Raw genomic sequence first — 72,089 nt, forward strand, 5'->3', positions numbered from 1 at the left:
CTGCATCCCTGGAAAGGTGATGGAGCAGCTCATCCTGGAGGCCATCTCCAAGCATGTGGAGGACAAGAAAGTGATCACAAGTAGCCAGCATGGCTTCGCCAAGGGGAAATCATGCCTAACCAATCTGATAGCCTTCTGTGATGGAATGACTGGCTGGGTAGATGAGGGGAGAGCAGTGGATGTTGTCTCCCTTGACTTGAGGAAGGCTTTTGACACTGTCTCCCATAGCATCCTCATAGACAAGCTCAGGAAGTGTGGGTTAGATGAGTGGACAGTGAGGTGGATTGAGAACTGGCTGAATGGCAGAGCTCAGAGAGTTGTGATCAGTGGTGTGGAGTCTAGTTGGAGGCCTGTAGCTAGTGGTGTCCCCCAGGGGTCAGGACTGGGTCCAGTCTTGTTCAACTTTTTCATCAATGACCTGGATGAAGGGACAGAGTGCACCCTCAGCAAGTTTGCTGAGGATACAAAACTGGGAGGAGTGGCCGATACACCAGAGGGCTGTGCTGCCATTCAGAGAGACCTGGAGAGGCTGGAGAGGTGGGTGGAGAGGAACCTCAAGAAGTTCAACAAAGGCAAGTGCAGGGTCCTGCACCTGGGGAGGAATAACCCCATGCAGCAGTACAGGTTGGGGGTTGACCTGCTGGAAAGCAGCTCTGCGGAGAAGGACCTGGGAGTGCTGAAGGACACCAAGTTAAGCATGAGGCAGCAATGTGCCCTTGTGGCCAAGAAGGCCAATGGTATCCTGGGCTGCATCAGGAAGAGTGTTGCCAGCAGGTCGAGGGAGGTGATTCTCCCCCTCTACTCAGCCCTGCTGAGGCCACATCTGGAGTACTGCGTCCAGTTCTGGGCTCCCCAGTACAAGAGGGATGTGGCACTACTGGAGCAAGTGCAGCGAAGGGCTACAAAGATGATTAGGGGATTGGAGCATCTCTCTTATGAGGAAAGGCTGAGAGAGCTGGGCCTGTTTAGCTTGGAGAAGAGAAGGCTGAGAGGAGATCTTATCAATGTGTACAAGTATCTGAAGGGAGGGTGTAGAGAAGATGGGACCAAACTCTTTGCAGTGGTGCCGAGTGACAGGACGCGAGGCAACGGGCACAAACTGAAACACAGACGCTTCCATCTGAACATGAGGAAAGACTTCTTCACTGTGAGGGTGACAGAGCACTGGAACAGGTTGCCCAGAGAGGCTGTGGAGTCTCCTTCTCTGGAGATATTCAAAACCCGCCTGGACGCGATCTTGGGCAACTGCTGTAGGTGACCCTGCTTGGGCAGGGGGTTGGACTAGATGATCTCCAGAGGTCCCTTCCAACCTCAACCATTCTGTGATTCTGTGAAACATTTCATGTACCTTCATAATAGCGAGTTGTTTCCTGTTCACTACAAAGACATCTTACTGAAACAAATCAGAAGATTTGTCTAAATAGAAAAACTTTAGGACTTCAAACTTGCAGTAGAGCCCCTCCCTGCTCCAGATAAATGCGCAGATAAATGTTCTTTGCTTCGATGTTTGCAGAACTCTGCAATTCGGTACTGCCTTTAGAGCAACAGCTCATTCTTTTCCCTATATGTTGCAGCTGACCTGCAGCCTGGGCGTTGTGAAACATTAGTGGAGCGACACGCTGAGAAACAACTTCATTATGAAATGTGATATTCTAACACTCAGCTTGCCACTTTGGAATTCTTTCTTCAGAAAAATGGTGTTACTTGGAAGTACTTGGTGTATTTATGACTCTCGATGCAGTTTAATGTCTGTAAATTAGATCTCCTGCAAGACACCAGGCCTTAATCAGGAGTCGCAGCAGGTGCACTCTAATGAAGAATCTTTCTGTGAATTAATCTCCCCTACCCTTGGTTAGGGGTCTAGTCAACATCTATTCTAGGCTCCCCCTATAGACAAAGGAAGCAATATCACCTTCAAAGGACAATTCACCCCATCTTCAGATAAGTGTGATAAGCAGAAGGAATCATCCTCTAAGGGTGTCTTTGTTGTCATTGATCATAGGACATGCCCATCTCATTCCCTGCCCTTACTACTTTTTACTAGTGAAACTGATGACATAAGTGTCCTAGCAAGTTCAGTGAACCCTGGTCTGTCCCTATCAACTCACAAACAAAGCTTAACAAAGCTTTAGACTGCAAACTTTAATACAAATTTTTTTAATAATAACAAGACCATATTCATGTAAATAGCAGTACAGTGTAAGATATCAGAGGAATCAGTTCTGCTTATCTGACTCTGAAGAGCTGCAGTGCAACTCTGTGGAGTTTAAGTATGCCATCTGAATGTGAAACCATCTCTGTTACTAATTATGATCAAACTTGATAATTCTTCTTCTAATTAAAATGCACAGTCCTGATACACAGTTAGCTGGTTTTTCCACAGAAGACTCCTGTTGTCTCTAATAACACATCTACCCTTGGACTCGTGTCCTTTGTTAGATAACCTCTTTGGCTCATGGACCATCTAGTTTCAGGCAGCCTGCTCATCTGTGGAGCAGATATTTTGCTGTGATAACCTGTTCATCTGTGGACCATCCAGGCTCAGATTATGTGTCCATCCATCGGCGTAGATTTTTCTTCAAATGCAGATAGAAAATTCTTCAAGTAGGTAATCGCTGGTGATTTGCTTAGAGTTCTGGTGCCTCTGCCTTAACACTGCCTTTGCATTTCCACCTAATCCCACATATAATTTTCTTGTAAGGTCCTTGAATAATTAACTCTTTTGAAGAAAAGAAAAATAATGGTCTATTGGAAGATGTTGACATAGATATCATGCTTTAGTAAACAGTTTGCCATTAACCTCTCTCTGTTCTTGCAATATCACTGGACACTTATTGAAATTACTTTACGATAAGATGATGAAGACAGCTGTTCTGGGAAGCTGAGGAGCCTTTGAGACATACGAACAAAGACCCTTCCCCTGATTCTGGCAGGACTTTAAGGACATCTCTACCTGCCAGAAAAGCTAGCTTACTTGTGCTACTTTGAGGGCTTAGAGGTTGTTTGACAAACTGTTGGCCTTCAGAGCAGAGAGCTGAATTGGGTTACTCAGCTGAAGAGTGATCTGCTCTGACTGTCCCTAGCAGCGAAAGTCATCAGCGGGGCTTAGGCAGGCAGAAATGTCCCAGGTAACGCAGCCTTAGTTAGACTGTGCTTACAGTGGCTGCTCATGTTGTGGAGTGGGGGCGACTCCTGGGACAATGAATGTGCAGTGCCATGTGTAAGATGATGAGTGAGGGAAGCTCGTCTGTCTGGGCTGCACCATGAGGTCTGCAATGTATTTGCACTGGACCGAGTCCTCTTCCAGACTGCATTAGACTGGCAATGTAATGGCTTCCGGAGTTCTCGTCTAGACTATGTGAAAGCCGTGGTGTTCAGGAGATAGCTGGGTTAAAAGTGGATCAACAGGTATTGCTTGTCTGGGTTATTTATTTTTCTTTGCTGTAGTCCTCTCTCACAGTTTAGTCAGGAATATCTGAAACATCCACAGTATTCTAGGAAGCATGAAAATGTTTGCTTGCAGAAAATTTGTACTTCTAGATCCTGCCAGAGTTGCTCTGGGAACTGACTGGTTATTGCTTAATGACACCTGTCAGTCTTAATGATAAAGCTATGGCTATGGAAGAGTGGAACATATTTCTTCCTCAGACACTATGTTTACACATTAAGGGGTCTAAGTGGTTCAGGATGGGCAGAATGGGTTGCTCTGAGTGATGACCCCCAGTGAGAGGGAGTGTAGCTTTTTATGGGACCTTTACTTGCAGTCCTTCCTAAGGATAGGGAAAAATCGTCTTACACCCATTTGTCTAATAACTCTGTGTGTTGAGGCAGTGTTATAGCAGGTTCCGTTTCCTTCTCTGTGCTGCTTCCATGGCCAAAGCAGCTGAGACTGAAGTCTTTCCCTACTGAAGCCAGTGGCTTTTTGTTCTCTGAGAGCCAGCTCCCTGAGTCAGATGGAATGTGATCCAAAACCAGAACTCAGGGCAGCATTAAGCTGCATTAACGGGGACTTGAAATAATTCCATAAACCTGAGCTGGTCACTCTACACTCTTCCTGTAATTCATAGATATAAATATAGACCTTTCAAGGGAGACAGAGACAGGTGTGATCAATCTCTCTTCCAAAACTATGGAGGCAAACAGACTTTTATTTGCCTTCATGAGCTATAGAAAGAGCCTACAAGTTTGGTTTATGCTTTGGCAGCTCATTAACAGAAGTCTAAACTTAAGTAAGATGAATCCCAGCCTCAGCATTTGTAAAAAATTCTTCTGTGCGCACATTTTTAGCCTGCGATGAATGTGAATTGGTTCAAGGATATTCACCCACAACAAAAGAGGGTAGGCTGTCCCTCAGGACCACCTGCTGTGTGGTGACTTTGTTCTTGCATGGAAGACTCGAGTCGCCCACATCACTAATACTGTAAACAGTCTAAGGTGCCTGATGAATGTGACCCACTTTTGCTGAAAGGTTAATGATCACCTTCAGACTGTGAGTCAGGAAAAAAAAGACTACAAGGATGTATGAGGTAAGGGAATGGAAACAGAACGTGGAGGCGATACTGCTGAACCGGTACTAGTTAGAAACAGTTGAAAACAAAGCTGGGATATCTTCAAGGCATCAAATTTGAAAGTAAAAACTTAGGTGAAAATAATCACCGTCAAAAGTGTCACAATTGTACTTTCTCACAGTAAAGCTGTAGCTCTTGCTATTACAGAAAAGTTTTTAATATTTAATATTTATTTTTAATATGTAATATTACTACTGTTTTCAGGGTCTGAGGGCACTAATAGGCCTTAATGGGCCTGATCATCCTCGCCTGAGGCAGCCACTGGCACCTCCTGCCCATGGGCCCAGGAGCCCCATTTAAGCTCAACCCTGGGCCTTCAGTTTCTGTCTGAGCTACCCTAGAGGAGCACTGATCTCCAGCTCAGCTCAGCTCAGCGTGCAGACTCCATTGCTCTGGACCCTGCCCTGTGGACTGACTTCCCAGCTTGACCCTGCACCTATCTTGTCACTTTGGGCCTGCCAGTAGGCACTGGACTGTCTCTGTCCCTGGTTACCCTCACCAGGCCTGATCCTGGCTCTGACCCGCAGGCTGACTTCTCAGCTTGACCTCATACCTGCTTCATCACCAGGAACTCTCCTGGTCATCTGGACTCTTGGTTGAACTCGGCTACCACCTCTAGGTCTTCTCTGCCCACCTGGCTCAGGGCCAGAGGGACAGGCCCTGGCTGCAGCCTCCTGAACTTATCATTCTACACATCCTGAATAGGGAAAAGGAAGGAAAAAATGGGCACTTCTATGGCATAACTCATCTCATCATGTAGCAGATGTCTAAGATACTCACATGAACCATTCTGTAAAAACACCTGTTACTTTTTTTTTCCTCCCCCTCCCTATTGAGAAGAAACTAAGATGGAAGACAGTAACAAAGGCATGCTTAAAGGTATATCTCTAGGTGAGATGAATTCCATAAGCAGGCATATGCATGTAGAGCTACTCCAGATTTATTACAAATAAACCAACTATTCCTTCACTGCCATATTTATAACTGTGATACTAATATATATTTTTTTTTTATTCAGAAAAAGACATTAAAGTCTGCTGGTTGGATTCCAACTCTTTCCAGCCAACTTTGATGGCATTCTACTAGACAAATGTCTGATAGAAAACACTCTTTGATTAATTCTGCTCATTCCTGCACCAAACCAAGCTCCATTCACACTCATAACAAACTGACTGTCTGACTAGTAGGTACATGGACGTATGAATTCCTGAGCTGACTTTTGAAGGTGTGCAGGATATACAGAGTTACCTGTGAAGACAGAAATGGATGGTCAGCATCTTTGGGGAAATTAAGGTTTCAAATGCATTTGTCTGCCTGGGATTACAATGATATTCCAGAGTAGATGTCAGCTGCACTTAAACTCCACGACTATGAAAAGAGTTAAATTCATATCCATTTTCACTTATCATGTCTTTATTAAACCAAAGGCAAGTAACTGCAATTTGTTTGCACGGAACAATACATCACTACAATCTGCTGCTGCTGTATCAATTCTATCAATAAATTGGACATACAAGCCACAAAGAACACGTGTGAAAATGAGGCTATTCTAGGATTCCTAGACTGTAACCTTCCAGTTCCACATTGTCCTGAAATGATGTTTTGCTAAATTTCAGTCTACTTTTAAATAGAAACAGACTTTATCTCTGTTATTTCAGTTTTGTATAACAGAGATGGTCTCTTTCCAAAATGTTGAGAAGATTTGGATTTATTCCACTCTTGGTAATACCCAGCACTCTGAAAAAGAAGGAGATCTGAACAGGCTTTTATCTATCTGGGCAGGTGGCTCTCCATGACCCGAGGTTACACTAATAGGATAAAAACAGGAGAAACTGCTGGACATTACAGAGAGTGAAAGAGGCTTGTCAGGAACTCCCCATGGGTGAAGGATATTGAAAGACAGTGAAATAGGATTGCTGTCTTAGCAAAGTTGCTCAGGAAGGCTAGAGTTACCAACATAATCATATAAATAGCAAATACAGGTGTGAAACGAGCAAAACAGGAGTCAAAAGGGAAAGCATAGTTGGGAGGGGAAGAGAGGAAAGAGAAATATAAGCTAATGACATTAGGGCTGCTTGTGGGTACCTGTTGATTAGTCCTGAATCTGATCAACACAGCCTGGAACAGGACAATAAACTTGTATTTCTGACCATACCACAGGTGTCCAAGTTGCTTCTGCAGTCAAGGAAACCTGCACTGTTTCTCCTAACATCAATGAAGGGGTCACCCCGGAGGGCGCAGAGGATTTCTGCAACATCTCAGGGAATATACATCCAACGTAGAGGGAAAGGAGAGAGATTCCATGACTAATGCCTAAACCCACAAATTAATATGGTTCATATTCATACTCATAGGGTGAGGTAGGAAAGGGCATGTGGGTGGCAATCACAGCTGTTGCTCCTATATAAATGCCATTGTTAGCCACATCTGTGTTTTTTTCCGTAAAGCAGAAGAGTGGGAATGGTTCTCTAGTTGCTGAAAGCAAAGGTCTGTGGCAGTCCACCTGGGATGTGTATTGCCTAACAAATTCTTTAGCTTGGAAGTTATCCTTGGCAAGGTAGTGTTGTGACCAAAAAGCTTAGATGCCCTGAATGCCTAACTCGTAGTGCTTCTAGCTTTTAAAATTTTATCAAGAGGTCTTACTTGGTTAGACTTGTTCTTTTTCAGTCTGTCTAGGGGTGTCCTGCTCCTGTTGATTTCCTTCAACTGTAGTATGCTTTTTCTTTTTTGAAGTGGAGATCTACAGGGTTGTGAAATTGTGGACTAGTTTATGTTCAATGAGTTCTCTGTAGGTCTCCTAATTTAGTCTTTTGCTCAAAGTAGGCCTAATTAGATTAAGACATTAAGGGTCTTATCCAGCTGGTTTTTCCCTGTCTCCAAGTATGAAGATATCACAGTCTCTCTAGGCTTCTGTCCCAGTGTTTTGTCACCCTCTGGATGAAAAATGTTTTCCTTGTTAACAAACTTGTTTGCATTGGAATTTTTCATCTTGTAAGCACCATGTGTAAACAGTGAGAGGGGGAAGCTAGTCTATTTAGTCTATGCCATGAGGCCTGGGCTATCTTTTAATAAGTCCTCTTCCAGACTGCCTTCAGGGGGCTATGTATGAAAGTGGGACCTCTCATTTCTGTTTCTCTGTGTGTCTAGTCCCCATGTACTGAGTTCAAGGGAAAAAGTCTGTATGTAGGTGACAGAGCAGAAATATTCAGTACTACTACGCTTGCTAACATGCGTGCTATTTCCAGCCTGCCTTCCCCCCCCATGTCTGATATGGGGAAAGAACTCCTCCTGCAAGGTACTGGGGAATTCAATAAATGCTTGTTACTTAAATTACTGCTTGCCTTGGTCAGTGAGGAACAGGACAATGAAGCTGAACCAGGTGTCTGGGTTACATAGCCCATGTCTTTTCTCTAGTCTTCTCTCCTCACTCAAGCTAGGAGAGAATATCTATGAGGCCTGATTCTTAGGCTTCCTTGAGTCCACATGCTGCATAATGCATGTATGTGATCTATTTGCTCTGTGGTGTGGTTTTCTTTTTTTTCTTTTTCTTTTTTTCCCTCCAGGTGACTATTCCTATATGAGGATATAGGAACTGTCTCCCGAAGTCTGTGCCCATCTCATAGCACTACCACCAATGGCTTGCCTCAGTCATTTGGAGGTCCTTAACATGGACACCACTTGCTCCATCAGTCTGACTACCTGCAGGACCCTGTCATGATTCCTGGTGGCCACAGCTTGTGTAGAGCCTGCATCACCCACTACTGGGAGCCAGTGGTCAAGGACTTCAGCTGCCCAATGTGTCAGCATGTTTGTGCTCAGCAAGTCATGTACCCCAACCGGCAGCTGGCCAGCATAGTGGAGACAGCCCGGCAGTTGCCTTTTGTCAAGGAAAAGATGCAGAACGAGAAGCTCTGCTGCCGGCACCATGAGGTCATCAGTCTCTTCTGCAAGGAGGACCAGGAAGCCATGTGTGTGGTGTGTGCAGTCTCCCACGGCCATCTCACTCATACAGGAGGGCCCCTGGATGAAGCCCTCAAAAAACACAAGGTAAGCAAGTGGTATCTCCCGGAGGTACTGCTAGAAAGCATTTCCTTCACAAGGTTTGAGATACCTGGCATTCCACTCCAGTCTTTAAACTTCTAACCATCTCATCCTAAGTAAGGCAGTAGGGCAGTTCAGACCCACCAATACTTGTTAAGTCACAGGAATGCAGCAGAACAGTCTGGGAACAAGTGTTGCATCTCTAGTTTGACTTTGACGCTAAATATTTCAAAAGGGTGCTGGTGACCAGAGAAACTCTAGAGAAATTTGTATTCAAGCACCACAGTTTGGAAGCGGAGCCTAGGGATCAGAACATGAGTAGATTATGAAAGAGGATGTAGGGCCTCCCCAGTTCTGGGAAGGAGTTTAATCTAGGCATAAGAGCTGAGTGTAGGCCCAATGACTACTGGCTCCTACCCGCTCTAAGCAGCGAAGCAGAACTTATTAGTAGATTCCGCTCTTCTCTGCAAAAAGGGAGGAGAAAGACAGTCCCTGCTACAGAAGGAGGAGGGTACGTGCTGGGGGCTCAGGGTTTCGTTTCTATGATCCAGTAAAGAAACTGGAGTCTAATGGATAGAGCAAGGAGGAACGGGAACTAAGGCAGCTCTATGTAGAAATGTGCCTATACCTCATGGCCAGCTTGAGGTGAGACCACCCAAAACTACAGTAATGATTCCGACATCAGAAACTGATGTTACTGCTCATGGGCTCTCCATCTTGAAGCTGAAGAAACATTCCAGCAGCTGAGTGGGATGCGTGCTTCACCCTCTGAGGCAACCTCAACCAATTGAGCTAGCTGTGTTGGTGGCTAGAACCAACAGTCTGACAAATGTGCTTATTCACTTCACCGGACAGTAGATGCATAGTCAGCTAATTAGCTTTCTAGAATACTCCTGTGACTATACTGACATCTAGTGGAATTTAGGCATCTAATTCATCTAATTCATCTAAATGTAGATGTCTTAATCTTGGACAGAATCCCAGCCAAGGTGTCTGCACAAGTTGCATCCAAAATGTTGGAGGCATTTTTCAGGACCCCCCCCCAATTCTTTATTTTTTTTTTAGGAATCTCAACTTAGGATTCGATTAGTCGTTTTCAGAGGCAGGAGGGAGTGTTAGAGCAAAATTTGTGATGTTCCACTGAGTAACTCCTGCTGTCCCGTATCTGAGGGTGGAGTCAGAAGTTCCATTTTGATTCAGAGATACAGTAGGTTTCCTGGAAAGTTGCTCTGGTGATTGACTCCCTAGAAAAAATTAAGCTATACAGTGTAGAACTATCTTGCTTTGACTCCTTGTCTGCACTTCTAGCTGCTGTTCAGAAGCTAAATTTTGAAGGCAGAGGAATATTGTAACCTGTATTGCTGCTGTACACACAGGTGTTCAGAACTTTAACCCAGAAACACTCAGTGTAGTACCTGATGCAGATGTTCAGTGTGAATAGCCAGAGGATTGCTGGAATTTATAATTGACATCCCATGAAAGCAAAGTGCATGAAGTGACATGTCAGATCAATTGGTATATGATTCTCAGCTGGTATGATCCAAGCCTTCTCAGTGCTGCTTCAGCATCTGATGCCTTGGACCATTTTGCCTGAGCAGAATCTCTTGCCCTTCCCTCTCCAGGATAAGCTACAAGCTTGCGTGGAGCATCTGGGCAGAAAAGCAAAGGATTTGAAGGAACATTTATCCATGGAGGAGAAAAAGCCCAAGGAGCTGAGAGTAAGTGGAAGAAGGGGCAGAGCTGAGAGGAGTGGGGTAGCGGCCTTCTCTTTAGGCCCACCCAGCTGGAGTGAACTGGAGTGGTGTGGTGAGCTCAGAAGAGTTGACAAGAGGGGCTCTTTCTTCCCTAGGGGTGTTGCCTCAGGTCAGTCCCCAGCTGGGAGATGCTCTCTAATCTCCTGGTGACTTCTCTGTCACAGCCTTTCAAAGAAGCTCTTGTGGCAGTCCCTTTCTCTGGGGCAGGGCTGAAGCTCTGCCTTGCATTTTGAGAGGTCACTATTAATCTGTATAGCCCTCTGCAACCAGGAGCCCTGGATCTCCCCGTTTAATCTCTTCCATGTGGTCTAGCTGAGAGCAACATGACTTTCATCTTTCTTGGTGAGGTGAGGAAAAGGCTGAGCTTTAAACTTAGTCATGGTAGGTCTGCACCTTGGAAAGCAAGACTTTATACTCAAAGGGTAAAAATGGGGTGTGACTCATCCAGATGTCATGAGCCAGACCTTACAAGTGCTGCCTTTCTTTCCATTTCCCCCAAATAATTAGCAGAATTAATGACACCTGGGTTAGATAAAGCCCAGCACTAACAGGCAAAAGGATTGCTGGGCATGCAGACACACCCTACAATATTTATGCTGATGGGGGGGGGGGGGTTGGTGGGATCTGACTTGTTGTCTTCCCTCTCCTTTTCTAGGACATGCAGAGTGTTCTGCAGAGGTGATGTACCCTATTCCTCTTCCTATCTGGGGGGAGGGGAGGGGATAGGGAAGGAGCCGTTAGTAGTTGAAGATGCAATTGCTTGGTAGGAGTGCTCCTTTCCTCTGGGATTAATGCCATGCCAGTGTTTCAGTGCAGTGTTAGGAGACTGGCTGCATTGCACTGTAATAGAATGATCCCCCTGGAAGATAAAACCTGATATATTGGTGGTCAGTTCCATCCTTTGCCTTTTCTCAGACCAGGATAGTTATACTGACTCTGGGCCAAATCCCAATATATATGAACTGTCAGCTTCTTCCCCTTAATTTTTTCCTCTCATGGTTTCTCAGTGGGAATATAGACTTTTGGTAAGCTTCCAGCATTTCAACCTTAGCATAGCAATAATTCCTAGAAACAGCTGCTGTGTTTTGTACTAGGGAATGGCATCTTCTAGACACTGTGATTGATTCGATTACTAGATGAGGTCACTTCTTTCCTTAGGCATGAAACACTTAAGAACCTGGAGCTACCTTCTGTCCCTCTTGAGCTGAAGAGGGCAACGGCCTGTTTCCCTAGGCCATTATTTCGGCTTAAGCAGATGCTGAAGAAGTACACTGGTAGTCAAGCTATATAGAGACCTAGGTCTGGGACTTGAGTCCAGTCCTTGGCTCTGAAAAGTGTCTTCTGTTTGGCATTCTGAATTCACCTGTATGTCTAGGCCTGGTTTAAAATGTTTAAGTGACTAGACTTGACTCTTCTCATTTAAATGGTTATCTTGTTGGTGAACCCAATGAATGGACCTGAGAGCTCATTTGTGGGCCCCTTTGTGGAGAAAGCCCATTATATCAGTGCATGTGCTCAACAGCACCCCTGTAACTCTGCCAAAGTGCAGAAGTGACCCCTGGTGCCAGTATTGTTGGTGCCTGCCTGAATAAGGGGTCAGGAGTGGGGCACTTGAGAGATGAAACAGATGACAGTGCAGACTATCAGAGGAAGGTAAGCAGCTTCAGGAAAAAGGTGGCATAGCATAGAGCTAAGACAATTTGGGGTAGGGACTCAGAGAAGGCAATTCAAGCGTGCGGTATGGTGAGGAGATGGGGCATGGAGGGTTGACAGATGCCCAGCCGCCTTGTGGTCAATGGGCAAATGGCTGTGTAATTGCTCTTCTCCAGCTGATTCTTCTGGGGTGAGGTGTGTGAATCCATTGCTCCCTCCCCCTTGGTTTTCCCTGCTTTCTCATAGTCTCTGCTCTGCTAAAGGAGATGTGTCTCTGGACCCTCAGACAGCTCATGCCAGTGTGGTACAGACATGGTCCCTTCAACAGCGGGGATGTCATATCTCTGAATACTGATTTCAATCTTCTTTCTCTATATTGTCAGGAGGCAGACACCTGTGGTGCAGGATGAGCACAGAAATAGTGTGCCCCTCTCTACAATCAACTTAGATGTTGCAGGTGAAGTTGAATGGGTATGATGTACAAGGCAGCAGCTGAAGTACTTCCTTGAAGCCATCAAGTTAAATTTGACAAAATTTAGGTTCTTGCTTAAAATGCAATCTGTTTCAAGTGTGAAGAGAAGAGAAATAGTTGAATGAGCAGCTGGAATGCATGGAGCTCTCTGTGGTGACAGGTGAGAGGCCAGCTGAGAGCTCATGGGTCAGGACTGGGGGCAGACCAGCACTGGTGACCATGTAATGGGTGTCTGCTGTAGATAATCTCTTCGGGAAGAAGAAATAGGTGAGGCATTCTTCAGAGAACTGGAATAAAGTTTATGTCCACAGGCCCTGGTCCTATGAGCTTCAACCACCCTGATATTGGCTGGCTGGACAATGGAGTAGGGCACAAGAAATCCAGGGAGTTTATGGAGTGCATTGATGACAACTTTCTAACACAGGTGATCAAGGAGCTGAGGAGGAGAGGCACTCTGGATCTCATACATACAAACAAGGAAGGACTGACTGGAGATGTGGAAGTCGGGGGCAGTCTTAGCTGCAGTGACCACAAAATGGTGGAGCTGAGGATCCTGTGAGGAGGGAGCAGAGGACAAAAGGCAGGATCAATACCCTGGGCTTGAGGAGAAGAGAATTTGGCCTGCTCGGGAAGGATTCCATAAGTTATGGTCCTGGAGGGAAGAGGGGTCCAAGACAGCTGGCTGATATTCAAGGATCACCTCCTCCAAGCTCAAGAGTGGTCCATTCCAACAAGCAGGAAATCAAGCAAAGGTAGCAAGAGGCCTATGTGGATGAGCAAGGAGCTCCTGGCTGACCTCAAACATAAAAAGGAAGTGTACAGGAGAGATTCCCAAGGACTGCAAGAGAGCAAATGCCCCTGCTACCTTCAAGAAGGGCAAGGAGGAGGATTCAGGGAACTACAAGCCAGTCAGCCTCACCTCAGTCCCTAGGATGGTGATGGAGCAACTAATCCTGGACGTCATTTCCAGACATGGGAAGGAAAGGTGATAGGCTGGAGGTAGACAGGATGGCTTTATGAGGGGAAAACTCTGCTTAACAAAGCTGCCAGCCTGCTCTGAGGAGATGATTGGCTTGGCGGGTGAGGGGAGAGGAGAGGTACTTGTTTACCTCAGTTGCAACAAGGCTTTTGACACAGTCTCTCATGACATCCTGCTAGAGAAACTGATGAAGTTCAGGCTAGATAGGTGGACAGTGACAGCTGACATCAGGGCATCCTTTCCACCTGTGTTTCTCAGGCTGTGGATCAAGAGATTTAGCCTGGGGATGACATCATATAAAATAGTGCTCCAATTTTGCCTTGCCATTGTGAGCTGTTGCACTGAGGTTGAACATAAACGCACCTAGCTGTTGCATATAGCACGCTGACTGCTATCAGATGGAGAAATTCTTTTCTGTGAGCTGATAGCATCCTCAGGATGTTTTGAAAGCCCCCTGCAGTGTGCTTAGATGCCACTGAAGATTTTCAGTATTTTACGTTATGCATTTTGTTTGCACTGTCAGCCTGAGGAGCGGAATATATTGACTCTGATTTGGATGTTTCCCTCTAAACTAGAGAGACAGAAGAACCTTTAGATGGTGATTCATTTCATTCTTGGAGAATTATCTTAATATACAGACAGTATTTATTAAATATGGTGGATATAAATAAACAACAAGAGTAAAACTACAGGAAAGCAGGCATGTAATGGAAGAAGTTTCTAAGTCCTTTGCGTCACTGGCCTTTCATTCCATAGATAGGAAATCCATAGGGATTTACAAGTGATTGGTCTAATATCTGACAGCAGAGCAGGGAAGAAAACAGAGGTGTACTACATGACATTCTACAACATGCCCCTTTTGTCTCTTCCACCTATGATTTAGTTGCAAAAGGTTTGAGAAAAGACTTCTGTCGCGAAAGGAGTGATGCACTTCCCTTGTAAGAAGGAAGCAGCACTACGTTTACTGCAGTAAAACAGCGACTTAACAAAGTTCAGTCGTAAATAAGAACGATTTAACGAGGTTCGATTGGCAAGGTTCTCTCAGTTATTTACTGCATGAAGGACAGGGTCAGATGCGTGTGCAATGGAGACCCTCCCGTTGAGTCACGAGGTCCAGACTGGACCCCCTTGCTTTCTAAACTCCTTTGGAGAGGAGCCCAGGTGCAGCTGGCTCCAGTCCTGGTCCCAGACTTGGTCAACAGTTGATGTCTAAAGGGGTGAGTGCAAAGGGAACCCTCCCGTTGAGTCACAAGATTCAGACTGGACCCCCTTGCTTTCTAAACTCCTCCGAAGAGAAGCCTAGGTGCGGCAGAATCCAGTCCTAGTCTCAGACTTGGTCAACGGTTTATGTGTAAGGAATTAGGTGTGCTATCAGTCAGGGATATAACTCAGGAAAGTTTTGCGAAGTTCACAAAAGTTCAGCATGCTGTTGATCACTTACCAAGGATCTGTGGCGGGTAATGAATCTCTCAGCCTCGAGGAGTGACCTTGAGAGGCGCTCCTACTCAAAAGGAGGTTCTGCAGTGCAGCCCGCTGCTGTTCAGGAGAGCTCAATGGTCTCTGGGCTGCCCCCTATTTATGGGGGGGAGATGATTGACTCATGGTTGTATTTGCATGCTAGACAGGTCTTAGCTGGTGCATGCTCAACTAGCCCCTACATACGTGCTGTTTACAGGGAGGTCAGGTTGAGGGGGAGAGAGCACATCAGTGGGGGGAGAAAGGAGCACACTGTCACAACTTCTTTCCTTGGTCCACTCACTCTTAAACTGTATATGAGGCAGAGAAGAAGAGTCAGAAGTTTCTTGCATCTCTGAATTTTGCATTTTCCTGTATAATCCCACAAGGCTTTCAGGGTGCTGCAGTCTGGTTGCATCTCTGCATGCTGCTCTTAGTAGGGCTATATTTTCTACAGCAGACAATCTCCTTCCAAAAAAACCCAATCTTCTAGATCAGGTATTCAAACAGACAGATATCCATGCTAAACCCAACAGAAGCAGCAATGACCAAACCTACCTCAAGCACAAAGAAGCTAATCCCTACAGCTTCTAAAGGTCTTGGCCTCTGCTCCCAGCAGAGATTTTTTTTTTTTTTTTTAAACCCATTACATCAGGATTTCCTTGACAGTGCTGTCCATTCCCACTCTCAGACAACCATTTGATATGCAGTTCAAAGTCACCTGCGTATCATTTTGATTAGAAAGAGGCTGTTGGAAACAGCTAACGTTTGCTCAAGCTTTTATCTGCTGTGAAATAGTTTGTGGCCAAAACAATGGCACGCACATATCATTTTAAAATATTATTAAACCTAGTTCCAGACCTTTCACAACAGCTCAATCTTAGATGCTTTAAAGAAACTCCTTCTCAGAATGTTCTTTACACTTCCTAAAACTCTTTCTTCTGAAGTGCCTTATGCTGGTCATCCATCTGGGTTAATATTCATTTTGAAAATCTTGATTAATGAGAAAAGATATGTTTGTCCAGTCCCCAGCTGTCTGCTTCATTTCCCAACTCGGAAGCAAATGTTTGGAAATTCATGGTCATTAACTTGCCTGTAGCTTTCAGAAACATCTGAAATGTTTTTTGACGGTGTAGCTACAGAAAACTTTTCCGTAGTATTCAGACAGTGCTAGTTTAGTCCACAATTCGTAAGAGATTCCTTCCATTTATAGAGGTAGTAAACGTTGTTGGTGACTGCACAGCCTGTTGGTACCAGAAGCAATGATCTGGTTGCCTCAGTTTGTTGGTGAATATTACATTGGTATGACCTTACTGAAAAGGGTAAGAAAGGGTCTTCCAGCTGTCAATGCAGACTACTGTTCCCCAAAACTATGAGAGTATAGCATGGCTCACATCCAAATGGGTCAGTTCTCTTCTCCCATTTACCACTTCAGAAGCGGTTAGCCATGGGCAAACTATTAATGAGCAGTCACCTGGCACTGTATCCTGTCATTGTCTTGGGGGTAGAGGGGGGAGGGAAAGAGATAGACGGACATGGATTTGGTGCATGCCAACGCTGTGATAGGCTCTGTATTATTTAAGTAGTGACAGTCATACCAAACCAGTTCTGGAGACAATGCCCTGCTGGTTTTTATTTAACTGCAGATGTAGGAATTGCCTAGTTTGGACCCTGAAATTACACATCCGTGCGTGGCTCCGAGGCTCTTTTTCAGCTGAGAGAAAAGGTGCTATGATGGTGCAGTTCATCTGGCGTAGGAGAAATATTTACTTTGGGATGGGATGAATGCCAATTCTTGATTTCTCTTCACCTGCTGCACAGGGAACTACACAGAAAGCCCTGGTACAGATGCCTCACCTGCACTGTTTCACATCAATCCCATCCATAACAACTCTGCTGTGATGTCAACATGAGAACAGAGGCAGCCCCCTTCCCTCCCCCCCCCCCCAAAAAAAAAAGCTTCATGAAAAATTCATGGAGGCATTTACCAACTTCTTAAAGCCTGGCTTTGGAATTTAAATGGTTTGGGATAGGAATGGACAATCATGCTATTTTTAAAGTTGTTGAAATATACTTTAAAAAAAATCAGAAAATGCATTATGAACCCCTTGTCAACATGATGACCCACAGCTGAAGGTGAACAAAACTTAAACTACTTTCATACTTTCACTGGTTTACTGTTAAGAATGCACATTCATTAGCACTGAGAGCTGAGTTCCAGCAGGAAACAGTCATGAGCTTAGCCTTTACAGAAAGGCAGCAACCACAATAAAAGGCCCCTAAGAAACACATCCTTGACACTTGGTTTCAGTACAGAGCAGTGTGCAAACAACAAAGTCCTCTCAATTATTCTGCACCAGGCACCACAGCTGGAATGCCATGCCATAGTGCTTTAACAAACCTGAGGTCTATCTCCAGCCATGAGTGTTCATCATCGCAGCACAGAAGCATAGTTAAGATGCACCCAGATTTATCACCACAACATGCACGCCCAGGAGTCTGCACAGCACTCTGCCTCTTACCAGAGCAAGTCCAGTGAAGGGCCATGAACTGATTAAGGCACTGGAGCATCTCTCTTACAAAGGGAGGCAGAGGACTGTTTAGCCCAGAGAAGAGAGGGCTCATGGTGGGGGATCTTATCGATGTTTATAAATATCTGATGGGAAGGTGTGAAGAAGATGGAGCCAGACTCTTCTCAGTGGTGCCCAATGACAGGAAAATAGGCAATGGGCACAAACTGAAGCTCAGGGAAGGGATGGTGTACCCAGAATGCATTTTGTTCTTTTGGCTTTATCTGGTGGGATACAAAATGGAATATAATCCAGTATCTGATAAAAGACTACACTTCTTCCTATAAATTTTGCCCTGTAGACTTTCATAACAACGGTATTATCACTTTTAGGATCTACTCAGACATTTAATTTTTTCCCCTCTCCCAGTGCATAGAAGTCTAGGCAGACTTGGCATTGAAGGATCTTTCCGTATACCTTGCATTACTATATTAAACAGTACCTCAGTACTTGCAGGAATGACTTACACACTGGTTCTATAGCGAGAGCTCACAAGAATATTCTAGCTGAATCTTATGCAGGAAATTCTTTACTGATAACCATTCTAGCAATTCATTACTATGATCAGCTATGATTTTGTATAGGCCCTCCAGAAATGACAAAAGGTAAACCACTTGTGAAATCCATGCACTACTTGAAGTGCATGTGTAGCCAGGCATAAGAATGAGCACAAATTACCAGCACTACTTCAGAGAACAATCAAAAAAATCCCACTCTTGTTCCAGGAAGCATCCATGCATTTATTTATTGCAATGCCACTTTCCCTCTGGATGCACAGCTTGGTGTATATGTTACTGTTCCAACACTACCAACCAATAACTTTTGCAGTGTTAACGTGGATAATATTGTTTATCAATCACTCCTAAAGCCTCTTCTCTATGTTTGCAGTGTGTGCCTCTTACAAAATTAAGACTCCCAAGTATATGTTAGAAGATATGCTGGTATTCTCCAAGGATTACCAAACACAGGTCTACCCTATGCAATGCTTGCATAGACCTTTGGCTGGAAAAAATGCATGAGGTCCAGTTCTCTTTGTGTGTACTGCAGTAAGCCCTAGGACCATCAGAAATCACGTATCCCATGAAATTTTGAAACAGAGAATGGAGCTAATCATTAGGTAATAAACCCAACAGATGCCAGAAATGGACACAGTGAACAGATACATTTCATGTATGCCTAGGAGTAGAACTAGGGCTGTGCCCTTCCGTCTTCCCAAACTGGCTTAATGTGCTCTCCACTAGCTGAAAACTTTCCGAGTTACCCATCTTTTGTTGGACAGCCACAAGAGGACAATACTTCATACAAAATCTCTCTGTGATACACGGCTCCAAAATACAGTGCTGTACAGATAGCCAAGTGATGATGTGCTAATACTAGCCAAACGAATGCACCTCCTGCCTGTGAGATGCTCCCTTTCTGGAACTTCTAACCTGAGACCTTACATCTAGATCCCAGTGCTGATAATCCAATCCTGTCACAATGCAACGTCTGACATTCTGCTAAACCATACATTGCTAGCCATCAGCATGAAGTATGTGGTAAAGCTAACTATCTCATCAAAATGCACACGTCTAAAAGGTAGTGGTGTAGTTGTATGTGAAAGTATAAACAAGTTCAAGGAGAGCTTCACATCATGTATCTTAGAAACCTCTTTCAGGTTGGGATGCATTGCGCCTTCAAGGTGAGAGTCTCCCATGACTATGGAGAGAGCTTTGGGCTGCTGGCTCTCAGTGACACCTCTAGTTTTCAGATGTGTCATTGTAGGCATGTTCTTAGTTGTACCGGATAATTAAAAGTAGAAACATAGGGCAGTGTCTGAGATATGTTCTTAGCCAAATCTAATGAGGCCTTCCAATTAACCAGGTTGGTTGTGATGTTGTTAGCCCAAGACTACAAAGGTCTAGGCTTGTGCATATGATGTTACTGATCCTCACGATGCTTGTGAACTGTATGTGCCACTATTATGTACCAAATGCAAATGCCGACTTTAAGGCCTCAGGAAAATATCAGCAATTACCAAAAGCGTCCTCAGCTGTGTCTGTATTATGCTGTTCTTTTTATCAGCTTTGTCATACGGTTACCAAGGCCTAGTGAATTTTACCTAAGTAGAGAAATATTTCACAACAATAGCATTACTAGCCTCTCTCTATTCTAGATACTGAAATATTCAGTCCATATGCAATAATTGCAGTACTTGTGAAGCATTACTCAGGAAAAAAAAATGAGGCCTTTAGGCCAGTTGCAAGTAGATGTTACATATTGCTTGTAAAAAGGATATTCGTTCGCCCAGCAAAAAAAATAAAAAATCTCAGGAGTCTATTTGGAGAATACATGCATGCACTAGTTGATGATATGCTGGGCCCAGATAATTGCAGGCCTGTTGGGGGAGCAATTTAAATCAAAAGTTTTGAACACACGCCTCTGAATTCAGTGAGTCCTTGGAAAAATAGTTCTTCCTTTGAGGCCTGCTTTCCAGGTCAACACCTCTCAGTGGCTTTTTTGGTTGCAGAAAACTCAGCCCTGGCCCGCTAGGAGAGTCTCTCTCCCTCTGTCACTTCAGAGGCTTCGCTCTGGCCAAGTCCTGCAGCACACTGCCCCCCCTGCAACTCTCAGCTGTCTCTAATCTGCATTCAAACTGCAGATTCCCTACCAAACTCCTGCCCTGCCAAAGGCACTTGCTCTCCAGAAGGCTCTCAAAGGTCAGGATGTTTGGGGCAACTGAAATCTCCTGGAGTTTCATCTCGATCCACAGTGCAGCAACCAGGACAAGACAAATAAGCAGCCATTCCCCCTGGTGCCCAGCCACATGCTTTTACATCTATACACTCATTATTATCGCAATTTCCTGGCTGTTTTTTTTTTTTTTCCTAGATTTTGAATCCTAGCTTTGGATCTCAAAGCAAATAGAAAGCTCGGAAGGAGAGGAAAAGTCTTTTTATGCATGCCATACTACTGTTGAGATTTGTTTAGGCCTCTTCTTTGCACTGTGCATGCTACTGCATTGTGTAACCCTGCAGACTGGTGCTTCCACCGAGGGTCCTTAGCCTTATACCTGAGGAGCTGTTACTATGGGGTTTATGTAGGCATCAGAAGGGCAAATGTGTGTCTGGAGAAGGGCTTTGTTCAGCCCTCTCATGCCACACCAGGACTATGTTCCTGGAGTAATGCGATCAAAGCAATCTGATTTTGACTAATAGTGGGATTAATGAGCTTTGTCAGGTCTTGAGCTGTCCAACTAAGGATGCTCGTTATGAGCCCAGGCCAATTACAGACTTAGCTGCTGCCTTCAGACATGGGGCTGAGAACGATCCTTTTTTCTTTCATGGCCATTTGTGTTTCAGACATAGAGACAAGATGCTCTGAGGTAGTTCTGTTGCAAGGGAATAATCCCTCCCTGCAGCTCACATTGCAGGTGGGCTCCATCCTCCCTGCTAGGCTCCCTCAGAATGTTCTTTATTCTAAAATTAAATTAAAAACTGGGTTTCTAATGAAAACTTTGTCCCCTGTTTTCCAGGTTCTGCAAAGGAGATGGAGTAGCAAGAAGAAATCTGCAGAGTAGGAGGCCTGGGACAGCAGAAGAAGACAGGGAAACTTGTGAATTGGCCTTATCTTTGCCAGAAACCATTTCTGAGTTTACTGCCTTTGCTATGTAGACCAAATTGGTCAGTCAGCTGTGTATCATCCCAGCATAAAACAGAGTAGTTCAAAACCAGCTCAGTCCAGGCAGTTTTAAGCTGCAGCCCCACTAGTGCAATGCAGCCAGCTCTGTTTGACCCATCATCTTTAAATGAAATAGATTAGACCGGGGTCTCTGTGGGGTTTTTGAGATACAGCAAAAGCATTGTAGAGATCCTGCCAGTTTTCACAGGCTGCTTTTCCTTCAAGGCGGTCTCTCACTGTCCCTAGATTAGAGCAATAATCACGTCTGACTGTAAGATGAGAGAGCTGCTAATTTCAAGGAGTGAAAGAACTTGAGCTTTTAATGATGCACACTGGAGCCAATTTAAACACACTCGCAAACTCACTTGCCAAGTTGCATCATTGCAATTTGTCAGGCACGAGTTTCTTAACTGTACCTACGGAGACCTTACTAAAATCATCCTAAGTCATTTCCTGGAGAGACAACCAATTATATTAAATTGCTTGCCTTGAGTCTTTAGACACAGGCTCCTTAAAGCTGTAACCTACCTGGAATTTGCATTTGGCTTCCTTGTCAAAGTCAGAGTGATTAGTTCAAATCAATACACGTAATAATCTGCGTAGGGTTTCCTCAGAGAAAAGCAAAGGAAATCACAGACATTTCCCCTGGAGGAAAGGTAAAGCTTAAAAAAAGAAACTAGGAAATTACAGTTTCACAATTACAGATGAAGCAATTAAAAAAAAAATCTGAAATGCCACAGTTTTGTTCTTATGGCTATGTTAGCATCCGTCAAATATTACTAGTCATCAGTTAATAAGTATCAGCCTGACGTGCCTGTTTTCCACAGTCTCTCCATTTTGCCCACCAGCACAAAATGTCTTCTTAAAGGCATACATCTTAATGCTGAGAGAAATCAAGCTGGCAACAGAGGAATCCAGTGCTGAAGTCCATCACTTCCACAATTTATGAAACAGGTTGCCCCTTCCGGAAAAAAAAAAAAAAAAAAAAAAAAGAACTTTAATAATAAAATAATTGAAATTTGACAGTATACATAATCCAGCCCAATTTGTTCTCTCTCCTGCCACCTCTCTCAGGTTATTAGGCAGAGCAGAGGGGTTGCCTTGGGCAGCAGATTAGTAATGGCAGCAAGATTGCCAAGACCCCAGCAGAGCAGAATCCTGGAAAATTTCAGTGGGGCATAAATGGAGGTGGTCACTGAAGGAGTGGGGCAGGGAAGGAAGAACAGCCCCCTCCCCAAACTGGCAATTGTGTCCTTGTTTTCTTCTGTATCCTTAGCAGCGGGTAGTGAATTCCAGCTCTTCAAGGCTGTCCCTGCACAACTCTGTGGCCTCCTTTCGGGTTTGGCAACAAAATTCAACTGCCAAGAAGCCTGTCAGCCAACCCTTCAAGTCTGCCAGTGCAACTCTTATCCTAAACCCTACCCGACAAGCACGCCATAGTTCCATTAAGGATCCCAAATCCTATTTTCCACTGCCATGTTCCCTACGAGATCAAAGATCAAGAATACCTCGAGCCCACCTCCGCCATATGTGTCAACTCACAGACCCAAGTGAGAGCTGCTACCTACAGACTTGGAAATAGAGAGTTCAGTCCCCTGTCCTGCAAAGACCTTTGGCATCCCAGATGGTTTTCACACAATGTCATACCATGCAGACATACCACTTCCCCCACCCGTGATCATGAGCTCTAACCTTATTATAGTGCAATGCCTTTCAAACTGAAGAACTCAGCACTGAGGATAAGCTGGCTGCTGTTGCAAGGCCATGGCTGAAGAAGGTAGAGTCTGGGGGGTGGGGGAACCTGGATGTGTTGGTGGCCGCACAGGCTACAGCCAACACGGAGGGGGTCTGCGAAGTAAGTGCCAAGGCCTGGCTGAACTCCTGGAGCAAGGGACTCAGCTGAGGAAGACTCCAGGGGCTGTTTGGGGAAAGAATGGTCCCGCTGTGGTGGCCTGGTTAGGTTGTGCGTGAGGACGCTGACTCTGGATGGAGGGAAGGCAAAGGAAGGGAGGAGAGGACTAAAAGGAGACATGGCTCAGCCTAGCAGGAGGAGAAGAAATGAGTAATTGGAGCAAGTGACAGAAGCGAGCGTGAGAAGCGCAGTTCAGGGCACTACCTAGATAAGCTCAAGCAGCTGGAAATCCAGACTGGCACTCAACCTAGCCTCCACAGGTAACGACACATACTGTGAATGCTGGTAATGGCAGAACTGAGCTGAGGCCAGGGTTTACCTTGTTTCAAGCAATGACAGGCTGTGAGGCAATCAGAAATTGCAAAAAAGTCATTTGCGCATCCTCTGCAGATATGTCCCTCGTTTGTAGCTGGCTAACTCTGCTCCTAAATTCACTGTTTCCACCATTCTTTTATTTCTCCCTGAAGTCCAGCTGAGCCCCCTCACTTCTGGGCCATAGCCACCTGCTGCTATTTCAGTCTGCCCTCAAACCCATGCATATCTGAAGACCTCTTTCCCAAAAGCTGTTCCTGTGAGGTAATTACATACTCAGTTATTTCCAGTTGATAAACCTCGTGTGCTTAGAGAGGCATGCGATGGACACACATGCAGAATTCCCACTACCTTAATAGCCCCGGTATTCCTCCACGCATCCCACAGTGCCTCCATCTTCCCACAGGTCCCCTTCCCGCTTCCAGCACAACATCTCCCAAGGAAAAATCAATCAATCAATCAATCAATCAATCAATCAATAAATCATCTCTGTAAGTGCTCCTAGTCCCATGTTTTTAGCACTTCCTTTTAAACCAACTGCCCAGCTAGTCAGCTGGTATAGTTTGACTTTGATCCATTGTTACATTTGAGATGGAGAAGCACTTCCAGTTTCCAAAGCATTTTTCATACCTACTTTCTTGTCTGGTTTCATTTAATTTAAAACACACTCTGTTATTACATATTATATGACTGTATCACAATGTTTTATGATATACATTCCGAAATATCTAATAATTTCTTTATTGAAATTAAATGATTCAAAATGATCAAAGTGAAGCATTTTGATTTTTCTCAATTGAAATTTAGCATAATTGACCCAGAAGACATTTCAGTGTTTCAACATTGCTCTCTCATGCAAAAGGAAGATTAGAGAAGTAGGAATTCACCATTGAAGAGAAACACTATTTGCCCAAAGATGGGAGATCTCTGGAGAGCAGCCTCCACCAGGAATGTCAATGACTCCCCCACTGCTTCTGACCTTCCTTCTCTTTCTGCAGGTGTGGGAGTGAGGGCAAATTTAAAATAGCATTTAAAATACCAGCAGGAAATGAGTGGAAATGGAAAATGTCCCACGTCCCTGTAAGATGAGTTTGCAAGAGAGAGATGATGAATTATCTTCTTGAATGGCCTGTCTCCTTCCTTTACTACAAAGGCACCTTAGACAACTAGATTAGATTCAGTCACCTAACTTTTAAATAGCTTAACTGCAGGGAGATGAATCCCATCTGCTGTAGAGACATGTGGCATGTGCTCAAGATCCATGATGGGTCTGGATCTACTGCACAGCTCTGTCCAGGAGATGCATTTCACATTCTCTGAAATATCACACTGAGCTGCACCCTGTGCTGTTCTGACTCACTTTATGTGCACAGTAAACTATGCACATCCCAAAATCTGGGATGCATGGAGCCTAATCAACATGACATGGAGAAAGCATGTGTGAAATTGCACGTGCATGTGCAAAAACAAAAACAAAACCAAAAACCCTTCCCTGGAAATCCCCCAGCCTTACCCTCCCAAGCCTGCAGTTCTGCGCCATGCCATCACACCATATTTCCATATCACAGCAATGCAGGAGGCCAGGCTCCATGATTACTCTTTCAAATGCTCATAGGTGTGAAACACTTGGGGAAAACATACAGGAAGACTTCCTTACTGAGCTTTAGCTGTATGCAAGTGACCTATTTAAAGCTAATCAGGCTTCCTCTGTGTTCATCAGAGAGAAAGAAGTTAGCATCTTCACAGAGCGCTTCTTCCTTAGGGTTGGTTGAATCATCCCCAGGAACTGCCTGTCTCTCTCCGTTGAGTCCAGAGGGGGTTTAGATGACTAGATTAGATTCAGACAAAGCTTTTAGGTGCTTCCTGGTAGATGACATGAGTGTTTTCACCCACAGTCCTCCCTAATTTCTCCCTTTTATCTCTACCGAGAGATCTCCAACCTCCTAGGCACCAGCATGAGGTCCTTCAGTAGGATGCCTGAATTTAGGCGAGATGAACTGAATCCTAAGAGTCAGTTACTCTAACACAAACAGATAATGTAACTCCCTGTATTTCTCTTGTTGCCAGATGTTGAACTTTTGATGTATTTGGTGACATAATTAATACGTTCATAATGGACAATTTGCTGAAGGAGCACAGTAACTTAGTTCCTGCAAGGTGGAAGTTTCACAGTTATTCAATTCACCTCACAGAAGAAAATCCTGTTGTCTTCCCTTTACTCTGCTTCCCCAAATACTTGTACTGCCTCCCCAGCTATAATACTGGATTGTGTCACTTCCTCCTTTACCTATGGATGTCCCCTGGTATGACTTTTCATAATTAACTTGTGCAGGAGAATTATGACAATTTTCAGAAAAGTTTTTTAAAATATAGCGCCCTACTATGGCTAAAGAAAATCCAACAAATAAAATAGCCATCTTCAACTTACCGGAAAACATCAGCACCAGCGTATACGCGTTTACATACACTCAGGTTTGTGCCTTCGCCATCTGGTGGCAAAGCACGATCATAGCATGTCCACAGAACAGAAAGTTTTTGGACCCTATCTATTTGTTTGAAAATGGGGATTCTAAATTAATAAGTAAGATTGTTGAGAAAGTTTCCATTTTCCAACGTTTGTTGATAATATCATCAGCTATATACATACATCATTTGGAGAGCTTCTATTTTGTAAATAGGTGATACTTATTGTTTACTGCTGCTACTTGTTTTACTGTATCATCTTGTATTATATTGTACTGAACAACATTGCACTGCATCATATCTGAGTGTTGTGGCACAAAAATATCCGACATGCTCTTTTCAGATAGTTGACTATGCATCTAGTCACAGGCTTGAGCAAAAGGCTGTCCCAGCTTATTCCAGTTATAGCTGAGCGCATGGATTTGTCTTACCCAAATTTAAACCTCTGCAGCAGATTTGAGTCCATCTGACCTTGTCAATCTAATCTTGCTTTAAGGTTAAAAAAAAAAGGGGGGGGCACTTCTTGAGCACTGTTCATCTTTTCTTAGAAGAGACGTCTTCATACCCCGGGATCCATGAATCTTCTTCGTAAACTATGAAGAACATGAGATGAACAGCTTAGGTGAAGGCGATTACTTCTGAGATCATATCTCTTACATCATAGACAGCCAAAGCACAGACAGCAAAAAACCTCACATCTTGTCCTTCCAACTGGGGAATCCAAGTCAGTGAGTGTAATTATAACCCGGTTACTTTCTCATGTATCCTGAAATGTTGGAGCTGAGAAAGATATCTAAGCCATATTACACGCTAAGATCAAATTAAAAAAAAAAGTACTTCTTGTTTTCTTTTTTCTAACTCTTACATTGCATAGGAGGGAGTTTACTAGTTGCACTGGATAGTATGAAATTTGCATTTGCCTGGCCTTAGAAATTAGTAGCTGAAAGATCTATTTCCCATCTCTAGTTTCTTTGCTATGAAGGATGGCCATTCATTTTCTTACACCCACTGCTTAATCCTGCCTGCTACAACAGTGGATTTCAACACAGGTGGAGTTGCTTGCTTTCTCAACTGGGAAGTAACATCTGTGTTCACTTTGGAAGTTCTTGTATGATCCAAGCATAAGTTGCTATGTAATTGCTTGCAAGCTTTTTTTTTTGTTTTCCAGTAAGGACTGGACTATTTACCAGATTTGCTTATAGACCCTTGATCTCCAGATGTCTATACACACATATAGAAGCTCCATCGTTAACCAGATAGATAAAAGCCTGTTCAGATCTCCTTCTTTTTCAGAGTGCTGGGTATTACCAAGAGTGGAATAAATCCAAATCTTCTCAACATTTTGGAAAGAGACCATCTCTGTTATACAAAACTGAAATAACAGAGATAAAGTCTGTTTCTATTTAGAAGTAGACTGAAATTTAGCAAAACATCGTTTCAGGACAATGTGGAACTAGAATGTTACAGTCTAGGAATCCTAGAATAGCCTCATTTTCACACGTGTTCTTTGTGGCTTGTATGTCCAATTTATTGATAGAATTGATACAGCAGCAGCAGACTGTAGTGATGTATTCTTCCGTGCAAATAAATTGCAGTTACTTACCTTTGGTTTAACAAAGACATGATAAGTGAAAATGGATATGAATTTAACTCTTTTCATAGTCGTGGAGTTTAAGTGCAGTTGACATCTGCTATGGAATATCATTGTAATTCCATGCAGACAAATGCATTTGAAACCTTATTTTCCCCAAAGATGCTGACCATCCATTTCTGTCTTCACAGGTAACTCTGTATATCCTGCACACCTTCAAAAGTCAGCTCATGAATTCATACATCCATTTACCTACTAGTAGACAGTCAGTTTGTTATGAGTGTGAATGGAGCTTGGTTTGGTGCAGGAACGAGCAGAATTAATCAAAGAGTGTTTTCTATCAGACATTTGTCTAGTAGAATGCTATCAAGTTGACTGGAAACAGTTGGAATCCAACCAGTGGACTTTTATACCCTTTTCTGAATTTAAAAAATATTAGTATCACAGTTATAAGTAAGGCACTGAAGGAATAGTTGGTTTATTTGTAATAAATCTGGAGTAGCTCTACATGCATATGCCTGCTTATGGAATTCATCTCACCTAGAGATATACCTTTAAGCATGCCTTCGTTTCTGTCTTCCATCTTAGTTTCTTCTCAATAGGGAGGGGGAGGAAAAAAAAGTAACAGGTGTTTTTACAGAATGGTTCATCTAAGTATCTTAGACATCTGCTACATGATGAGATGAGTTACGCCATAGAAGTGCCCATTTTTTCCTTCCTTTTCCCTATTCAGGATGTGTAGAATGATAAGTTCAGGAGGCTGCAGCCAGGGCCTGTCCCTCTGGCCCTGAGCCAGGTGGGCAGAGAAGACCTAGAGATGGTAGCCGAGTTCAACCAAGAGTCCAGATGACCAGGAGAGTTCCTGGTGATGAAGCAGGTATGAGGTCAAGCTGAGAAGTCAGCCTGCGGGTCAGAGCCAGGATCAGGTAACCAGGGACAGAGAGAGTCCAGTGCCTACTGGGCAGGCCCAAAGTGACAAGATAGATCCAGGGTCAAGCTGGGAAGTCAGTCCACAGGGCAGGGTCCACAGCAATGGAGTCTGCACGCTGAGCTGAGCTGGAGATCAGTGCTCCTCTAGGGAAGCTCAGACAGAAACTGAAGGCCCAGGGTTGAGCTTAAATGGGGCTCCTGGGCCCATGGGCAGGAGGTGCAAGTGGCTGCCTCAGGCGAGGATGATCAGGCCCATTAAGGCCTGTTAGCGCCCTCAGACCCTGGAAACAGTAGTCATTGAAATGCTCACTAGCATATGTAATGTTGATTTAAGAATTCAAAGAACTGGGAAATGTTCCTACCTCTTTAAGATCTGTCAGAGACTATTTCTTCTGCTTCCAGTCTCATTTAGCCTACTTGCCACTAACAGCTCTTGAACATTGATACCTATGTATTTACCATTATTAGACTGTGACTTAGTGGCATTCATAGTGCTCCAGCTTCACACTGGAACAATCTAGGTAGATAATGTGTGTTGCAGCTGGTTTGGGATAACACAGACAAGTGATTCCATTTCAGAATGGCATTTTGGATGAAATCAGTATTGTCCTCGTTGACCAAAGGAAGTAAGCTGGTCACTGCTAGCGGGAGCATATGATCATGATCGTTTTTTGCCAGTTGTTCTCCAGAGTGTATCAAGACAAGCTTGCTTACCTAATGTGAACAAATATCTGAGCAAAACGGCAGCAGAAAATTACACCACAGTAGCTGAGTTCCTCCTCCTAGATCTAATAAACAAGGCAGAAGCACAGCCCACTCTCATTGTAATGCTTTTAATTATTTGCCTGATGACTGTAGTTGGAAATCTGGCCTTGACTGCATTAATAAGGATTGTCTCCCCAAACCACCCTCCCAAATAGCTTTTCCTTAGCCATTTGGCAGTCTTAGACCTCTGCTGCTCAGGCATCACCCCCAGGACGGTGGCCAGTCTCTTAGCAGAGAGCAAAGCTGTCTTGTTTGGTGGCTGTGCTGCCCAGATGTACTGTTTCTCTACATTTTGCACCAACAAATGTTTCATTCTGGCTGTGATGGCGTATGACCAGCTGTAAACCACTGCTATTCAAAGTCGTCATGTCATGAAGTCTCAGCATCCAGCTGTGACTTGGTTCTTATTCTTGTGGGTCTCTAATCTCAATGATACACAGCAGCTGTGCCTTTGGGGTGTCCTTCTGCCATTCCAGCATCACCAGTCACTTCTGTGGTGTGGTACCCCTGATGAGCCTCTCCTGCTCTGACATCGGGGTTAACAAGATCATCATCATAGCATTTTGCATCTTAGGTGACATCTTTGTCATACTGGAGGTACGCATTTCCTACATCTACATCATCTCTGCCATCCTGAGGTGCCACTCCAGCGAGGGAAGACCCAAAGCCTTCTCCACCTGTGCATCCTGTGCACTTGATAGTTTTTGCCATATTCTTTGGCACTCCAGCTACACACCCCACAGCTCTGGCTCCTTGCCTGACCAAGATCAGGTGATATATGTGTTTTATACAATGGTAAGCCCCACAGTCTACAGCTTGAGGACCAAGGAGGTCCTCAAAATGAGGCACTGAACAGACTGTTACATGGAGAAAATTGTTTGTCAGTCAATAAAACCTCCAAAGGAGTTGGAACAGGTGCTTAAAAAATTAAAATGATGAGTACAGCTGTTCATGGATGAATTTATTCTGAAATAATTGCTCGTTATGCAACAGAAGTAGGAGAAAAGTGAATGCAGAAGCGAAGAAAGAAATAACTGTAATATTAAAGACTTTTCTGTAATAGCAAGAGCTACAGCTTTACCTTGAGAAAGAACGATTGTGACACTTTTGAAGGCGTTTAGTTTCACCTAAGGTTTACTTTCAAGTTTGATGCCTTGAAGACATCCCAGCTTTGTTTTCGACTGTTGCTAACTAGTACCAGTTCAGCAGTATCGCTTCCATGTTCTGTTTCCATTCCCTTACCTCATACATCCTTGTAGTCTTTTTTTTCCTGACTCACAGTCTGAAGGTGATCATTAACCTTTCAGCAAAAGTGGGTCACATTCATCAGGCACCTTAGACTGTTTACAGTATTAGTGATGTGGGCGACTCGAGTCTTCCATGCAAGAACAAAGTCACCACACAGCAGGTGGTCCTGAGGCACAGCCTACCCTCTTTTGTTGTGGGTGAATATCCTTGAACCAATTCACATTCATCGCAGGCTAAAAATGTGCGCACAGAAGAATTTTTTACAAATGCTGAGGCTGGGATTCATCTTACTTAAGTTTAGACTTCTGTTAATGAGCTGCCAAAGCATAAACCAAACTTGTAGGCTCTTTCTATAGCTCATGAAGGCAAATAAAAGTCTGTTTGCCTCCATAGTTTTGGGAGAGAGATTGATCACACCTGTCTCTGTCTCCCCTGAAAGGTCTATATTTATATCTGGGAATTACAGGAAGAGTGTAGAGTGACCAGCTCAGGTTTATGGAATTATTTCAAGTCCACGTTAATGCAGCTTAATGCTGCCCTGAGTTCTGGTTTTGGATCACATTCCATCTGACTCAGGGAGCTGGCTCTCAGAGAACAAAAAGCCACTGGCTTCAGTAGAGAAAGACTTCAGTCTCAGCTGCTTTGGCCATGGAAGTAGCACAGAGAAGGAAACGGAACCTGCTATAACACTGCTTCAATACACAGAGTTATTGGACAAATGGGTGCAAGACCATTTTTCCCTATCCTTAGGAAGGACTGCAAGTAAAGGTCCCATAAAAAGCTACACTCCCTCTCACTGGGGGTCATCACTCAGAGCAACCCATTCTGCCCATCCTGAACCACTTAGACCCTTTAATGTGTAAACGTAGTGTCTGAGGAAGAAATATGTTCCACTCTTCCATAGCCATAGCTTTATCATTAAGACTGACAGGTGTCATTAAGCAATAACCAGTCAGTTCCCAGAGCAACTCTGGCAGCATCTAGAAGTACAAATTTTCTGCAAGCAAACATTTTCATGCTTCCTAGAATACCATGTGGGTTTCAGATATTCCTGACTAAACTGTGAGAGAGGACTACAGCAAAGAAAGATAAATAACGCAGACAAGCAATACCTGTTGATCCACTTTTAACCCAGCTATCTTCTGAACACCATGGCTTTCTCATAGTCTAGACGAGAACTCTGGAAGCCATTACATTGCCAGTCTAATGCAGTCTGGAAGAGGACTCAGTCCAATGCAAATACATTGCAGACCTCATGGTGCAGCCCAGACAGACGAGCTTCCCTCACTCATCATCTTACACATGGCACTGCACATTCCTTGTCCCGGGAGTCGCCCCCACTCCACAACACGAGCAGCCACTGTAAGCACAGTCTAACTAAGGCTGCGTTACCTGGGACATTTCTGCCTGCCTAAGCCCCGCTGATGACTTTCGCTGCTAGGGACAGTCAGAGCAGATCACTCTTCAGCTGAGTAACCCAATTCAGCTCTCTGCTCTGAAGGCCAACAGTTTGTCGAACAACCTCTAAGCCCTCGAAGTAGCACAAATAAGCTAGATTTCCTGGCAGGTAGAGATGTCCTTAAACTCCTGCCAGAATCAGGGGAAGGGTCTTTGTTCGTATGTCTCAAAGGCTCCTCAGCTTCCCAGAACAGCTGTCTTCATCATCTTATCGTAAAGTAATTTCAATAAGTGTCCAGTGATATTGCAAGAACAGAGAGAGGTTAATGGCAAACTGTTTACTAAAACATGATACCTATGTCAACATCTTCCAATAGACCATTATTTTTCTTTTCTTCAAAAGAGTTAATTGTTCAAGGACCTTAGAAGAAAATTATATGTGGGATTAGGTGAAAGTGCAAAGGCAGTGTTAAGGCAGAGGCACCAGAACTCTAAGCAAATCACCAGCGATTACCTACTTGAAGAATTTTCTATCTGCATTTGAAGAAAAATCTACCCCGATGGATGGACACATAATCTGAGCCTGGATGGTCCACAGATGAACAGGTTATCACAGCAAAATATCTGCTCCACAGATGAGCAGGCTGCCTGAAACTAGATGGTCCATGAGCCAAAGAGGTTATCTAACAAAGGACACGAGTCCAAGGGTAGATGTGTTATTAGAGACAACAGGAGTCTTCTGTGGAAAAACCAGCTAATTGTGTATCAGGACTGTGGATTTTAATGAGAGGAAGAATTATCAAGTTTGATCATAATTAATAACAGAGGTGGATTCACATTCAGATGGCATACTTAATGCTTAAACTCCACAGAGTTGCACTGCAGCTCTTCAGAGTCAGATAAGCAGAACTGATTCCTCTGATATCTTACACTGTACTGCTATTTACGTGAATATGGTCTTATTATTATTAAAAGAATTTATATGAAAGTTTGCAGTCTAAAGCTTTGTTAAGCCTTGTTTGTCAGTTGATAGGGACAGACTAGGGTTCACTGAATTTGCTAGGACACTTATGTCATCAGTATCACTAGTAAAAAGTAGTAAGGGCAGGGAAGGAGACAGGCATGTCCTATAATCAATGACAACAAAGACACCCTTAGAGGATGATTCCTTCTGCTTATCACACTTATCTTAAGATGGGATGAATTGTCCTTTGAAGGTGATATTGCTTCCTTTGTCTATAGGAGGAGCCCAGAATAGATGTTGACTAGACCCCTAACCAAGGGTAGGGGAAATTAATTCACAGAAAGATTCTTCATTACAGTGCATCTGCTGAGACTCCTAATTAAGGCCTGGTGTCTTGCAGGAGATCTAATTTACAGACATTAAACTGCATCGAGAGGCATAAATACACCAAGTACTTCCAAGTAACACCATTTTTCTGAAGAAAGAATTCCGAAGCTGCAAGCTGAGTGTTAGAATATCACATTTCATATTGAAGTTGTTTCTCAGCGTGTCACTCCATTAATGTTTCACAACGCCCAGGCTGCAGGTCAGCTGCAACATACAGTGAAAAGAATGAGCTGTTGCTCTAAAGGCAGTACTGAATTGCATAGTTCTGCAAACATCGAAGCAAATAAACTTTATCTGGGCAGGTGGAGCAGGGAGGGGCTCTATTGCAAGTGTGAAGTCCTAAAGTTTTTCTATTTAGATAAATCTTCTGATTTGTTTCAGTAAGATGTCTTTGAAGTGAAGAAGGAAGCTACTCACTCTTACGAAGGTACATGAAATGTCTGTAGCTTTTGAAATAAGAGTTTATTTCTGGGGTCAATACGGCATAAAATATCTCACACCTTCAGGCAAGGAAGGTAGCCCTATTTCTTCATTTTAGAGATCAAAAAGATCATTTTCAATCTGCAGATAGAATCATAGAATCATTTAGGTTGGGAAGGATTTCTGGAGGTCATCAAGTCCAACCTCCTCCTCAGAGCAGGTTCAGTCAGATCAGATTGCTCCGGCTCGATCCAGCTGAACTTTAAATGTCAGCACAGATGGAGATTCTACAAATTTGCACCTAATCCAGTGTTTGATTCCTCACGTTGGGGCAGGAGAGGGAAATTTCCTCCTTCAGTTTCCCAAGTAGTCCATGGAAGAGAGCAACCTGTTGATAGCAAGCTCATTGAAGCCCTTTTCTGAGAATTAACTGGGCTAGTTGCTGTGCTTTAGGGCAGAAAAGGTTGGGTAGGTTGGAGATAAACAACAGCCAACTATGCAAAGATAACTCAGTGTGTAAAGGCAGTCTGGTCTTTTGTGCATCTAAGCAGGGTAAGCATTTTGCTCACTTAAACTGTGTACCTAACCATTATAGGCTGGTTTTAATCCTGCTGTCTGCTTCTTGAAATGGGCAAGTACTTCTGAAGATATGGCTCAAGGGGGGAATAAACTGGCTTGGTATCTACAGTATCTACTCTTGTCTTACTGGATAAAACAGATCAGTATTTCATTTGGTGACTCATTTCTCATCATTACGTATCATCAGATATGTGAAGTTCACCGTTTTTGCACATACCAATGTTGCGTTGTCCTTATCTTGAACAGAGAAGTGAGCTTTTTAAACCAGATTTCTGAGGTGTCCAAAATTGTCTCTTTCACTGGACTCCCAGCTCAAAGGAAGGAAATAGCTTGAAAAGAAATCACAGGCATCATTTTATTTTCCTGTGTATGTTTACAGGTCTCTGGGAAGAGCAATGTACACTACTACTCTTCCAGAAAAAGACAGGTAGGTTGTCATCAGAGAGCTTCCCTGCACAGCAATGAGTCATGTCTGCACACCTCTCTCTGCGCTGATGTTTAAGATGATAGTCAAAGCCATCTCGAGCTAAGCATCAGCAGAACCGGCAGCATGTTTCAATCAAGAATCACAATCTCAAACCTAAATATGCTTTCTGACAAATATCATCAAAAAGAACAGATTTTCATAAGCCCCACATTCATCTCAGTCCTGCATTCACCTATGCCTTAGTCTCCACCTCGAGAAACCCAGACAAAATTAGGGAACTTAAAATGTTAAAGAGCTGCTGTCTCTTCAAATCTACAGTTTGCTTTTCTAAGAAAGCCTTCTGATCCACCATCCAGAATCCTGTTCCTCTTCTTCCCTTCCCCAAATCTCAGTTCCAGGAGGAGATTTGGGAAAATCCCTGCCTTGAATCACTTGTCATGACAGCAATGCTAAAGTAAGTCCATTTGCAGTAGAACAGCATTGCCCAGAGTCAGGAGGTCGTAAGGGCATTTGGGGGTTTCCCTGCTGCAAACAGTTGAGGAAAACTTGATGGATCAAGAACAGTACTGTTAAGAATTTTAGGGAAATTTTCAGTGTTCAGCTAGGAATTAGGTTATATCTTATGGAGTATGGAGAGATATTGGATCCCCATATTTCCACTGAGATACCTGTTCCTTAGATCTTTATAGTGTAAAGCACCAGACGACAGGGCCAAAGTATGAAACTTCATCCAGTCTCTAAATAAAGCGGTGAAAAATGACCTGACGATTAAACTGGATTGTGGCTCCAACATTGACTATGGTATTTAACCATGCTTGGATTGCTGCTCTGATAGATTATAAAGCTCAGCTGTGACATAAGGCCAAGGCCTTGGAAAGGTGTTAGCAGAGCTCCTTTAAATGAAGCGTTCCCAGAGACACCAGGTTGGCACAGACTGATGAAAATCGGAGTGAATGCCTGGCATTGGGGAACGGCCTCTGTGTCCATCAGTGTTCCTGGGAGCCTTGGAAAGTCTAGTACGGTGTATGTCACCCTTCACTGTAAGGCAGACACCTAGTGCAGCATCCTGCTCCTCTCATGCTCCTATTTTACCATGCAATGAATCGCAGTCCCCTCAAAGGTCTCTTGCTGTCTTCAGCAGCTCTCTCAAGTTGAGGCACCTCATGTCAGCACACCAGTATATGTGAGATGAAACCTGCTTGTGCTGTGCCATCCTGAAGGATTTGCTTTCTCTTGGAAGCTTAGCACCACCATCACTTTTTTTGTGTAGAAACGTGAGCAGACACCACTCTCCGAAGCTCGTAGGAGCTAGTGGGAAAGCATACCCTCTCAAAATACCTAGTTATTCCTCTTAATGCCAGGAGAAGCCTAGACCTGAGACTTACACAGCTCTAAGGTGTCTAAAGGTAAAAGCCCCACTACCACCCCAAAGGCTCGGGTTTGACTGGTGATAATATGCTCACATCCTTTTGACTGACAATTTCCAAAGAAAGATGAGAGCTACATGAAACCTTGAATTTAGTTTCAGTTCTACTCTTGTCTGCTGAGAAGATGGTGGAAGGGCGCATATAGATGAAAATGCATGACCCAAGGAACAGAAGTGCAACAGTGATATGGGAGGTGCAGGTAGAGAGTGCTTTGAGACGCCCTTTGGAAGAGTGTGTCCTCAAGGAGACCAAAATAATGACATAGGACACAACAAGAACCACAAAAGAGCCCGAGGAAATCAGACCACTATTGGCAACCACTATGCAACCAACCACGTAGGTGTCAGTGCAGGCCAGCTTCAGCAAAGGTGTACATCACAGAAGTAGTGGTCGATCTCATTGGGCCCACAAAACAATAGCTGAGTGGTGAGCAGGGTCTGCACCAGGGAGTGCACACAGCCTCCCACCCACGAAGCTGCCACCAGCCGGCCACACCATGCTTGTTCATAATTCTTGTATAATGAAGCGGCTTGCATATAGCAGTGTAACAATCATACGCCATTGCTATGAGGATGAACATCTCGGTGCAGGCAAAGAGAAGGACCCCAAAGAGCTGTGCTATGCAGCCCACAAAAGAGATGGTCTTCTTTTCAGCAAGAAGGTCATAAATGAGTTTGGGAACAGTGACAGTAGAGTAACTGATATCTACAAAGGACAAGCAACTCAGGAAGAAGTATGGGGTGGGAGAGTCCAGCTGTTGACTGTTCTGTATAGTGAGGATGATAAGCAGGTTTCCAAGAATAACAGTGGCATAGAAGACTAAGAAGAATGTGAAGCATACTTTTGCTAATGTATCATCTTGTGTGAGTCCCTGGAGGACAAACTCTGTCACATTGTTTTTGTTCTTCATATATGTCACGTAGACAGGACCTGAAGCACAGAATAAAGCCACCTGTGATGGCATTAGAAACACAGTGTTATCAGTACACATCCATGTCGATCACTGGTATGTTCAATATCAATGTATTCCCTTTTATGTCTTTTGGGGAAAGTTTCCTTTCAAAATCAATGCTTCTCTCAAGGAGTGACAGTTGATACCTAACTCAGAATGTATTACTGAAGTGTGTAATAGGGAGGTCCGTTTATTTGCTTGAGGGAGTTGGTGGAAATATCCTCCAGATTCATATTTCTGATCTTTGCCCCTTTTAAAAAGGAAGACTAGCTGCTAGGCTCCCTAAACATCCACTTTTGAAGTGTTGATTTGGAAATGAAAAACTGACTGAGACGGATAGTACATGTTACCATTTGAGTCTCAACACATTAGTCATGCCCTAAGGAATTCTGCTCAAGCAGTGAACGTACCTTCTTTTTCAACCCTCTGAGGGAATTCAACAGAACTAGTCCTTACTAGTGCTCTCTGACTCTGGTAGAATGTCCATGCATTTTTGTGCAACCGTCAGTATTCACATCATGACACAAGGCAGCTGGCTAATTAACATCACTTCAACTATCAGTGTAGATCCTTCTGGAGGAGGTAAAGTGGACACCTACCTCATGTCTGTCTAGCAGAGATGTGCCTTTAGGCACCAACTGTCTTTAAGGCGCCCTAAGTGAAATCAGACCATGTTCAAGGGATGCCAGGAAACCTGAAGCAGGAGAGTCATTGTGCTATATGTGCTGTACTGGGCTACATCTTGTGTGGATTGGTTCCAGTTATTGCTCATGAGTTTCTGGGTTGCGACCTCAGTCTCCAAAAGAGCGGGCTTGTGTTTCCTCAGACCACCTTTCCTACAGTACATGGGTGAATACTGGAGATAATCTGCATTAATGATGTGTCAGTAAGGTTTTTGTACACCTCAGCCAAGTTCTGGACTGGGCATGGAAACCCCCATAAACACACCTGTGATGCCCCTGGGGTAATAAATACACCGCTGCTGAATCTCCTTTACTCACCAACACCCTTGTATTCACCTTTGCTGCACTCTAGTGCAGTACGCAAGTATCACTAGTGTTCAGTTTCTACACTGAAAAGATAGACGGCAAGAGCTGCATAACAGTGTCTACAATACTGGCAAGTCCTTTGGGACCTTAATCCTGTTCCACAATCACAGGTCAATCAGTTCTTTCTCACGAGATCTCTGCCTCTTCCACCCTCCAACTTCAGCAGCAGAGGAAATATTCTTTCATGTCTCCGTCCCTATCTCCATGCCACTCCGTGGGCAGAGGGAAAGCAGTGTGGGGAGGCCCAAAGCGTGTGTGTTAAGAGCATTGTTGCCACGATGTGTGCATCTAGAGGGGACAAGTTAAGACTGAGTACATAGGCAGTGCTGCAGCTACCTATTGACTCCTTGACTCTGTAACACCAGAAACTTCCTTTTGACAGATATTTCTGGAAATGGCATATAACTGAAAAATAAGCAAAGACGACACCAATTAAAAGAAAGGGTAAAAAAAAATTGAGTTCTTTCTACTTCATAAAATGCACCTCACAAAAGTCACTCAACAATAACGCCTCTTTTCAAAGGCAGGATTTCATAGTCATGCTTGAACAAAGCAAAGAAGCAAGATCAGAAAACTTGCACAGTTTATATTTGCTAGTCTCCAACAGTTTGCCTGCTATTCTCCTCTGATGACCTTCTCGGACCACTTCAGGCAGTTTCATCAAAACCTCTCAGCTCCAAGCTGCTTCTTATGTGTCACGAGAGCAGTCCACATCTCTGCCAGGGCTGAAAACTGCAGAGGATGAAACGGACAGCCTGAATGTCTAGCTCCATTTCTCATTCTGCTAAAACAACTTCCAAGAGCATCTGCAAGAACAACTCTCTCTCTCCAGATGGGGAAGTTGTGGCAGAAATATTTCAAGTAAATTGCACAGCAGAAGCACAAGCTTACCAGAAGCAACGAGATCCCAGAGGCATGTGAAGTTTTCTTTGTCAGAAAGAATCAGTGGACGGGGAGCTAAAATATATATTTTGGACAGCTATTAGAGTAATCTCTACAGGGTGACTCTGGAGCGTGATCACCTAGACCATGTCACATTGTGTGGGGGTTTGCTTGCTTTCTTGCTTGCTTTCCAATGCTGTCCAGATAAATGGACTTCATTTATTATTAGCTATGTGCTTCTTTTGGAAACATTTCTATTTAAAATCAATGTCATGGCTGACCATTTGCAAGAGTTTGTGTTCACATTACCCTTGCAATCAAACATTTTTTGAGTAAAGATGTCTCTTACACGTGTCAGATATTTTTCCCTTCTAAGCCAATATTTCACATATGCTTTCTTATTTCTTATTAACTTGCTCTTACCATTGCATGTTTGCAGCATAAATAAATATCATAACTGTGCTATATGACTGTTGGCACTTAGACATCTGGTCTGTACACGTTTGAAACAAGAAGTAAACGAGGAAATTATTTCAAGACTTTAAAAATGTTTGTGGTCAGGCCTCACTACTTGCCAGGTATTTTTACTCAGGCAATGCAAAATATAGAAGCAGCTGTTTAGTCCTCATATTAAGTCATTATAAGAATCTGGGCCAATGTGTAGAGGAATCAAATGTTGTTGTTGCTGTTGTTGATGCCTTCCATAAGCTATGGTCCCACTGTTGCCTGCTAGCATCCAGCAGCCGGAAGAGAAATCAGAAAAATCATGGCGTTCTTCCCCAAAACATTAAACAAACAAACAAACAAACAGTTTTTAAATTATAAGCCTTAGCTTGAACTGGCCGAGTGCCCTAACCCCTCAGCAGTTTCAGTATGAAGGGGGTCAGTGGGCCCCATCTGTCTTTCTACGTGCCCCACACAGGATGAGACAGAGCAACCTCTGAAGGCGCCTGTCCCTCTCTGTTGACAGTGGTGCTGAGCTAGACAACTGTCCTTCATTGCATGAAGAATTTAGACTGCTACAAATAGGTGGGGCTGGTCCCACCTTTAGCTGTGTCCACAGAGTGTGAATGCTGGGTGAGGGACATGCTGGCCCAGGCCTGAGGGACACTATCCCTCTAAGCCTTGAGAATCAGGATTTATCCCAGTTCCGTCCTGCTGGCTGCCATCCACATAACCCACCACGGTGAGGAGAAGACACTGAGACGTCCGCGGTGTACTGGTGCATGCCTGTGAAATGGGAACCCACTCTGCCACCCCCTGCATAGAGCAGAGGACATTCGGGGAACCAGAGCATTTGCGACATTGTCCCAGGGTTTGGTCCGTAGATGTGCCGCTCTCCTGTGCAGGGAACACCTTCTTATCTTGAACCACACTTAAGCCATGTTAAGGTGCAACACAAGTGCAAGCAAGGGTTTATAGGGAACATGAAGTGAAGGAAGAAAAAAGAAAGTGCTTTAGTTACTTTCAGAGTGCATTACACAGATGTCTTTCTCCCTCACGCAGCTCATTTGCTCTTTTCCTCCTGGCAAGGTAGAAGTCAGGGTCCTGTGGCTCCTCGTGGCTCCTTCGTCCTTGTGGAGAACCTTAGCTGCTAGAACTAACCTCCCTGTGGCAGCTGTGACTGGCTCTGAGATGATTTAATCTTCCATCTTCACATCTCTTCCTTCCTGCAGGAGTAGCTGCTCCAGCTATTCCCTTGGAATACATGTTTCTTCCTTTGCCTGGGCCTGTAGATGTGCCCTGTTGGGCTAGGAGTTATCCTGCGTACAGGAATTATTACTGAATAACTCTTTTTTTTCATTGACATGTAAAATTGTGCCCCCCAATGCTTTCTTTGCCCCCAAATGCTTTCTTTGGTGGCGACAATTTCCTACAGTGAGCAATTTATCTTTCACTTGGATCTTTGATTCTCTATTAGTAATAAACATTAAAATGCAAAATCTGAGGCAGAGATGAAGGGCAGAGGGGATGGTCAGGAAGGAGGGCATTAGTGATATGTGAACTACTGCAGAAAGGCAGAGAGCTGCACTGGAATGGGAAGGGGAGAAGCTTCTCCTCATATCATCTGCATCAGCAAATGACCCAACCAGCATCTAATATCAGCAGTTTAACTGCTAACCCATGGATTCAGCATATGACAATGCAGTACTCCTAAGAAGGCATTTACTCCAAAGTAAAGGGGAAGGAAGCCTTTGGTACAATTGCTTCCAGCAGCAGGGGACCAACAGCCTTGCAGACACCTTGGGCCATCGTTTCCTAGCTGAGTAGATTACAGAGCAGATGGAGTTTGTCTGACGGAAAGTTTACACCTGGGAGAGCTCGGACTAATGGGATGCTCTGCCTGGAACACATTTTAATATTTTTCATAGCATTCATTTCTTTATTTGCTGGTGTCTCAGCAGTGCTTGGAAGCCCCAGTCCTGGGCCTGTGCTATTCAAAAAGAGAACATAAAGGGAATCCCTGCTAGTCACAGAGTTTACAATGCCATTCCAATCAAAACATGAACTTTCAGCGTCTTCCCAATTACTGCAACAGCTAAAACCAAGCTTTTCTTCAAAAGGGAGCTTTCAGTAAATTTTTCGAAATGGAATTATAGTGAGAGACACTTGATTCTCTCAGCTCCTGAGAAAATGTTACCACAGTTCTACACCTCACCCTTTTCATGCCAAACTTTTCTATTCCACAGTTTTCTCATGGCACTTTTCACCTCCTCATTTCTCAGCGTGTAGATGAGTGGGTTCAGCATGGGTGTGATGACTGTGTAAAAGACAGCTACGCTCTTGTCCTCCGAGAGACTACTGGATGGGCGTATGTAGGTGAATGTGCATGGCCCAAAGAAGAGAATCACCACAGTAATGTGGGACCCACAGGTGGAGAGGGCTTTGTACCGCCCTTCGGACGTTCGCCTTTTCAAGGATAACAAAATGACAATGTAGGACGTGACCAGGATGACGAAAGAGACCAAAGTAATCATTCCACTGTTGGCAACGACAATGATGCCCACAACATAGGTGTCGGTACAGGCCAGTTGTAGTAGGGGATGGACATCACAGAAGTAGTGGTCAATTTTGTTGGGGCCACAAAAAGGGAGGCTAACGGTTATGAGGGTCTGCACCAGGGAGTGCACAAAGCCCCCCACCCATGAACCCATCACCATCCAGCCACACACACGCCTGGTCATGAGGGTGGTGTAGTGCAGGGGTCTGCATATGGCAAAGTAGCGATCATAGGCCATCATTGTGAGGATGAAGATCTCAGCGCAGGCAAAGATATGAAACCCAAATAGCTGTGCCATGCAACCCCCAAAGGAAATGGTTTTCTTCTCAACAAGGAAGTCAGCAATCATTTTGGGAGCTGTGACAGAAGAGAAGCAAATATCTGCAATGGACAGGTGGCAGAGAAAGAAATACATGGGGGAGTTCAGACGTTGACTGCTAATTACAGTGACAACGATGAGCAGATTTCCTGCCACAGTAACAATATAGAAGAACAAAAACACCACAAAACATATTTTCTGCATCCCTTGGTTCTTTGAAAGGCCCAGAAGAATGAATTCCTTCACGCTGCTTACGTTCTCCATGTTGATCAGCCGGGTGGCAATATGCAATATACAGCTTACACACCTGGGAAAACAAAGAGAGACACATGATTCATCAGCATTTTTTCATTATTAATAATGAGTTCTATATCGGAAGTGGATACAAACCAAGAAAAATATAGCATTAGTATTAAGTTTATGAAGTGTTTAGTTTCTGTCATGTATTTTTTCACAGCTACTTAATTCTCCACAGTACAAAGCTTCTGCCATGGCTTTGGTGGCATAGAGATAGGTGCACTCTGTGGTATACTCCTTAATCCTGGTGCTCCAGGATTTTGAAGGACTGGCTCCATGGCTGGTAGCCTTCCATGCACTAAGGACAAGGCCAGAGTGTTCACCTTGGGCACTACAAGGCAGATAATGCAGTATGTTTGCCCTCAGGGGAGACAAAGTCCCTGACAGCAATCTTTGTAAAATGGGTGTCTTTAAGAATACCTGGAAATATTGCTCAGAATGATGATTTGCTTTATAAGTACACGTGATCTTTGAATTCTTGTTTAGAAGGGAAATGTAACCACATGCAGAGAAAAGAACTCTCTTGTGTATATACATTTTGAAACGTAAATATGAAATGTCACAGGCTGAAAAAGGAGTTCTGGGAAGGTTATCTATCATGGAGGGGAAAAAAATTGCACATATGACTTAATGTAGTATTTCACATTGTTCTAAATCTCAGCATTGTTTCTATCAGAGGAAGGAAGAATGAAAGAATCGTGTGAGATCTTCTGTCCCATCACTGTACTGCTTTTACCTAGTATGATTTTTGATACTCTCTGCATGATGCTTTCAAGGGTTAACTTAGCTTAATGAAGCTAATCTAACTAAACTCCTTCAACAGCCAGTATAAGTCTCTCTATAGGCTGATTCAGAATGACTGAATTAGGGTCCTTTGCAGAACCCTTTTTTTCTCCATTCACGATGAGGAGCTTAAGCAAATTAGCACCACCAGGTTAGAATGACCTTTAGAGAATAATCCCTTTTGGTTCCAGAAAGTAGCTCAGAGCTTTTTGTATGCCATCCACCTGTTTTAGGTTATGCCTGAGCTCCTTGTCCCTAGGCATTTGTACATCCATACAGTTTCTCATTCGAGACAAGGTCACATTCCAGCATAAACATGGGACTTCTTTGGTTCACCCTGTGTTCCAGCTATAACCCATCGAGCATTACATGTCACTAATAAATGAGTAGCCTACATCTTTAGAAAGAGTGTAACGTCTCTAGCTTGCCATTATGCACCCAGACCACCAGAATTCCCTTGGTCAAAGAAGTCTGGGAACCACCAGATGAAACTCTTCACAGAGAGTTTAAGGTCAGCCAAAAGCAGGCACTCTTTTAATAAAAATATCCACTGTATGGGCTTCCTTCTAGCATCAAAACATTCCCCGTCAGCTGGTGTTAAAATGCACCATTTTAAGTCCTGCAGAATTACATCACAACGAGGTCTTCTCATTTGTCTTGGTGATCTGTGAGCAAATCGGCAGAATGATTCAGTTAATCCAAGTTATCTACCAACTACTTCCATCTGCAGCATAATCAGAAATTCTCGTGCAGGCACAAAGTGATGAAGCATCCACAGGAAACACTGAAACTGAGAAAACCCAAGATTACTTTCAAACCCACAAAGTGAAGCCGAGAGAGGAAGTGGAGAAAAGTAGGGACTTTTCCTATGCTTACAGTTGTACTTACACTAGATGAAAGTTTTTCAAGCAGAAGGGTAAACTTTACATGGATGGTTCCCTTTCAGATATTTCAACAAGGAAAAGGATCAGTAAGAACAACGGGAGGTCAGTTTCTCCCTCGTCGTATCAAGTCGTGATCCTTTCTACCCCTCTTCCTTCTACTGAGCAACGACGTAGACTTCTCAACAGAATAAATGACAGGGATGAAATGAGCACACCTTTATGGCTGTGCAGTACCCAGTCGAAAAGAAATAGCTGGGCTCCATCCAAGCCAGAGCATGACTGGAAGCATACCACAGCAATCGCAGGGCCATATTTAGGCAGTCAGAAAGGAGCGACCAAGAGAGAAATGGTCAGGGGAAACTATGTGCCTGAATACCAGCAGATGGCAAATTCCTGAGCTAGAAACATGGTGTGCATCTACAAAAGGACCGATTCACAATTCAGACAGCTCGACTATGTATCTTGCTTGATAAAGTCCTTTCCATCACCACCAAACTGCATTTAACAAACTACCCATCTGTCTGATCTCATCTCATCGCCTTAAGTCATGTAGGCACCTGTACCTAAGCTAGGCATATTACACCTGACCAGTCTACTTGTAGATGTGATGAATCATGTGCTGCAGGTACCCGTTTCTTACTGCTGACTCCAAGAGGATTACTAGAATGACTAATTCAGTAGAGGATTGCCACCAGTTATGGCTTATCTCTTCAAGTGCCTTTGCAGGGGTAGACCTGAGCTATATGACATAATGCAATCAGCTGCAAAATAAAATGAATCTCATGTGTACTCTTAACATCTCAAAAAGGGTGAGAAATTGCACCATCTCCTTACTGCATGCATTCTTCCCTAAAATCTCAGGTGGTTATGGGAAACAAAAGAATAATATCGAAGCAATAGAATCTGCGGCTGTAGAACTAGCTCTGTATATGATTCTAGCCAAAGATAACTAGAGACAGTTGATAACTTCAGTGGAAGTTCCTTTCTGTATTTTCACATTTGTGCAAGAAGAAAGGAAAAGGAAGAGGAAAGCAAAGCAAAGCAAACAAAGCGAAGCAAAGCGAGAAGCCAGAGAAGCTGCAAAACTTACCTCGCCTGTCTTTAGAGATCTAATATTTTGTGTAAGGGCTGTACAGCTTTATCTCCTCAACTTCTGTCTCTCCTAGTATGAATGTGTTAGAGCACAGCACCTTTAAAGAACATAGAATGGCTTCTGGAAAGCTTCCAAAACTTGCTTAGGAGGTGGCTGTTAGTGTATAATCCAACCCCATCTAATTCATTACTTGCTTTCGTGTGTCACAAGTGTATCTTGATGTTTCCTGCCTGTGTGAGAAGTGGTTTAATAGGCTGTGTGGATGATGTGACCTGGGTGTGCTGAATGATGCTTTCATATCCCAGCAGCTGAAAAAAGGGCTGAGAAGAAAACCGTTTAAGTACCAACCTTTAACCCTCTCCCAGGAAATCTTCCACCTGAAGGGCTCTTGTGGCTGGAGGAGGGAGGGGTGGAGGCTTAGTGAAGGGAAGGCGTGAAAGAAAGAGGCAAAGGAGGAGAATGAGTTCTGTCTTGACTGAAAAGTTTAAGTAAATATATTTTAAAGAAACAGTTGTCAGTCAGTGCTTTTATAATGATATCACAAAGGCATTTCAGGGTTTCTCCATAAGAAATAACAGTCAAAGGAGTAGCTAAGTATTCAACTGGACAAGCATATGCATGGGCCTATCCAGTTAACGCTTCTCGGAGTTCTTCCTTACTCCAAGCTGATAGTTGTATGGATTTCCCATGTGTAAAGGGCCATTAGGTCCACTGCTCTGGCTTCCTAGCATTGTGAAGGCTAAAACAGTCCATTGGTAATCTAGATATTTTTTCTCCTTTTGTAACTTCTGTGTATTCCAAAAAACATGTAAAAGAGAAATCCTCATTAAAGGAAACAAAGAAAGAAACCTCAAGCTGTAGGAAGAGTCACCATCCTCCAGGGATGGTCAAGAATTCCTATCACAGGAGTCTTTTAAGGACAGGTTGGGCTCATTTCTCTCAGGAGTGGTTACGATTAAGTTTTTATAGGGACAGAAGATGTCCTGGGTGACCTCTTGATGACCCTCCAAGTCCTATCTCACCAGAAATTTCATCACTGGAAATCCAGTGAATAAAGCCTCTTTGCAAGAATTTGCATGTTTTAACAGAGGTCAGTGAATTACCAAGTCAGTCAAAAAAATCCTTCATATACGAACTGGGAAACTGAGGGAGGACGTCACCTATTTAATGCCAATGGAAGTCAGCAAATTTAACCCTGACTTAGTCACTCTAGGCTCTTCTGCAGAAAAAAATGAATGTCTCTGGAGGCAGATGCATCTGATCTACCTCAGAACTGATTTTAGGATGCGATTAGGTCTGAAATGGACATCTAGCTTTTAAACAAAATAACTGAGGGCGGACAAATCTCACTGTCATGACAGGCCCCATCTTTCTTAACCTGAGCAGCTGCAGTCAAAGGTGAACCTAAGAAATGAAACAAACGAAGCAAATAGACATGCTGATTTATATCAGCATATCATCTCAACCAAGGCCCAAGTCAAATTCATCATTTCTCTCAACTCTACTGTGTATTTGCAGCTTATGCCTCATGGATGTCAGGAAAGACATTGTCTCAGCTACTGTCCTTTGCTTTGTTTTGCTGAAATTTCTGGAAATGTGGAATGGCCTGAGAGCAACATAGTTAATGTCTCCATCTCCTCTGCACAGAATGCCAGCGATCTCCACAGTGAAAACAGAAATCCTACAGTTAATGAGAATAAATACTGGTAAAGAAATGTCTTGGTGAAAATAGTCCCCTAACTTAAATATCCTTTTACTGTCACCTGGAGTCTTGGGCAGCTTAATGAGGGTTAACAGTAGTCACTACAGGAAACAAGAGTATTGGGTAGGAAGGTAAACAAAGTCTTACAGTCTTTGGGAAAGGAAGAGGAGCAACAGATGACAGAAGCCAGAGATCAGGCCAATAGCATCTGGCCTGCTAACCTAGTATGAGTCAGCCTGCCACTTTCTGTACCCAGTGGCACACATGGCAGCAACTTGGCTAGCATCACATTCATGTCCTTTTGTTTCCCTAGCCAAATGGACTACCAGAGGTGACTTAATGCACAAGTCCAAATGAAGAATTGCTGCTGCCTCCTGCTGCAAAATTATTCCCCGTTGGGGTGTGCTTAGTGCCAGCAAAGGAGAAAGGTCTTTTCTCCATTTTCATTCCACTTCCCTTGGCACCTGGCTCTGGACACCACTATGGCAGCAGGTCATGCTCAGGGGAGCTGTGATTTGGACAAGGAGGGACTGTGCATGGTGAGATGAACGAGGTTTTGCAGCTGGATAGTGAATACTGGCAAGGGGGTTGTTGATAGAGCCATGGTGAATGTGTGTTGTGAATTTGATGATGGGCAGGATGGGGACAAGGCAGGGTGTGGAGGGAAGTTGTGACACTTGAAATGGATGCTACATGGCCAGGGACTGTCTTCATGGAGTTTGTGAAATCAGAAGTGCCTGAGGTGTGGTGAGGGACTGTGCTGAAAGATAGCATGAAGTGGCAGGTAATACTGTGGGTGCTAAGCTGTGTTGAAAGACCTTGTGACATCAGAAGCGGGCATCATGTTTTGAAGGGTAACACTAGGAGAGGTTGCAAAATTGTGGCTGCTGAGGTGTCATAAGGCTGGCTACAGAGTTCAAGGAGACCCTACAGTAGAACAGGTTGTGCGAAGTAGTAGGGGACAAGGTATGGTGACAACTTGTGTTGGGAGAGGTTTTGAGGTCAGAAGAGGACACTCGGTAGTGGTGAGTGTGCTAAGGGAGGTTCTGCAGTGACAGTGGACCCTTGGGGAATGAGAAGTTGTGTTGAGGGAGGTTGTGAAATCAGCAGCAGGCATTAGGGGAGAGGACTGACAATTTCTCAATCTGTGTGACCCTGAGCAGCAGTAGAGCATCTTCTGCAAGGTCTGTGAAACTAGAGCTATGCTGCTGCTATTTGATGCAGGCTTTCATTAATTAGTTTCATTAAGGAAGTAGACTCAGGTTTTGAATATGCTTTGGAGACAAGAGACCAATCTTACCAAAGCCTTATAATAGATATACGAGAAATGTGAGTGACTTTTTCGGCATGCTTTTGCACGGTCTATGGAAGTCATAGGATGGTTACTTCACTTGCATTATATGGAATGCAAAGTTTTTGATGATTCGGCATATCTCCACAGGGCGTCCATTACAACCAGTATGACAGTACATGACAGTACATATCAATGGCCCAGGCTGATGCTATTTAACATTATGAAATCTGTTTGAAATGCCTTAGATAGAAAGCTAATCACCTGACATTCCCTGAATGCCCAATGGAGTGAGAGGCACCTCCAGAGGATGTAAACCACCATCGTAGACCCTCTCAATCACTGACAGTAAGAGACAAGCTTTCTCAGAGGTGCCATCTGCCACATGTTTGCAATATATTTCTTGTGGTCCAAAAGAAGTCGGTGATAGGATGACTGCAAGGAATAGGGATCATGTGCAGAATCTTCTGCCCTGAACTAACATTAAGATAGCCAGCCCAGCCTACCATGGAGCATGCCCTCAGCATGTGAGCTATGTTTGTCCTCTGACTTGCTCAGTATCTCTCTGGGAAGATGCCAGGACACAGAGCACTCTAGAAGGTCAGTGGTCATGGCTAAGAAGAATGCATTCCTCGGGGGCCACCAGCACCCTGTAAAAAAACCACATTTCTGCTTCCCTGGGGACGGTTGAAAGGAGACAGGCAGCCAAGGATGTTAGTGCTGAGTGTGTTCCTCAACATAGTCCATGTACCAGTGGCATGAGGTGCCTGCAAGGGACACCTGCCGCCCTGAGGTCAGCAAACCTGACTCCACTCATCACAAGAGCTCCTAGACACCAGCGTTTGAAATAGTCTTTATTTTCTCATTGATTGCAACATAAGGCACTCACGGTACTGTTGGTATTTCTGTAATGTGGTTGAGGCCTGGAGGAAGGAATCTGTAGGTGCATATGTGTGTTTCAGAGCAGTCCAATTTTCACCACATGCAGAAGGGTCAAACTCTAAAAAGACTTGATTTGCTTCACTTTCCCAAGCCTCTGCCCTCAGTAGTTATCCCCACCCTTCCTTTCCCACAGCTACCCCCCTCTCAACTCCAAGAGCTCCTACTGCAGTCAACCCTCTTCTCTCCCTCACCTCAGCCTACCTCAAACATCAAACAAAAGTAGCAAACAAAAGTCACAGTATCACAAAATAGGTCTAATTTGTCTAATCAAAGACAATTCCTGACTGTAGAGGCAGAGAGAGAGAGACCTTTGCTGCTTCACCACGTGATACCCGAAGTCTGAGTGAGATTTGTCCCTCTGGAGCCAACACCTGCCCATTTTGAAGCTTGCACAATCACACTGTTAAAACTCTTTTCTTCCTCTTCATTTTGTAAATAAGTGGCACACAACAAGCATACTTCTTGTCTGCAGGGTTTCTGTTGTATTACTGCGAATAAATCGCTGTGTTTACTATTTTTATAAAGTCCCTTTCATGTCAAGCTGCTAAAATACTTTAATTCTCCGGGGCCGGAGGTGAACAACGAGTCATCAGATGCTGTTAGAGCCCTGTGCAGTTTGGGGAGACTCCTCCTATCTGCAGGAGAAAGAAATAGGCACCTTTTTACACATGTTGTCAAAGGGAGGCCCAGAAGCATTCAGGGGAGGCAGGCAAAGGCTGATAATGCCCAAAGAGGATTATTGATGCCTAGCACCCAGGCTGTGAAGGCCTCAATGTCTGATCTCCCTTTCCCACTCCACGCACAGCAGACAAGCCCTTTCTCTTTTGGGGGTCTTGGCAGGATTTGGGGCGAGACATTGCACAGGAAGTGATTTTTGAAGGAAACATTGGAAGAAGGAACATCCTCCTCTGGAATAATCCCATTCCAGCTGATTCTCATATTCCAAGAAAGAAAAAACAAAACAGAATACAGTTACTCTGACAACTTCCCGCAATCTCTACTGACTGCTCATTTGTACATCTCCTTTATAACAGCATTTGGCCAGAGTACGAACGCACCAAGAGCCTTTCACAGATGCATGCAAAATCCCACAGCATCCCTGGGAATGGAATCCCTGGCAGGTAATTTTCTCCCCACCTACTGTAAAAGCAACCAGAGAAGTAGAGCAGAAATAGGAAACTGCCTCACAACATGAGAGAGCCCCATTCTCATCTGCCGCTGACTTCATCCCAGCCTCCTCAGTACAGTGAAAACACTCCTTCCTGACAACACCTGCTTCATTACGCCACAGGAGACAGAAACTGAATCTGCAGGCTGAAACAACTTCCTTGTCTTTTTCACAGAAACTGTTTCCCGGAAGATCCATGGGATGAATCAGAAACCAAGAGAAAGACACTAGAGCTGATGCCAGGTCCCAGCTTCTCTGAGCAGTCAATTCCGATGCACTGGGGCAGGAAGGTAAGCATTTCTGGGAAAGGTTCAGCATTTCCTTGCCATCATTAATGCTTTGGGATGTTCTCTGTCTCTGCTGTTCCATCTTCATGTCCTCTCTCACAGACATCCACACACACACTCGATCACTGCGTAGAGTTACCCCCTCCTCATCTCCTGCTCCTCCCTCTCTATAAGTAGCAATATTTCCTTCTGCTTCTCTTTTTTACTCTGTTGAACTGCCTCACCCTGTCTTCCTGCTTCAACCTCTCCAAATTTCTGCATGATTTTGCCTTCTCCTCAATATGTAGCACCTTGCTGTTACCTTCCCACACATCAGCCATGCATACTCCATGAGCGATAGCTGTCCCAGGCCACAAGGCTGTAAGTATAAAAGCAGTGTATCAGTCACTAAATTCCCCTCTGTCTCTTGCAGAAACAGAGAGAAGAAGAAACTTTCTCCATTTTGGTTATTTCATAGTGACTGATCAGTTCATAATGCTCTCCTTTCAAAGCAGTTCAAGCCTGGCTGAAGGGACTAATTACAGTGGGACTGTGCAAAAGGCAGGGCCGTCATATGCTCTCCTCAAGTTCATGGAGAGCTTCTGCCTCATCAGCTCTGCCTGTGGCATGTTGGGAAATGGCATGGTCCTGTGGTACCTCGGCTTCCGCATCCGGAGGAACCGCTTCACTGTCTACATCCTGAACGTGGCTGCCGCTGACTTTGGCTACCTGCTCTGCATTGCCATCGAAACAGTTCAGTGCCTGATGCACTTCAATGTGGGAGTGCAGTTTGGGATATTCCTCTTCCTGGATCTTTTCACGTACGGGACTGGCTTGTATCTCCTGACAGCCATCAGCATTGAGAGGTGCCTGTCTGTCCTCTGTCCCATCTGGTGCTGAAGCCATCGCCCAAAGCACTTGTCCGGCATCATCTCCGGCCTGCTCTGGAGCCTCTCGCTGCTGCTGAACATGCTGGGGTACGTTTCTTGCACTGTTCGCCCCTCCAGCAACTGCCACATACTCCTCATCACCATTGGAGTCCTGGACTTCCTCTTCTGCACGCCCCTCATGCTGGTATTCAGCCTCACCCTCTTCCTCAAAGTCAAGTGCAGCTCCCAGCACCTCCAAACAGGCAGGCTCTTCACCGTGACTATGCTCACCATCCTCTTCTTCTGCTCGTTCCGAAGGGGAAGGAAACACACAGCCACACCACCAAGTCCATCCTTGTCAGTTCCCAGCACACTCTCCTCCCTAAGATGCAGGTGCAAATCCCAGGCTAAGAGGTTTCTGAACCTCTTGAAGCCAAAGAGGGCTGCACTGATGCTCCCGTCGTCCGGGGCAAGTGCACTGCATTGGGTAGCGCTGCCCTGCCAGGGAGTGCTGGGCAAGCACCTAGGCAAGCAGCAGCCCCACTCGGAGCACTACCATTCAATACCAGTGCTAGCAGCAAGGAGAGAGAGCAGGAGGGAGGGCTTTTCAAGTGAAAGGGTAGAAGATGCAGAGGAGCAGGAGCACCTGGGCAGCAGCCCTCTCTGAGGGGACACAGTGAGTCAAATGTAAAACCAGATCAGCAAAGGCTGTGTCCCTTGAGGGATGCTCACAGTTTTACAGCTCGGGTGGTTGTTTCCTTCGTAAGCGCTTAGCTGCCTTGGAGTTTCTCCAAAGTCTGGGGTAAAGTGTGTGTGGCGCCTTCAGCTGTTCACTCTCGGATCTTGCTGCTGCATCGCACAGCACTGCACTGCACAAAGGGGAAGGGCAGAAGCGCTCTCTCCTCCTGATTTTCTTGCCTGCTGTTTGCTTGATTTCTGTTTGCAGCAGGCAGAAGCAGGAAAAGAAAGACGACGCTCCCATGGCCGCTTGCTCTGCGACGGACGTCTGCCAACGGCCATCTGCCAGGGCAGCTTTTGGATCTGCGCTCAGAAGGGCAGGCTGTGACCAGCCTCTGGCAGCTCTCCGTTGGGAAGAAGGCCCATTACCGCTGCCGATCCAGGCAAGCAAGCCTGGCAAGGGAGTTTCCATTGCCCCAAGCCGATTTCTTGTGTTACAATGCCAGACGCGAGCCTTTAAAGCAGTGCAATGAACACGCTGCTAGCATCTGGGGCGAAGGCGCTGAGCCTCGGCGGGGCGAGCAGGAGAGCGCGGGGGAAGAGCAGCGCCCTGGGCTGGAGTGCCGCGGCTGCGGGGCGCGCTAGCCCAGGCTGCGGCCGGGTGAGGCGGGCCGGGGCAGCGGCGGGGCAGAGCGCGGGCGCCGGGCGGCGAGGCGTCGGGGCGCGGGGCCGCTGCGCGGAGCCGAGAGCGCGACAGGCGCGGTGGGGGCAAGGGTGCGGGGGCAGCCGGCGCCGTGGGCGCTGCAGCCCCGGGCAGGCTCGCAGCCTCGGGGGGGCTCGGGGGCGCTTCCCGCCGCGAGGGCGGCTCCCGGCGCGGAGCACGGCTGCCGGCGGCGCTGGGGGTCGCGGCGGGTGGCGGCGGGTGGGTGCCGGGCGGGCGCTGCGGGTGGGAGTGGGCGCCGGGGGAGCCGGGGGCTGGCGCGGCTCGGCTCGGCTCGGCTCGGCTCAGCCGCCCGGGCGGAGAGCTGTGCCGGGATAGCCGTGCCCGGCGGCGGAGCGGCTGCCAGGGGCGCTGGCAGGCCGAGAAGGGGGGCCAGGGCCGAGGCGAGGGGCCGAGAGAGCGCGAGCGCCGCTTGCCGCCGAGCAGGCGGAGGAGAGCTGCTGGGGGGGGGCGGCGGGCAGCAGGCAGTGCTGCGGGCTGAGACGTGCCCGGGTGCGGGGCGCCCCGAGCACAGCAAAGTGCCGCTGCCTGGGGAAGAGTTTTCCTCCCCGACGCTTGCTGCAGCTTTGTTTTCCTTCTCTGAGAATCCCTGGGGGCGCGAGCAGGTCCAAAGAAGAATGACCTCTGCGCTGCCTTGCAACGTTGCCTAATAGACAACGGCATAGGCAGTAGCGCAGGCGACGCCAGAAAAACCGCCTGTCACCGTTTGGGCAAAGATGGTCGAGTTTTCCGTTGCTTTCTTTTGAGAGAGGCACTGAGATTACTTGGAGATGTCCAGATGTGTGTAGGTCAAAGGCACTGACGACCATTGGTCTCCTAAAAATGCCAGGCACGAGACTTTCAGGCAATGCACATGCGAAAGGAAGGCCAAATGCCTCTATGTCAACAGATCGTGTATGTATACGCAATAGGTATGGAACAACAACAGCAACAAACAGCCAGTAAGAAAGCTTGAAAGGATTTATACGAGCTTTATTGGTATAGCCTCGCTATATTTGGATATATATACAAACAGATGTCTTTATATGATAACTACAGGCTCTCTTCACTGAATTGTGCACTGAGGACTAAACAGCAAATAATGAAAAAGAATGGCAGAGTAGAAGCACGTTTCCTGTTACTGAGCACGGGAGAAGTTTTCAATTTCTTCCTTCATTTCCTAAAAAAAGATAAAAAAAGATAAAAAAGGAATAATAATTGCCAGCTAAACACAGGCAAACTTGCTATAAGCTGGAATAGAAATGTAAAATCCTGTAGCTAGCTGCTTTGTATAAAATGAAAGTCTGTGTAGATGCCTTCCAGGTGGAAGTCAGCAACTCATATGTAACACGGACTGCTAAGCAGGAAAGAGAGGAATAGCGAATAAGCAGGATATCCACTGTGCGCAAGAAAGAGGTGCAGAACAGTGACAGGAAGTGCTGTGTAACCAAAATACCTCTATCAACTGCGTTTTGTCATCGTCTTGCCGATGGCGGTAAACACACTGGCTGAGCACCAGGTGTAGTTTTTCGAGGTGGCGGATGTTGCAGTGCTTTGTTGCATCGCCAACGACCTTCAAAAGTTGCTGAAGAAAAAAGGGAGACAGTACAAGTTTACGTTAGCATGAGATCATTTGAATAGGCTCTCGATGTGTTCAGACACAAAAGAAAATGGTCCCCCACAACTCGCATCCTCCTTCCTTGTATGGCTAAATAAAAAAGGAGTGAAACGTCCAAGAACAGACTAACTATCGCAGCAGATTTCCATGGAGGAAATGAGCTGCTGTGTCCGACTTGCGAGAAAAAGCAAGGCTCCAGTTTCAGCTAGCATCGTGCTGCTCCTCAGGCTATCACCTCCATGATCCTAACTGCAAGTGAACTTCTCTGAGAACAGCGGGAACTGCCATGGCCCGTTTTGTAGTAAAGAACAGCGGCTGCCACAGCAAAGGCCCTCTTGCCTTGGATGAGCTTCTGTGGCTGCAATGCAGGGCCCTGCGAAATGCATCTTTTGAAGAGAGGCCACAGAGCCTCTAGAAAGAGGGCTGCCAGCTGGCAGTGGGAGCCTCCTGAGGTGCTTCTGTCTCCCCGTTAGCTGAATGTTGCCCATGCCTGCAGCTCTGCTGGCAGAATGGATAGCTCAAGGGTCGTCAGCAGAGCGGGAAGCAAAGGTGGATCAGTGAGCTCCAACCTACCCTGAGAGAGATGCTGGTTTCCTTCTCAGCAGGGGGTGAGCATTTCCTCCTCTTCTCTGCTAGGCTCTCTGAGGGCGATGCGTTCCTCCTTCGCTTTTGTCTGCAGGCAGCTGCACAGAGATAGGAGAAAAAGCAAGCCAAAGCATTAGCTAAGCAGTTCTGTCTGCAAAATCTAGCACCGTCGTCTTACTTGGTGCACAAGGGAAATGGTGAGAGGGACTGAAGTACCGTTGTGCTGGCTCACTACATGCATGTGTTGAGGGAGAGAGGGCAGCAAGCGAAGGGGGTCCAATTGTTATTAGAATTAAAAAGCGCAAGAACTAATAGACTATATCATGCATAAAAGAACGCCCTTGAAGATTTTGTGCACAGAGCAGACTGTAGACCGAAGGCATGAGCACAAAGCAAGGTCATAAGCTCAGGTGGCTTTGCCTCTCATCACAGGAAGTAAAAGAGGTGAGAAGCAGAAAAGTCTTTGGAGACAAGCTCTCCTTCCCCTGTCTTCCAAAAGCAGAGGTTGCCTAAGCCTCACAGACAGATGGCAATGACTTGGTATGGGGGTGGTGGCCAGGAAGGCAAGAGGGAGAGGAAGAGAAAAAGGAAACAAAAGCAAAGGAAAAATCCTCACTGTTTCCTATTACCATAAGAACTTGTGGAGTGTTCAGCAACTGCTCTAAACAACATGTTACATTTGAGAAGTTAGCCGTTGCGGGGCCATCGAGGCCAGTGTTTTACAGTGTGAGCCAAGCTCTGTGGCTGGGCTTTATTTCATAAGCATGTTGAGTGACTGTCCTGGGGACTGACCTCACATGCTGCACCTAATTTGGAAATGGAATGCCTTTGGCATAAAGCCACCGGCATCAGCAAAAGCAGGTATGCCATGACAAGAGGGAAGATATCAATGTCATTGGCACCTTCTCCAAAAAAGGAAAAAAGAAAAAAGGAAGAAAGGACTTGCCAGTAGAGAGGGGTGTACTGGACTCTGCAGGCACCGCTGGCCATGTCTCGTCCCCTTGCTCCTCGAGCTGCCTCTCCTCCTCCTCTCTCAGCAGTCGAGGCTCAGGTGGTGATGCCACAGGCAGGAGGACTTCCCGTGCCTGACAAGCTTCAGTCAACCAGAAAAGGTTAGCCAAGTGATGATACTCGGACACAAGCAGAGTAAACCTTCGTGCCAGGAAATCTATTACCAAAGCAAATGCCGAATGGCTGCTAAGCTAGAGGTAGCAACGCTGTGTTTGTAGAATAGGCTCACCTGCTTTCTTTTGTGGTGCAGCAGGCTTAGCAGCTTGCTGGACAAGCAAGTCCTCGAAAAACTTTCTCCCTTCCTCCTCGCTAGGTGACTGGACATTGAAAACTTCTCCGTAAAGCTCAGAAAATAAAGCTCGTACCTGAGGTGGGAGGAGAAAAGACAGCGCAGCCGTAAGCCCCCCCCCCCCCAAATTTGTGTTCTGCTCCACAAAGATGAATTCCTTTTCCAGTGAAGCTGAGGAATGCTTTGAATAAGGGAGAGACTAGAACAAGTTTGCTTCTTGGCCTTAAAGGCGAGATTGTAGTGGGTCGGCAGGGCAATGTAGGGCATCTTCTTTAAGGAACACCTCTAGGATTAAAGCTCTGTGAAGCGACCCGAGGTTCCAGTGCTCCAAGGGAGGACACTGAGCATCTCCTAGGTTGCCTGTTTTGGATTTACTTGCCTTGCTGCCCTTCATGTTGAAGCCTTGTGGCAACTGCAGAGGGAAGAGATGCCAGCAGGGTGCCCTAGTAATGCCGGTGTTGAATGGCTTAGGAGAGCACAGTATTTGGGTGCTTAATGGAGTGATAAATTAACATGAGACTGAAAGAAGCCGGGAAGGCAGTGAGAGAAATACCTCTGCCGGGAGATCTGCATGGCAAACATCCGACGTAGCGAGCAACAGCACTGGAGCATATGCTGGAATGCCCTCTAGTAATGTTGTGAGCATAGCTCTCAAGGTGAGTCCGGCAGCCTCCCCCCAGGCATGGATATGTGGAATAGAAAGGATGCTCGGTGCTGTCCTCTGGGCTTCTCGGATCAAGTAGTCAAAAGGAAGTTTGGAGAAGACTGTTGAAGCGGGTAGCAGAGGCTGCTGCTGAACAACAATGGATCAATCAAAATTGCCTGCAAAACGGGAGTGCACAAAGACAAAGCGTCCAAACAAGCCACCAAGAATAAGGTAACATTGCTGCTTGGACCCAACTCCTTGGACATAGCTACACAGCAAGAGGCAGGCCTGAATCTCTGCCTGATTTCCAAACTGCTTAGATGTCAGGTAACTCGCCCAGAGCCTCATGCCCGGTGCGAGTGGTAGTGTGCTTGAAAAAACAGGCCCAGCCCTTCAGCAGGGTCCACATCAGCGTGGGGCCACTGCTACACCGCTCGAATCCAGCAAGTGTGTTCTTGCCTCTTCCCTGCGGTATGATGAGAGAAGAGAAACCCTTTTCTTCCCCCCTCCCAAGCCTGGGTTGCATTTCAGTGTTATAAAGAGGGAGGCTAGAGAAAGGGCATGACGTGCAGTCAGGCTGAGGCAGAGGCGCCTCCTGGGAGCTACAGAGCCTGAAGAGGCAAGGGAAACAACTCTGGAGAGCCCACTGTCATGAGCAGCAGCTCTTGCCATGCAGAGGGCTTTATCAAGAGCATCTTGGAGCTCCCTGAGCTGCTAGCAACATCCTTACTGTTTAGCCTGGAATGGAAAAGATGCTCATGCACAACGTCCTTCTTCTGCATTGTTCAGCGTACAAGAAAAGTGTTCTTTCAGCGCGAAATAAACACCACAGGAAGCAGAGGAAAGCCAGGCCACCACCATTAACCGCAGGAGGTCTGCCTGCTTCCCCTGAGTCTATTGATCCTGTGAGATTGCAGAGAGAAGAGGTACCTGTGCGCATCTTTCTTCGGGTGAGGTGCTGCTAGCAAAGAGAACCGGCAGGTCCAGCACGTGAACCGCAAACCTCTCCAGCGCGTGTATTAGTGCAGGTGCCAAGTGGGAACTTTGCCCGTACCCGGGCTCTCCAGCGATTAAGAACCTGGGCCTGTGACATGTTGGCTGGCAACAAGCATTGCTAGGAGCGTAACTGCAAAACAAGAAGTTTGCAAAGGAAGTGATCAGTCAAGACACAGATGTTCAAGGTGTCTTTCTTTGTCCAGCACACGCTGGTCTGGATCTCTTCCCCCCGGCCGCGCGGCTTTTATGTTCAATATGTCTTGACTGAGCAGCCTTGAGGCCTCTGCCTTGGTCAAGTTTAGGTGCAGGGGGTCCACTGGAAATGGAGAAGGTGGTCAGGAAGGAGCAGAAGAACCTTGTGGGAAAACAAATGCTGTGGGCTCTGAAAGGCCTTTGCTGTATCTAACAAAGTGCAAAACATTCCTGTGAGTCCACAGAACTGGAGGATCCCTTCATTCAGATAGTTTCATCTTTCCTTGTGTGCTCTCTCCTAGATTGCAAATACAACTTTCTCATGGTTTTTGCTCTGTTATCATGGAATACATCTGTGAACAGCACCTTTTTTTTTCTTTTTTTTTGCCCTCCCAGTACTGCAGGACCTTTTCTGGCTCAGGCCAAGGAGCCTAGAGACTGGACCAAGTTCTGTGGGTCAGAAGCCTTCCTGAGCAGCACGGTAAGAGAGAGTGAGAAAAACTACTGATGCAGCTGGGACCCCATAAGCTAACTTCTCCACTGTGGGATTGAATTACTTTCACATTGCACTATCAAAATATGAATGTAAGCATAGTGGCTTAAAGATCGCAAATGAAGCCCTTCTTTGCAGGGTTTTTATTATGCTCTTTTAGCTGGCCATTCCTCAATTTTCTTGAGTCACTCCTGCATTCCTAATCTGGGAAGCTAGGTGACTCCACAAACCCACGTTGCATTTCTTTAGCTAAGAGGAGAGACAACACATTTCTTTGGCCTTGAATCCTTGAAGAACAGCATGCATGAAATCAGCATGCCCTAATTGTCTGTGGATGTCTTTGGTGGAGGAAAAGGAGGCTGTCTCCTTCCGGATGATCGGCTGGAGCTACTTGCTTTCCTACAACTGTAGCACCTAGTTATATCTCCGTGCTTCCTGCTTGCAGTTTTTGATACCAAAGCACCCTGGACTAAGTCTTCTGTCCTCCCTCATCTAACGCCCCTCCCACTTGCAACGGCCATGACAGCTTGGAAAGCCCCAGCAATCGGAAGAATTTCAATGAAAGGACACGGGCAGTTACCTGTTACAGTTAAGGAAGGTTTGCTTTTGCTGGCCAGGCCTTGGAGGAAACGGCTCATCTTCAGGACCAGAAGGTGACTCCTCATCACTGTCCATGCAGTCATTTTCTAAGAAATGAGTGGTACCATGAGAAGGCAAAAGAAGCTTGTTAACTTTTCCGAAGAGTCTGCAACCCTGTCTTGTGCTAAGACAGCTTCTAAATGTGAGCTGAAACCCGGGGCCTTGTATTTCTTTGTCTGCGGGGCATACACTGAATGCCATTTTCCAAAGCCTTCAGTCTCTACAGAGCTCTCCTAAGTGTCTGGATTTGCGCAAGCTATGTTTTGCTAGTGGTGAAAGCTCCTTTTGTCCTTGCAAACGGGAAAGATGATGCTGACAGCCTTCGGAAACTGGATGCTCGAGTGGAGAACATAGAGTTCTGTACTGTGAAGTGGGAGGAGTTCCCGGCTCTGCCCTCTCTACCATTCAGTTTCACCTCCTCCTGACTGAAAGGTTTGTTTCTGTTGCTTGCACAAACTAGCAGTGTTTGCTTTGGGAGAGTTTTACGGCAGTGAAGGCAGTGAAGCCCTGCCTGGCCATTGGTCCTGCTGGAGTGCAAGTGCTGCGTGGCGAAATACCCTCTGGAGGCCTTTTAGGAGTCTCTGTAGCGTGTTCTGAAGCAGTGGCTTGGAAAGGGGTGGCAGTGGTTGTCCAGGGGAAGCCACAGCCCTCTGTGAAGCTGGTGCAGTCTTCTGCATAGCCACAAGAAAATCTGTTGCTGTGATTTCAATGGCAGCAATATCGATGTGCAGCTTGTGACTGCTTGTGTAGATCTGCGGATAGTGTCGATGCAAAGCACAGAGGGCAGCTTCAGCGCAGAGGGCTTGAATATCGGCCCTGCAGTATCCTGAGCAACAAGAGCAGAATTCAGGCAGCAGAAAGGAGTCAAGGACAGGCTTTGCAAAGGGACACTCTCAAAGTCTTTGCATGTGGCCCAAAGGGGAAGAGTTTCATGGGCAATGGCAAAAGAGTTCCTGCACTGCAGAGCAGTGCCCTGATGGGGAGCTTGCATTACGGGAGGCCCAGCGCCCTACAGCCTGTGCTTCGGAAGTAGGCCTCTGAGCCAACCTTAGCTCCTGAGGAAGACCCCCCCCCCAGAGCCTTCCATGTTCTCAGAGGCAAGGGAAGGCAAGGAGACAGAAGCAGCTTGGGTACTGCCTGGCACAAGCTCAGACGCTGTCAGGAGCCAGGCACAGGCAGGAACTCGGTGCGTTTTTTCATCTTACCGACCCATTTTTCAGCAAGCTCCTCAAGCAGTGCGTCCAGGGCCTTAGGGCTCCAGTCTCTGGTGTGGATCTTGAAAATCTCTTTTCGAGCCTACAAACCAGGTGGTCACACTGTGGTTTGTCTTAAGCCTCTTTCTCAAAAAGAAAATAAGCAATGCGCAGTCCCCCTCCCCCCGTCACATTCCCATAATTGCTTGTCTTCCTCTGCTAAAGTTAAGAAATGTTTACATTCTAGTAACACACTGCCTGCTTTTCAAAGCTCAGTACTTTTCAAGTAGATAGGAAGAGTAAGTACAGTAGTAGGAGCAAGAATTCTGACTCCAGCTGCTATCCTTGAACGAGCAAATGTCAAGCTGTGCCTATGTTCATCGCTGCTCTTTGCCAGAGCTTCAGTGAAGTGTTTCCTGTTTCTGTCCAGTATAGTGTGTTGTGCATTTTTCCTAGCCTTCAATCCAATAACCTTTTTCTCCTTTTCCCCACAAAATGCGAACTAAAGACAAAAGAATCTGGGGTAGCCAGAAAAAAAAAAAAAAAGAAAGATAAAGAAAAAGAAAAAGAGCCCGAGCTCCCTGCTAATACCAGTAACAATGTCAGCTCCCTAAATGCTTTTGGGCGGCTCCCAGGATTCCCAGCCCAGCCACACTCAAGCCCAAGTTTTCCCCCGAGGCTTTCCCAACTGGAGAACTGAGAACAAGGCGGCAACCTCAGAAGGCAAGAGCCTAGGTGGACTCACTAACTAAGCAAAGAGCAAGCCCTTGGGCAAGGAAGAATGTCCATGTGCTCCAGGCGGAGTGAAACTCCTGTTTGCAGCCTTCCTGCCAGTTCTGTGTGGGGAACCGGGAGGTGTGCAGCACGTATGCCACTTGTTTCCTTGCTCGCTCTCGGAGATGCTGTGGGGTAAGCCGGTTTTCTTGTCGAGCAAGGCTTTGTGCCAGTAGCAGGAAGGTTGACGAAACAGCCTTACCTCTTTGTCTGGCAAGGTGAAAAGGAACTCCCTGTCAAAGCGTCCAGGCCTTCGTAAAGCAGGATCCAGGGAGTCTGGCCTGTTGGTGGCTCCAATGACCACGATCTCTCCTCTGCCGTCTAAGCCATCCATAAGCGCCAGGAGCGTTGTGACAATAGAACTACCAAAAAAATGTTGTTTGGATTCCCTGGGTTAGTAGCTGTTGTTACCTTTGGCATGACTTTCTCCAAAGTCACGTCGCTCAGAAAGGAAAAGCTTTTCTGGATGAGCTGTTGTTAGCGAAAGGACTCATGGTAAGACAGAAAAAGCGAGGCAAGGTCTCGAGAGAGACCTTGTCCGGACACCAAGCTTAGTGACCTGATTTCAACTCCTGCCTTTAAACTGCTGTGAAGCTCTGTGTCATTGTACTCGAGGAGTTCAGAGTGTGGGTGTGTGTGGGTGTGTTGTATAAAGGGAAGCAGGTGGGTCTTCTTTTCCTAGAGATGAAGCAGATGACATGGAAATGGAAGCGAAAGGAAGTACCTGTGAATCTGGTCTTGGCGACTGGAGCACACAGGAGCGAGACCGTCGATCTCATCAAAGAAAATAATCGAAGGCCGCATCTCATAGGCCTGGAAGGGAAGTGCAGATGCAGGCATACTGACGTATGTGAAACAGAGCACCACGCAGCGAGAACATGCAGGATAAACATTATGGCTGCAAAGGCACTGGCACTGTGCTGGACCCAACATCTGCAAGATTTCCAGCCCCTCAGGCAAAGCAGCACGGCATGGGAAAAGGAAACACTGATGTTTCCTTTTCAACAGGAGACACTGCCAAACTGCCCAAGAGGCCAAGTCCTCCTGGAAGACGTCCAACCCGGAAAAGTAGAGGTCCAACTCTGACCCAACCTACTGCGCATTTCCTCCTTACCTGCCGAAATAATGAGCGCAGCTGTCGCTCGGATTCTCCCACCCATTGACTGAGGCAGTCGGCACCTTTTCTCACGAAGAACGCTATTCTCTTGTCTCCCTGCCTACATTCATTTGCGAGCGCTCGAGCCACCAGTGTCTTTCCAGTGCCTGGTGGGCCATAGAACAGACAGCCTCTGCAACATGAAAAAAAGAGATGTACGTAGCTACAACAAAAACATGGAAAAGTGCCCATGACAGCCCCCGTTGTGAAAGCAAAGCGGCCTTCCCTCCTAACCAGAACACTTCCCGTCTTAGACAGATTTGAGAGCAAAGCCTGTCTTTCTCCCTTGCCACAGTTGGAGTCTCTTGGACTGTGCCTGCCAGAATTTGTTGGAAGCACTGGGGAGGAAGCCTTCAGCTGGGAGGCCAAAAAGGTCTTCTGTGTTTCCACACCCTCCTTAAAACATCAGCCAGAAAAGGGAATTCCTGTGACCAAAGCAGCAAAGCATCTGAAGATTTGCACACTTTTAAAGGTATGGAAAGGGAAGGATTTCAAGTCATATTTCAACATCCAGTGAGTCAAGCTTTGTTGGCCAAGAATATATAAAGCTAACCATTACGTCTTGAGATATTGCCCCTCCAAAAAAAAAAAAGAAAGAAAAAAAAAGGAGGATACTTTTCATGTTGAAAAGCATGTTGCAGCAGTTAGTTCTGTAGTTTGAATGCACTGCCCGTTACCTGGGGGGTCGGATTTGGAATCTCTGAAAGAATTCTGGGTAAAGCAGTGGGAACAGGACCATCTCCTTTAAGGCTGAAATGTGGTGAGAGAGACCACCCACACCATCAAAGCATACCTAAAGAGACATGCAACAGAAGACATGTCAGAGGCCAGAGAAAGCTGCCACCTGGAAAAAAAAGGCTTCCTCCAAATTTATCCTATGGAAAGGCTCAGGACGATCTTGAAGTTCCCTGAGAGGAAAGTGTAAAGCCCGGGAGCTGTCGGCAGCCCAGTAGGGAAGGTTTTCATGACCCCTGGAAAAGTCCCCACTGACACAATGAGTTACCACTGCTTACCGAACTCTAGATTTGCACTGGATCAGCTTCCGGCAGGGTGGTTCTGCTTTTCCTTCCATACACGTGCTTTGCCTTGAATTCGTCTTTCCCAGAGCTTTGGGGAAGACACCTGATGTGAATGGAGGAGAAAGGGAAAGGGGCTTTCTAACTGAACATGCAGTTAGCGGGATTGCTGTGGTTTTCATGTTGGCAAGTGAGTGCAGAAGCGCTTATGCACTGGCATAAACTTCCCAAACCATGAAATATTCCCTAGTCTTGATTGGCGTTCACTATGCAAGCGTGAAGAAAGGCAGGTGGACATTTTTATGCTGCACAATGAAATCGTCTAATGACAATTTGTGGAAGGGGATTCTGGCTTCAAGTGCGGAACAGAAGAATTGCAGATCCCCAATCTCAGCCAGGACAATCCGCAATCATCTCATCGCTGACCCCTAAATCCTGCCTTTTTAAAAGCTGTGGGCTAATGAAAGTTATCTTCTCTCCCAAAGGAAAAGCCTTGCTTTCTCTAGACCCTCCAGCTGTGCCAGCTACAATGCTGCGATTTTCCCATCACGGCCATCAATCGGAAAATCTTTTCAAGCATTACTGAGTGATGGGAGTGGCACCGCTATGGATCCCTGAGAACTATCACTATCCGTACACCAACCTGTTTGTTCTTCTGCAGCATGGGCTTTGTGACGGAGCAGCCCTTTGCCTGTCAGGAGAAGATGGCCGTGAAGAAATGAAAAGCAGCAGTGAGCATGCACACTGGCCAAGAACTGCAGTGTGCGCAGGATACAGGCATCTCGATCCCAAAGGGAGAGTTTTACCTGCAGAATGAAGGCAAGGAATTTAAATGAAAGGTGTGTGTGTGTGTGTGTGTGTGGGAGGGGGGTTGGGTGGGAGGTATACGTCTTTTCATTTAGCAACCTCTAGCCCACTATCCACAAGAAATCAGCTCTTCCAAGAAACTGTGTATGGAACCTACTTTCCAGTGGATGCTGGAAGTACGTGATGGTCTTCCTGGGTCGAAGGTTATACTCCTTGCAGAGATCTTTGTCATCTTCCCCTTCTCGGCCTTCACCTTCTTGTGTTGCCCCTATGATTATAGAACCTGGCGAGAACTTCTTATTTGTCTGTGCGCGTATAGCTTTCCATTCAACACCCTGTATGCCACTCCCGCACAAGAAATTAGCCCTTCAGAGAGGCTCTGCATATAGCCTACCTTCCAGTGGGGCTTGAGTGTCTTCAGCAGTTTGCCGCAGGTTAGATGGCTTTGGAGTATCTTCGCCGTCATCCTCTTCCTGCTCTTCATCGTCCTCTGAGGACCCTGTCATTACAGTACCAAGTCATCATTTCTTGTTTGTCTCTGCATATGCACATTTTCATTCAAGAACTTATAGCTCCCACCCTTAAGCACAAGGAATCAGGCCTTCTGACAAACTGCGCGCGTAACCCACATTCCAAAGGCTCTTGATACTGGACAACAGTATTCCTGCGCCGAAGGTTATACTCCTTGTGAGCATCTTGGCCATCTTCCCCTTCTTGGTGTCCACCGGCCTTTGATGGCCCTACAATTACAGAACCTAGACATAGTTTCTGATTGCGCTGTGCGTAGCTACATTTTCGTTTAACATCTTCTATCCCCCTTCTATACGAGAGATTAGCTCTTCCGAGAAGCTGTGCCTATAACCTACTTTCCAGTGGAGCTTGATAGCATACAACAGGCTTCCTTTCTCTCACGCTATAGCGTGCCTATAGGGAGCAAAGATACAGGTTCTTTTAGACTGTGGTACACTTTGGAGGAAGTTCTTCTCAGCTGAGCGAAAAGTGCACTGGCATCACTGTGCTGTGTGAAATCCATTACTTACCGAAAAGGAGTAAGGTAAAGTCATTTTGACTTCTGCAAGGACTCGCTCAGTCTGCCTGAGGTCCATTCTTCCTCAGAACCTGAACTCAAAGAGCATATGAACCACAAATGAACTTTTGTAAGCACAGAAGTAAAGCTCTTTACTTTTGCAGAAGTTTCTCAGGCAAAGAAAATTGCTGAAGAGGACAAGGTAAATCTCCTGTGAGTGAAGCAAGCGTTTGGTTCACAAGAGAATACGTAAATTACTGAGCCCACAGACATGAGGGGCAGAAGTTGGAAGGTCTGGTTGGAAAGATGATCCAAAACTGAAGACAGCAGCAGCAGGGAAATACACAGGAGCCGTCTGCAAATTCTTCAGACATGAAGCACCTTTACAAGTGCTCCTCTCATGCACCTTCCCAGTGCTCAAAGACTCCAGTAGCCATGACTGCCCACCTCCAAAACACTCCTGTCAAACCAGGTTGGCTCCACAGTGCCAAGGACCACAGGTGTGACAGCAGCAAAGGAGGAAAGAGTTATTGGAGCGAGGACCAAAGGTCCTATGACCGCAGCTGACAAGGGACTAGTAAAACGGGGCTGGACGCACTGCCGGGGAGCAAAGATCCTAAACATGCAAGTTCTGCAGCCCTGACAGTGCCATATTATGGAGGGCTCCCGCAGGCAGCAATTCCCAGCAGCACCGAGGACTTCCCTAGGGGCACAGAGGGAATTCCCAGCCTACCGAGTTAGTCCAAAGAGCTCTTGTGGCAGGAAGAAATGCTCCTCTCCAACGACCTGCTGGGAAGGTCACCAAACAGCGTCTCGCACTGTCCCACCACCTCCTCTGGCCTTCTCCTGCTCGCTGCACAGCAGCTGCTCCAGAGCAGAGCAGGGCAGGGCAGAGCTGTGGTGAGAGCAGCCCCAAGCGCCTGGGCTCAGCTCAGGCTCCCAGGGCCATATGGGGAGGGCGCAGCTGTTGCTGCGATGCACTGCGTGATGCCCCAGGCCATGTCACAGAGGGGCTGCAGGGACTCCTTGACCCCCCAGGTGTTGCCAAGGTGGGCCCTGCAAGGGCAAGGGGAGCTGCCTGGGGCACTTTAGGGAGCTGCCCGCACCTCACTGCCCACTCCCCAAGGACAACAGGGGGCACGGGGAGCCACAGGAGGGGTCCCCCAGGCTGGGGCTCACCTCAGGCGTGCCACTCCCGCAATGTCCCCAGATCAGGGTTGCGGGGCTACAACTGCTGGCAAGGAGAGGCTCTGCTCGGGAAGGAAGGCCTAAATGAGCTAGTGAATGAATAAAGAGGAAGACTGTGACTGCACTCTCTCAGCCTCTGGGGAGGAAGGGCCAACTCCTAGCTGTTGCTTCCCTAGGCCACAGGCATGGAGATGGCATGGCCTAGCGAAGGAGCAGAGGGGTTTGCTCTCTCACCCTGAAAACTGTATTAAGGCAAATCCACCATGAATGCCTCCAAACAGTGTCAAAGCCTGGCAAAATCAAGAAAAAAAAAAAGCGCTTATTGGAAAGGTCATTTCTCTCCCTTGGCACTAAATTCTCTCTGCATTAGAGATGACGTCTGTGAATCCTGGTCTCGGGGTGAGTTCTAATTGGGGGGGGTTTTGAAGATGTGATCCTAACAGGGCAAAACCAAAAGAAGGGTGGCGCCAGGTGGAGATTATCACTGGAGCCCCAAAAGCCCATTTCCATTCGAAAGTCACTCGTTTTGCAGAAGAAAAATGTGATGCTCAGATGGAGCCTGCAACACTCGCAGTGCCATCCCACCACTTGGGTTCCCAGTGGAGGAGACTGAGAGCAGCTTCCCATCTACAGCGTGACAACGCAGTATCACACACCCGAACGAGGCACGGGAATAGTGCCTGCACGCAGTACATTCTGGTGACCCTCTCTGGTTACTTCTCAGTCTGCCCTGAGGGTGGTCCGAGGAGCGGCCGGCCCTCTGGCCTCTTCGGAAGGAAACGATGCCTGAGGTCTTTGCTTTCTCACCTGCCTGGTAAGCACTGCAGGCTGAGAGACCCCTTGCAGAAGCAGAACAGATAGCTGAGATGGCTGCATGGAAAGCAGAGTGGCTTTACACCGAGTGCCTGAAAGGTATCCCCTGCACATTATTTTCTGCCCTGCAAATCTGAGGGAGCCTCAAAGGAAGCAATGGAGTGAGCGAGACAGTGGGAGCAGAGCTGAGTTCCTACTGACCCCCGCGCCCCAACTGTACAGCTGCAGAGGTCTGTGGAAGGGGCACAGTGCCTTTGGCAGCAGCACTGACTGCAGAAGAGAGAAGCTGTAGAGGGGAAGTGAGTGTGAGTGGGGGAAAGGGAGGGGATGCAAGCATGCCGGGAGGTGAATGGAGGGGACGGGAGCACAGAGGGAAGGGAATGGAGGGGCTGAGGGTGCGCGTGGCGAGCAACGGAGGGGATCAGAGGAAGCCTTGGGGGAAATGGAAGGGAGGAGAGTGCTGCGGGCGGGGAAAGCAGGGGGCTCAGGTGCTCACGGAGGGAAACAGAAGGAACCTGAGGATGCAGGGAGAGGACTGGAGGAGACTTTAGCAGGTGTGAGGGGACCAGAGCATCAGCGCATGCATGGAGAAGGGATCTAAGGTCGCACAAAGGAGCCTGGAGTGCGCCAAGGAGGCGATCGAGGAGGTTGCAAGGCACACGGCTGCACGCCCCCGGAAAGCAGACAGCGACGCACTGGCTGCATAGAGCCCATGGCTTTAAGCTGGCAGGAAGGCAGCGCCCTCAGGGTGCCAGCACCTCGGCTCTGCCACACCAGGTCTGGGCTGGCGGCAGCCACCCTCCCAGCATGCCTTGGGGCATCCCCACGGCATGCTGGGAGCAGGGCTGCTGTGGGGCACCATGGCTCAGCCCGGGGAGACGCGGCCCCTGCCCCCGTGGAGCCCCGGCCATCTCTTTCCCCCTGCCCCACAGCCCCAGCCCAGATCTCCTGGCCCATGGCCCCAGCTGCCACTGACTGCCCCAAGGCCCCAGCTCTGTCCCGGTGCCCCACAGAGCCCAACACCGAGTCCTCCTGCCCCATGGCCCCAGCTGCCACTCACTGCCCCAAGGCCCCAGCTCTGTCCCGGTGCCCCACAGAGCCCAACACAGAGACCTCCTGCCCCATGGCCCCAGCTCGAACCTCCACAGCAGGTGCCCACAGGGGCAGTGACTGTGGCAGATTGCGAGCACCGTGCACTCTGGCCTCCACACCAGGACTATGTTCCTGGAGTAATGTGATCAAAGCAATCTGATTTTGACTAATAGTGGGATTAATGAGCTTTGTCAGGTCTTGAGCTGTCCAACTAAGGATGCTCGTTACGAGCCCAGGCCAACTACAGACTTAGCTGCTGCATTTAGACATGGGGCTGAGAACGATCCTTTTTTCTTTCATGGCCATTTGTGTTTCAGACATAGAGACAAGATGCTCTGAGGTAGTTCTGTTGCAAGGGAATAATCCCTCCCTGCAGCTGACATTGCAGGTGGGCTCCATCCTCCCTGCTAGGCTCCCTCAGAATGTTCTTTATTCTAAAATTAAATGAAAAATTGTGTTTCTAAGTAATGGCGGCAAAATTGCCAAGACCCCAACAGAGCAGAATCCTGGAAAATTTCAGTGGGGCATAAATGGAGGTGGTCACTGAAGGAGTGGGGCAGGGAAGGAAGAACAGCCCCCTCCCCAAACTGGCAATTGTGTCCTTGTTTTTTTCTGTGTCCTTAGCAGCGGGTAGTGAATTCCAGCTCTTAAGGGCTGTCCCTGCACAACTCTGTGGCCTCCTTTCGGGTTTGGCAACAAAATTCAACTGCCGAGAAGCCTGTCAGCCAGCCCTTCAAGTCTGCCAGTGCAACTCTTATCCTAAACCCTACCCGACAAGCACGCCATAGTTCCATTAAGGATCCCAAATCCTATTTTCCACTGCCATGTTCCCTACGAGATCAAAGATCAAGAATACCTCCAGCCCACCTCCGCCATATGTGTCAACTCACAGACCCAAGTGAGGGCTGCTACCTACAGACTTGGAAATAGAGAGTTCAGTCCCCTGTCCTGCAAAGACCTTTGGCATCCCAGACTATTTTCACACAATGTCAGACCGTGCAGACATACCACTTGCCCCCACCCATGATCATGAGCTCTAACCTTTTTATAGTGCAATGCCTTTCAAACTGAAGAACTCAGCACTGAGGATAAGCTGGCTGCTGTTGCAAGGCCATGGCTGAAGAAGGTAGAGTCCAGGGGGTGGGGGAACCTGGATGTGTTGGTGGCCGCACAGGCTACAGCCAACACGGAGGGGGTCTGTGAAGTAAGTGCCAAGGTCTGGCTGAACTCCTGGAGCAAGGGACTCAGCTGAGGAAGACTCCAGGGGCTGTTTGGGGAAAGAATGGTCCCGCTGTGGTGGCCTGGTTAGGTTGTGCGTGAGGACGCTGACTCTGGATGGAGGGAAGGCAAAGGAAGGGAGGAGAGGACTAAAAGGAGACATGGCTCAGCCTAGCAGGAGGAGAAGAAATGAGTAATTGGAGCAAGTGACAGAAGCGAGCGTGAGAAGCGCAGTTTAGGGCATTACCTAGATAAGCTCAAGCAGCTGGAAGTCCAGACTGGCACTCAACCTAGCCTCCACAGGTAACGACACAGACTGTGAATGCTCGTAATGGCAGAACTGAGCTGAGGCCAGGGTTTACCTTGTTTCAAGCAAAGACAGGCTGTGAGGCGATCAGAAATTGCAAAAAAGTCATTTGCGCATCCTCTGCAGACATGTCCCTCGTTTGTAGCTGGCTAACTCTGCTCCTAAATTCACTGTTTCCACCATTCTGTTATTTCTCCCTGAAGTCCAGCTGAGCCCCTTCACTTTTGGGCCATAGCCACCTGCTGCTATTTCAGTCTGCCCTCACCCCCATGCATATCTGAAGACCTCTTTCGCAAAAGCTGTTCCTGTGAGGTAATTACATACTCAGTTAGTTCCAGCTGATAAACCTCGTGTGCTTAGAGCTGCATGTGATGGACACACATGCAGAATTCCCACTACCTTAATAGCCCCGGTATTCCTCCACGATCCCACAGTGCCTCCATCTTCCCACAGGTCCCCTTCCTGCTTCCAGCACAACATCTCCCAAGGAAAAATAAATAAATAAATAAATAAATAAATAAATAAATAAACAAATCATCTCTGTAAGTGCTTCTATTCCCATGTTTTTAGCACTTCCTTTTAAACCAACTGCCCAGCTAGTCAGCTGGTATAGTTTGACTTTGAGCCATTGTTACATTTGAGATGGAGCAGCACTTCCAGTTTCCAAAGCATTTTTCAAACCTACTTTCTTGTCTGGTTTCATTTAATTTGAAATACACTCTGTTATTACATATTATATGACTGTATTGCAATGTCTATGGTATACATTCTGAAATATCTAATAATTTCTTTATTGAAATTAAATGATTCAAAATGATCAAAGTGAAGCATTTTGATTTTTCTCAATTGAAATTTAGCATAATTGACCCAGAAGACGTTTTAGTGTTTCAACATTGCTCTCTCATGCAAAAGGAAGATTAGAGAAGTAGGAATTCACCATTGAAGAGAAACACTGTTTGCCAAAGATGGGAGATCCTTGGAGAGCAGCCTCCACCAGGAATATCAATGACTCCCCCACTGCTTCTGACCTTCCTTCTCTTTCTGCAGGTGTGGGAGTGAGGGCAAATTTAAGATAGCATTTAAAATACCAGCAGGAAATGAGTGGCAATGGAAAATGTCCCACGTCCCTGTAAGATGAGTTTGCAAGAGAGAGATGATGAATTATCTTCTTGAATGGCCTGTCTCCTTCCTTTACTACAAAGGCGCCTTAGACAACTAGATTAGATTCAGTCACCTAACTTTTAAATAGCTTAACTGCGGGGAGATGAATCCCATCTGCTGTATAGACATGTGGCATGTGCTCAAGATCCATGATGGGTCTGGATCTACTGCACAGCTCTGTCCAGGAGATGCATTTCACATTCTCTGAAATATCACACTGAGCTGCACCGTGTGCTGTTCTGACTGTCTTTATGTGCACAGTAAACTATGCACATCCCGAAATCTGGGATGCACTGAACCTAATCAACATGACATGGAGAAAGCATGTGTGAAATTGCACGTGCATGTGTAAAAAAACAAGCAAAAAAATCCTGCCCTGGAAATCCACCAGCCTTACCCTCCCAGCCTGCAGTTCTGCACCATGCCATCACACCATATTTCCATACCACAGCAATGCAGGAGGCCAGGCTCCATGATTACTCTTTCAAATGCTCATAGGTGTGAAACACTTGGGGAAAACATACGGGAAGACTTCCTTGCTGAGCTTTAGCTGTATGCAAGTGACCTATTTAAAGCTAATCAGGCTTCCTCTGTGTTCATCAGAGAGAAAGAAGTTAGCATCTTCACAGAGCGCTTCTTCCTTAGGGTTGGTTGAATCATCTCCAGGAACTGCCTATCTCTCTCCGTTGAGTCCAGAGGGGGTTTAGATGACTAGATTAGATTCAGACAAAGCTTTTAGGTGCTTCCTGGTAGATGACATGAGCGTTTTCACCCACAACCCTCCCTAATTTCTCCCTTTTATCTCTACCGAGAAATCTCCAACCACCCAGGCACCAGCACGAGGTCCTTCAGTAGGATGCCTGAATTTAGGCGAGATGAACTGAATCCTAAGAGTCACTTACTCTAACACAAACAGATAATGTAACTCCCTGTATTTCTCTTGTTGCCAGATATTGAACTTTTGACGTTATTTGGTGACTTAATTAATACGTTCATAATGGATAATTTGCTGAAGGA

The sequence above is a fragment of the Apteryx mantelli genome, chromosome 4 (assembly GCF_036417845.1).
Source record: "Apteryx mantelli isolate bAptMan1 chromosome 4, bAptMan1.hap1, whole genome shotgun sequence".
NCBI lineage: Eukaryota > Metazoa > Chordata > Aves > Apterygiformes > Apterygidae > Apteryx > Apteryx mantelli.